Below are 72,089 nucleotides of genomic sequence, written 5' to 3'. Positions count from 1 at the left end.
ACTTTGGGAGGCCAAGGCGGGCGGATCACGAGGTCAGGAGATAGAGATCCTCCTGGCTAACACTGTGAAACCCTGTCTCTACTGAAAAAAAAAAAAAATTATCTGGGCAAGGTGGTGGGCACCTGTAGTCCCAGCTACTCGGGAGGCTGAGGCAGGAGAATGGTGTGAACCCAGGAGGCGGAGGTTGCAGTGAGCCAAGATCGCACCACTGCACTCCAGCCTGGTCAACAGAGCGAGATTCCATCTCAAGAAAAAAAAAAAATCTGACCTAATTTACCAATACTTAAAATCATAATTCTGATAAATCCATTTGTCTTAGGCATATAAATAAATTTTTAGTACTTCTTTTTATATTTATGAATTAATTAAAAACAGTGGTAAGGAAGCATGCTTGAGTCCAGGAGTTTGAGTTCAGCCTGGGCAATATAGCAAGATCCCATCTCTAAAATAAATAATTAATAACAACTTTAAAATTAAAGATAATAAGTGATCTTATGATTAATTTCTAGAAGAAAATTTAAACTTTCCCAAGATTTCAAGGCACATCACCACTTTACAATTTGAAGTGTAAAAAGGGAAATACCCTATAGACACTTTTTTAAATATAAGAATAGAAAAAATTTAATGGATGAAATTTAACCAGAAAATTGGCTTGAGAGATCTGCATTGTAAATAGGTTTCTGTTCACACCAAACAGAGTCAATTTGTAGTCTGGCTCAACTAACCAGCTCAGAAAAGCAACCTCTGAACAGGAATTCCACACATGCAGATAAGCACTAGTGAAAATCCTTGTGAAATAACTGCTAGTTCAGCATGAACCCAATGCAGTTTGGTAACCAGTCTTCTGGAGAGATGCCAAATTAGTTAGATAACTTCTCTAGGCAGCATGTAGCCCTAGAGGTGCAGTGCACAAATGCTTTGAGGCTTTTTAAAGATATTTTATAGGTCCTCAGCTATTGACCATTTAACAATGCTAGTCATTTTTCTGCAGTTTAATGATCACAAAATATTTTGTAAAGGAAGAGCTCTCTTTATCATAGAAACAAAGTTTAAAGATAACATGGCTGAGCTGCTTTCCAGCAATAGAAACTACAAGACAAAAATGAGGCATATAATGTACAGTTTAATTTATAGGAGGTAAGGCATAGCGTTCCCTAGTCTCCCAGAAACGTTTTAGAAATATACTAATAAAATTCATCCTTAATGTTATTTTAACCCTAATGCCTAATCAATATTTTCACCTTCATGCAAAGTACTGGCTATATATGTATTTTGCAATTTTTTTTTTCAAAAAAATCACTTCTTTGATTTCTAATCCATGTATTTTCCATTAGAGTTCTGAAGTTTCTCCCTACCAATGTATCAGAAGAGCTGTGTTGATGTTACTGCCTTTCCTGGTTCTTCTTTCTAGCAGCAGCTTCTACTGGCAAGACGGTTCATTAGCTTAATGATACAGTCTGAATTAGTGCCAAGAATTCATCATCTTTCCTCCCTCAAAACCTCTCCCACTTCAGTGTTACCTATCTCAATGAACAGCACCAGGTCAGGAAACAGAAAGCTGGCTAGACTTGGAGACTCGTCGCCCTCCCTCGACCCCATACCTAATCATCCATTATGTCCTGTCCAGTGCACCTCCAAATAGGCCCCAGTTTCATCTCCTCAGTTTCAGCCTTTGCCCATTGCCTTAGTTCAGTCCTTTATAATTGCTTACCTAGACTATCACAATATTTTTATTTTGTCCCCCTATGTTTCTTCTCTTTGCTGCTCCCCTCTGTTCTAACTCCATCCAGGTAGATCCCTCTATTCCACAAAATCATCAAGGGCTCCAGTGCCTACAGTCGAAAGTCTAAACCCTAAGCAGACTTTTCAAGACCTTTCTGTTCTCATCTCTGACTCATCTCCATAATTATTCCAGTCTGCATTGTCCTAAACTTCTCATTTCTTTTTATCTCTGAATCTGCTGCTTCCTCTATGTGCCTGTCTGTCTCATCCCACCCCTCTGAAATCTGCATGCTCCTTCCTCCTTTAGGGCCCCTCCCATTTCCACCTCTGGCAGTAGGGCTTTCTCTGGTCTTCCTTCCTGGGCACCATTCCACCCCTCTTTTAGGACACTTGTTCCATTGCAAGGGAATTTGCAGTTAACTGATAATTGTGAGTTCCCTGAGGGCTGGGATTTTATCTTATCATCTTTCTTTTTTTTTTTTTTTTTTTTTTTTATTATTATTCTTAGCACCTAATCCAAGTTCTGAGAATCTAAGAGGAGAAGAGAGTAAAACCAGAGACGAAGAAAGAGAGAAAGGGAAGGAAGGAAAAGGGAAAGGAATGAACAAAGGAAAGGAGGGAGTAAGGGATGGGGAGAAAGCCACTTTGATGCCCTTATTAAAATAAACGTTTTTGGCCAGCTAACCAGCTACTGAAAAATTGGTACAGGAAAACGTATAAAGAAAGGAACACGTCTTGGCCGGGCGCGGTGTTTCAAGCCTGTAACCCCAGCACTTTGGGAGGCCGAGGCGGGTGGATCACGAGGTCAGGAGATCAAGACCATCCTGGCTAACATGGTGAAACCCCATCTCTACTAAAAATACAAAAAACTAGCCGGGCGTGGTGGCGGGCGCCTGTAGTCCCAGCTACTCGGAGGCTGAGACGGGAGAATGGCGTGAATCCGGGAGGCGGAGCTTGCAGTGAGCCGTGATCGCGCCGCTGCACTCCAGCCTGGGCAACAGAGCGAGACTCCGTCTCAAAAAAAAAAAAAAAAAAAGAAAGGAACACGTCCTTAGCCTACATTTGGAAGTTTGCTTGTGAGGCCTGAAAAGGATCTAAAAAGACATAGTACAGTCCTTTCTAAAATAACTGAGTCATGTGCTGAGATTGGTTTTGAAACCATTAGTATCTAAAAGTAAAGAAAATAATGAATGCCAGAAAGGAGGGGTGGGGGAAGGTCTTCTCCAAAATACACCCTAGAGATTGAAAAGGGAGAAGGGAGAGGATAAAGGTTGACTAGATGTGAGTGAAGCCAAAAAACATCACCTTCCCCCTTCAAAAGGCAACAGAGAGAGGAAGGGGGGGATTGTACATGAATGGGAAAAAAATCAACTCCTCTGATTAAATGTTACAGATTTTTGACTCAGTCAAATTTCAGGAGGCCAGGGGGAGGGGAAGAAGTGTGTGTTTTTACTAATCATTAATCTTTTTCTCCTTCTGTTTCTCAACCTGGTGGCATTGTTGAAGTTGGGGGAGGGAAGCATGGAATTAAAGCAGCAAAAAGTAGGTTCTCTCTAATTCTATTAGACATTATTCTTAAGGAAAGTTTCCCTTAATTGTTTACTTTTATGTACCTACAGAGATCCCTACTGGGGAGCGGGGGGAGGGGTTTAATGACCTGGCATGTAAAAATTCTTTGTCTACTTACTGTGAAGAGTCATCACATAAAGTTACAGAACAACATTATTATCCTGAAAGCAATTTGTAATAGATAAGATATTTTCAGTTTTGTCTGGCTAAAAAAAACCAGTAATGCTTCTGAGATAGATGATTACTTGTTCAAATGTCTAAGAGAAAGATACGAATGTCATATTCTAAAGGAATCCACTCTTCCTATATGATGGCAAAAAAAAAAAAAAAAAAGGACTAAAGACACAGCAGGAATAAATAATTCTCAGTGATTTATTTACAGAGCCTGAAGTGTATGGTTCTGAACAAGATATTTCCCAGAGCTGCAGCAGTAAGCTTGACACAGCACCAGACCTGTTTCAAGCTCCCCAGCTCCTTTCCACAGACATTTACTTCTGTTTTCCCTGCTGTATTTCCTGCTCCAACATCAGTAACATTTCCTCTAACCCATGTCTATTCTATCAAGCTAAACTTCTGAGGTCTCAGTTTCAGTGACATGGGCAAGACTGACTCAGTGTCATTCAATCACCAACCAATCTGAACACTAATCTGTACTGTATTACTGCCACACTGCCTGTCCCAACATTTGCTCATTCATTCATTCAACATGTATGGAATGAGAAACTGCTATACGCTTGGCATGGTGCCAAGGCCCGGGGTGCAACAGTTGGCGAGACTCAGTACCTGCTGCTCTTCACTGTGACCCCATTATGACAATACTGTGTAGCAAGTGCTGTGAAAAAAGGAAAATAGAAAGTGAGGAAGCAGAAAAGAAGGAGTAACCAACACCAACTCCTTTATCCAAGGAGAACTTGTGTTTACCTTCAAAGGAGAGTAACTATACTTAAATCCAGAAATGACCAAAACATTTTTTATGTGCCACTGGGTAAACACTTATATGTCCTAAGACCTGAATCTGTAAAATCATCTTCTATAGTCAAAACTAAGAGGCAACTTAAAAGAAATTATCTAGATATCTAGATAGCTATTGAGGTGGCAGGAGGTGGGGGAAGAGAGGAGGTGATTGTCTAGAGAAAAGGGTACAAGTATATAAATTATTGAGAAACTTGCTGAGAGCATCTGTTGGCATGAATGCAATTTCACATTTCTGACTAAAAATTAACAATCCACCTTCACCAGAAGACCGTCGGCGCAAATTCATGGAGACTCCTTCTAACCTACGGTGATATAAGACTTAATGATGTTTAAGGCACTTTTTTTCTCATTATCTCCATGCACCTAAGGGTTGATCACAAAATAGTAAATTGAGGCACTGAGGGAAAATATTAAAATCCCAACTTGACTGGGAAAATTGAGGGTCAGAGAGCCATGCTGGTAAACAGCACACCCAGGACGAGTTCTCCAGTTTCCTGATTCCTGACAGAGCTCTTCTACCAACACATTGCCTCTGACACTTCACTGTATGAAGAAACAAAGCAGAGACATTAAAATCTAAATACAAGAAAAAGGGCTTCCAGTTAGATAAATCAGATAAATGTGATGGAATCACGTAAATATGATGCAAATAAGTTCGATTTCTAATGCTTCCAATACCCCACTAAATATCTAGAATAGGTTCTTTGCTATGCAAGATCTCAGGTTGAGAAAGAATAAACTTTAAAAAATGACAGTGGAAGCAGAGCATCTTCTTTGAAGATTTTGAGATTTTAGAGGTCAATACTTTCTACAGAAGTCTAAAGGAGGCTCAAGGGGTTGTGGACAGGAAAAATCGGTCTTGTGAAACTTACTCAATACTTAAAATATTTATCTTGTATATCTACTCATTCCCTCTGTTTTAATCTATTTGGGCTACGAAAGCAAAATACTTTGACTTAGTAATTTATAAACAACAGAAATGTATTTCTTGCAGTTCAAGAGACTGGGAAGTCCAAGATCAAGGTGCCAGCAGATCCCGGGTCTGGTGAGGGCACATCTCTCATAGATGGTGCCTTTTGTGTCTTCAGATGGCAGAAAAAACAAGGCAACTTTCTTCAACCTCTTTTATAAGGACACGAATCCCATCCATGATTGTGGATTCCTCATGACCTAATCACCCCGTGAAGGCACCACCTCCTAATACCACCACAATGGACTCTGGCTTTTAATATGACTTTTGTCAGTCAATAACAGCCTCTAAATACCCGGGAAAGTTTTTACCTGGTTAGCAGTAGAAAAATACGAGTGGAGGCTAGGATTCAGTTTGGACCTACAACTGAACAAGAAGGGATGCCTCCCCAGCTGGAAGTGTCAGGTGGTGATGATGATAAAGTGAGTCCCATTATCCCAGAAGTTAATCACATGTGGTGCTGGACCAAAAGGCTTGGAGACTGACCCAATGGAAGGACTCTGCCCCCTGTATTTGTGGTATATTAGTTTGGCTTTTGTAATAGACAAACCCGAAATAGCGGTGTCTTGAACAAAACAGAAGTAGATTTCTCTCTTAACTGCAGTCCCAGCAGTCATGTAAGTATAGAGTTCTGTGGTGCCAGGATCCTGGACTCCTTCTAGCTTGTTGCTCAATCAGGGTGGTCTCAGCTCCAGTTCTCCTAACACATTCCAGTCAGCAAGAGAAGAAGAGAAAGGAAAGGCACCCTCTCCCTCTGAGAACACAATCTAGAAGTTGCACACAGAAACCTTGTTAACATCTCATTGGCTAGAATTCCATCATACATACACACCTAGCTGCACAAGAGGCCCAGCTAAAAATTCTGCTTCCTTAGAAACGGAGAGAGGAGATACCAGGGGACAACTGGCTGTTTCTGCCACAGGCCCAACTCTAAAAAGTCATTTGTGACAAGCCTTCTTCTTGTCCCCTCAACTCAACTCCAACTATTAATACTTGCTAGCACTTTGCTATAATTTCAGGGCTCCTGTTCTACCTGACTAGGTCACTGGCCACTCCAAAGAGGGCCAGCCACAAGCTCAGAAACTGCTTAAAAGACTGTTCCAAAGTGATTCCCCTCATGAATATATGACTGATATTTTGTAGCAAGCACTTGCCCTAATATTAAGTGTAAGAACTCATTTGTTACTAAAAGAAACATTACCATTCAATAGGGAAATATAGGTTCATGAGAAACATATGATCTCTGCCCTCTATTAGAATAACTGTGTACTTTTTGGCATAGTAATAATATTGTATCAGTTTAATCCTGTAGATATGAAAAATGATGAAAGAGTTATTGTCTGTTTTAATGATAGTTTGAAAGTGATTATTATGGGTACATTTCTCAGTTCTCTCTCCTAGTTAGGATAGTTACCTATCCTAAGCAGTCACTACATTAATAAAAGAAAGGGACACTAAACCCAAGGTTAAAATAAATCGTACCCAGTGCTAATCAAAGTTAGGTTGAATGTTTGCATGCAGTTCATTTGGATGAATACTACTCTCAGCAAAGATAGCAGAAAGAGCATTTCATGCAACAGGAAATATGAAGTTCTCACCACTGCCCAGAGCATGTACACATACCATCCACTAGTTATGTTACATCGAAAGGGTGCTGCCAAACATCTTGCGTAAGGCAACATTAAATATGGGTCTGGAAACTGGTTAGAAAATCCCTCAACTGAATTTATTTGAGGGTTTAACAATATAAACTGCAGAAGAAGAGAGAATCTCCTCGAGAAACTCCTCTGTGATGTGACATTACAAACAGTCATCCAGAAACATATTTCATCAATTGGGTAAGAACCCTTGTCAGGCCATGTCCCAAGGGTAAGCTGCAACATCTGTAACATCTCCAGCTCTGGGGGAAAGATGACATTCTCTGAATCCTAGAGGAACTGTATTTTCCCCTTAGGGCAGAAAGTACCATCCTAGAGCACAAGCCTTGTCAGCTTTATCACCAGTGCCAAACCCCACCATCTCCCTTCCTCCAAATACATACATTATCTTACGCGCACACACACACACACACACACACACACATGCATGGCATCACCATGAAGAGCATAGTTTCTAATAAGAAGTATAATTCTACTTCTCATTTATAATTTTTGGAGTAAAATAATTAAGACTATTACTGGAAGTTATTAGAACCTCTATCTTTTGCCTTTTCACTGGAAAACCAAAAAACCATCTGCAGCAGACTGGAAACTGCTTTCCCTTGATGTTCTTCTTTGAAGCAGAACTCTGACTTTTGACTGGGCATGTTACCCCCCCAAACTAAAAGATTGCATTTCTCAGTCTTCTTTTGGCTAGATGTGACCAAATGACAAATTTCTACCCAATGAGAGGTTAAGTGGATGATTTCCAGCAAGCCTGTTTGAAGGACAAGACTCAGATGAGAGAGCTTAGATTCCTTCTTCCTCCTTCCTCCTTCCTCCTGACCTGCAGCATGGGTCTGATGACTGGTGCTGTCATACACAGGTGGCTCAAGCAGCCATCTTGGACCACAAAGCAACTTTGAGGATATAAATCATACATAGGATGCTGTTGGTGAAGATACGCTAAGGTGTTGCAGCAAAGCCAGTCTAGACTTGATGACTTGGAAAACAGATTACTTCTCTCTTGTGTTACAGGTCACAGTAAGGGTTCTGGGCAATGGGCAGTTTGGCTCCAGCCATTCAAGGACTGAGGCTCTTGGTAACTCTGCATCTTTGTTGTGTAGCTTCTAAGCTATCAGCTGTCTTCATCCAGTAAAAGCTAAAATGGAAAAATGTGGAAGGCCAGGACCAGAAATCTCCTCTTAGGAAGGTAAGGAGGAGGCTGCCCATATCATTTCTGTTCACGTTCCATTGGTAAAATTTCCATGGCACAGCAACATCCAGCTGCAAGGGAGGACATGGGAAATGAATTCCTAATTGGACAGCCACATCTCAGCTACAGTTCTATTTAGTACTCACAGAAAAAGAGAAGAAACAGGTTCTAACAAACAGCTCCCAGTCTCCAAGCAGATGTTAAGACTGATGACAGGAGTCAGGGCCCCCAATGGCACCTTGGAGCTACTCTCTCTACTGCCTATGTCTATCTTTCTTTTATTTGATTGAAAAATAAATTTGTATGTTGTTAAGCCACTTTAATTTTGGAGGATGATTTTCCTTCTTTGCATACTCCTCAATGGTACAAATTATCAAATTTTTCCTTTAAATACAGGAATATTTTGGGTTATGAGTGTAAAATACATATTGGTCAATTAAACAATTATGATACTTAAACTATGGAGGGTTACTCTAAAAAGACATTGGTGGTCATGGCTGCAATTTTGAGTTAGGCTTTAAAATACAACTTTTTCTTATCTTCCCCTACATTATTAGTTATTTTACTGTGTAATATACAGTATTTTTTTGTGGCCTCTTAATACTGTCATCTGTTGTTTAACTATGGGGAAACATTCTGAGAAATACATCATTAGTCAATTTTATCATTGTGAGAACATTGTAGAGTGTACTTACACAAACCTAGGTGGTATAGCTTACTACACACCTAGTCTATATGGTATAGCCTATTGTTCCTAGGCTACAAATCTGTACAGCATGTTACTGTCCTGAATACTGTAGGCAAAATTGTAACACAGTAGTAGTATCTGTGCAGCTAAATGTACCTAAACATAGAAAAGATACACTAAAAATACAGATAAAAACGGTACAGCTGTAGTGGGTACCTACCAAGAATGGATTCTGTGGGACTAGAAGTTGCTCTGGGTGGGTCAGTGAGTGAGTGGTGGGGGAATGGTAAGGCCTAGGACATTTCTGTAAGGTAGACTTTATAAACATTGTAGACCTTATAAACATTGTACACTTAGGTTGCACTAAATCTATTTTTTAAATTTCTTGCTTCCATAATATATTATCCTTATCTTACTGTAACTCTTTTATTTGATAAACGTTTTAATTTTTTTGACTTTTTGACTCTTGTAATAACATAGCTTAAAACACAAACATGTGTAGAGCTGTACAAGATAATTTTATAGCCTTATTCTATATACCTTTTACTATTGCTAAAATTTTGGATTTTTTACTTTTTAAGCATTTTTATTAAAAACTGAGACACAAACACACATATTAGTGTAGGCCTGCCCAGGGTCAAGATCATCAATATCACTGTCTTCCATCTCCACATCTTGTGCCACTGGAAGTTTTTCAGGTGCAATAACATGCATGGAGTTGTCATCTCCTAGGATAACAATGCCTTCTTCTGGAATACTTCCTGAAAGACCTGCCTAAGGCTGTTTTACAATTAACTTTTTTTTTGTAAGTAGAAGGAGTAAACTCAAAAGTAATGATAAAAAGTGTAGTATAGTAAATATACAAACCAGTAACATGGTCATTTATTATCATGATCAAGTATTATGAACCGTACATAATCGTGTGTGTCATACTTTTATATGACTGACTGTGCAGCAGGCTTGTTTATACCAGTATCACCACAAACGAAATGAGTAATGCCTTCTGCTATGGCATTACAACATCACTAGGCCATAGGAGTTTTTCAGTTCCATTATAATCTTATGGGTCCATCATCATACATGCGGTCTGTCATTGATCAAAACATTAAGAGGCATATGATTGCAATATTGATGTAAAAACTGAGACTTATTTCAAACAAGAAACAAATTCTAAACTTAGCTATTGTCTAGTAGATGATACCTCTTTAATCCAGATAACTAATACATCATCCTCTCAATTCTCCTTTTTTAAATTACGATTTTAAAATAGGAAGAATTATTTACCTAATTAATAAAACCTTCTATGAATTAAAAGTAATAGGAAGCAAGATGCAAGCTTCCCATGTAGAAACATTTTGTTAAGTAATTTCAAGCGATATATTTCATGTCTCTTATGTACCTTGAGTGAGGTATTTACTCCTGTTCTCACCGAATTTTTAAAGGAGCATGCATATGCATAGAAGTTTCATTCCAGGGATTATGAATCCTTCATCAATAAAAACTCCTTAAATCAGATTTTCCTCAATGCCTCAGTCAGCATATTAACCCTTTCAAGTGATTAGGGCTGCATTTACAGCACCACTCACCACAGCAATATACAATTAAAATGACTTAGGGAATCTACTTATTAACCCCATGGAAATTTTTAAGTGTGGGAATCAAGAGACATGGGTTCTGGTCCTACTGACTACAGCTCAGCTCTCTGAGCTTCAGCAAGTCCTTTAAATCCTTTTGACCTCATTACTCTCATTTATTAAAGGAAACTTTTAAATTTAACTATCTCAAAACTCTTGTTCTACTCTACCAAGTATGCCCCCCATTCTCAAATTCCCCTGACACTGTGACCACAAGGCCAAGATCGTAACAAGAATAGCAAACGGCATAACCTCACAGTAAAAAATCCTTAGGAACATGGGAGTAGTTCTTCTATTAGTCAGAAATGGCTACACGATTGTGCAAGTCATAAGGCTGTGTTTTGCACCCTCCATGACAACTTTTAGTAACACTGATAGTTACCTTTTACTGGGAGTCGATCATTTGCCAGGCACCGTGCCAAGTGAATTACATACGATATCTCAGTTAATCCTCATGACAACCCCAGAGGGCGGTGACATTATCCCCATTGCACAGATGAGGAACCAGAGGCTTAGAGCAATTAAATAATTTGCCCAGGCCACACAGAGTGTCGCCTAGAATGCCAGGCTGCCTGGCTCTATGCTGGACTTTCCAGAACTGCACGAGATGCCTGCAGGAGGTCAGGTCATCCTAGCAAACTGTTCTCTTGCCCCCACTCCTGGATATGCCCACTGAGTCACCCATATTTAATGACACCATGAAGTTCATAATAAACACTCTCTGTCCCTCCCGACTCCATTCCCTTGCTCCTCCTAATAATAGATGCAAACATTAATCGACCCACAGAGCTCAGCTCTTTAAATGCGTTGTCTCATTTCATCTTCACAGCAATCCTCTGAGGAAGATACTATTATCTCCTCCATTTCACATTGAGTAACAGAAAAGTTAAGTACATTGCTCAAGCTACCCAGCTAATAAGTGCAAAATAGTTTGAACTTAATTCTAATTCCAAAAGAAGTAAAAATTTGTGAACACTTGGAGCATTCTACATTAACATGTATTAAACCTTTAAAATGTGTTGAGCCCTGTGCAAAGTGCTTCACATAAACTGTCACAGGTAATCCTCAAAACAATCCTATTAGATAGGTATTAATGTTGTTGATGTCATTTTTTAGATAACAAAACCCTGGCAGTCTTGGGTAAGCATTGAGAGAAAGTCAAGCAGAGGCCATAGAGCGAAATGAATACAACATCAGGCTTTAACATCAAATAGGCTGCTTGTTACAACTGTTAGTGTTTTCTCTTGACAATTTACTTAACCTTACTCCACCTCAGTTTCCCAATCTGTGAAATGGGCGTGCTATGAGAATCTTATGTGTTAATATATAGAAGGTGTTCGAAACAGTCTCTGGCATAGAGTAAGAACCTTACAATTGTTAAGAAAAAAAAAAAAAAAAGCCTAGACTTTGCCTTTTACTAGCAAAGTGGCTTTATCTTTCTGTGTCTTCATTTTGTCATTTGTAAAATACAAAAAGAAATATAGTAGTATCGTTATTGTGAGAAGGAAATGAATAATTATACAGACAGGAAATGAGTAGGTATGTATTAGAACATAAGTGCACATGTGTCCAATAAACATTAACTTTCACTGTCATTATTATTATATCGTTATCATTTTGATCCTTTTCTTAGTTATACAAAAATCCTCCTCTACCTCAGGAGTGATCCAGCTGGCCCTGCCTGAATCCTTTTTCCTCAAAGAAACAGAAGGGATGCCTAAGGTGGTCAGCAATACTGATAATTTCAGCTGAGCCACACATGCAAGTCAGAAAATGCCATTTTTCTCAGAACTCACCCTTAGGAGGGCAGGAATGATTCTCAGAATCTGGGCATGATGGCACCCACTGCACTATGCAAATAAATGCATAATTATGCCCTGTCTTAAAATGTTTTCTAAGACTGTGACTGCCTTACATGACTGCAGGGCTCTCAGGGCAGGGCCTTGACATCTACAGCTTTGATGACTCCTGCAGCACCAAGTTGTAGTCTAAAGTATTGATTGATTGCCTGGTTGACTGACTGATGTAACAACTGGCCCTACAATCTGAAAAGGCAGATGTATAGTGGTTGCGCATTTACAGGTGCCAAAGCCTGACTGCCTGGGTTTGAAGACTGCTTTCTCTATTTTCTGATTATGTGACCCCAGGCAATTGACCTCACTTCTTTGTGGCTTAAAACTCTCTAAAATGGGAATCGCAATCATCTCTAGTCTGATAATTAATTAACTTAATCATATAAGTGCTTAGAAAAGTGTCTGGCTATAAGAAGTGCTCAGTAGATGTTAGCATTGCTGACTGGCTAGCTCAATTGACTGAAAGTGGTCTGGGTTGTCTGATCACTTTATAGTCATATGGTATGTCCCTGTCTGAATGTTGAGCAGAAAAGAGCTTCCCTTCCTTTTGTGGGTATAGGCTATCCATCCAACAGTTCCCATGGCAGCTGTGCCCTGCCCATCACTCCAGCAGCAAATGTGTGCCAAGCATACATACCTCCATGAATCATTTTGGCTGTTAAGAATCATTCACCAACATGACCTCTTTTCTTCTTGAGCCATGCAAATAAGGCCATATCACTTGCCACCCACTCATAAATACACAAGTGAAAAAAATTAATCTTGCAACAGTTATACAGACTTGTCCTTGAGCACTAAGAAGAATATCTGTTCTTTTATTCCCTTATTCTCACAGTAAGCATTTATTGAGTGTTCTATGTCTAGACCCAGGGCTAGACACTGCAGTTATAACAGTGGAAATCCAGTTTTAGACCAGAATTTATAATCTGGGGGAATGGAGACAGGGGAGGTATAGCGGAAAGAGAAGTAAATACGCAAACATAAAGCCAAGTGGTAAGTAGGCATAGGATTTTAGGGGAAGGTGGGAAAGTGGGAGGGGGAAGAGGAAAAGGGAGGGTGGGTTTTCAAAAAATCAGGCACCAAACAAACAAAAAATCATAGGTTCAAAAAAGGTTTCCCAAAAGAAAGTGGCCTCTAAACTGTGATCTCAAGCAAAGCTATGTTAATTCTCACAATTATTCTGTTGTGTAGGTGGAGAAACTGAGGCAGGAAGACACTGGTCTGAAGTTGTAAAAATGTATGAGAATGTATGAGTCTTGGGAAGAAAACATTGTCCTGAAGACTTGGAGTTCTTTGCTTCCACCATCACACCATGCTCCCTCCCTCCAAAAGATCTAAACATTTTAAGTTTATGAGTCTGACAACTTCAATGGCATTCCTTACCCAGGCTATAAAATTCTAGCCCTGCCACCACAGAGCTGTTTTTTCTGAATTTCACAAACTTAGAGATAACACTGACTCTAGTTTTCTGGCCAGCAACAGTAATGAAGCCCAGGATCTTGGTTTATATTTGAAGACTAACTTTACAACTGCAAAAAAGCTGTTGCCTGTGAAATCCAGGCCAGGGGGTGAGGATAAAAGAAAGGCGCTTTCTTTGAGATTACCTGATTTGGGAGATCTAGAACTCTCTAATAATTTCATAAATCTTGGATTTTCCTTCAAAGTTATGTTTTAGAGCATGTTTATATCAAAATACCATGTTATAGCAATATCTATATAACAATAAAAATGTACTATTTATTCAAAAATAAATACTCTGTGAAAAAGCTAAGTAGCTATGATTTAATTATTGACTATTCAGCAAAAACAAAGGGGTTAGATTGACATGTCACTTTTGCACAAAGGAATCAATACATAAACATAACTCATATAACTGAGTTTATCAGTAAGATGATAACTAAGATTTTCCCTATGTTTCACTTCAGTGTATGTGTCCATCCTCTTGGCTCTGATATAATACAAGCATTTGCTAACCAAGGAACTTCATGTGCCATGGTAAAATTGGTTCAACCGAAATATTCAGATCCTTTGCCAAGCATAGGAAAGCTATTGCTGTTCCAGCCAAATCTGGCAGACTTCCATTTTTGCAATCATGTAATTTGACAAATGACATATCCCTACCCCATCCTAATTTATTTAGTTGGACTGATTCTACTGTATCAGTATAAGTGTATAACCAAACAGAGAAATATATTCCTAGAAGAGAGAAAGATATTATTTTGTCATAATTTTAATCAGTGACCTGAGGCGTGCCAAAGTTAAGTCAATAAAGGTTATTTATAAAGCATGAGGCACCACAGTACTGTTAGGAATAAATAGAACCCAGAACTTCAATGCCTGACTTCAGCTAACAGTTCTTTCTCAACTGACGTAATTCCTTCTGAAGTTCTAAAAAAGCAATACTGAGAAGAATATCATCAGCAAGACTATATTTTTCATTCTTTATTCAAAGAATATTTTAGAAATGAAATGTGATAACGATCAGATGTTTACTCCTACAAAGAAGAATGGAGTCGTATCAACTTTTGCTTTCCTTGTCTGGTTGTAAACACTCTATGTCTGCGGAGCTGCAGAGAGTCCAAGGAAGGATATAGGCCAAAGTGCGTGGGAAGTGCAGAGAGAGCTTGAGGCTAGAAAGCACATTCGCTCAGGGTAATGGTCATCTTTATTTGGTGCTTTACAGTTTACAAATTTTGTTTTATTTTGACCAATATCCAAATGCCTTCTTCGTGTTGGTGTTGTCCCAGGAGCTCTGGTGTCAGTGGTGAACAAGATAATCAAAGTCTCATCCCTAACATCTTAGTTAATCCTTGAAACAAACTTACGGGAGGTAGATGTTGTCCCCATGTCATAGTTAAAGAAAAGTGAAGTTTGGCATGATTCAGTGATTTTCCCAAGATTGCAGAGCTATCTTATTACTGAGAAATAAAAGATTACGAGCTATTCTTATTACTGAGAAAGTAATAAGAACCTGAAAGCTGATTATTTGACTCCCAGGCCAGCACTCTGTAAAATAAATCTCTCCACCTCCGGGAGGTGCCCTCAAACCCTTGTGGCCATTCTCAGAGCTTTTTCTGTTTAACCCACCTATTTTTCTGGAGAACAGCTCCAGCAATCAGCCAACTGACCTTTGAACAAAAGGTTGGGCAAAAGGAAGAAGGTTCAGAAACTGAAGACAAGGATTGGGTAGAAGGGGATGCTGTAAAGAAAGGGAGGTAAGACTCCCCTGCATCAACCTTTCTCTCCTCCCCCATTCCTGAATAAGGGGACATTTAAGTTTGTCATTATTTAAAAGTAGTTGTTAATTCCGATATTAATGTGTTAACACTTATTTTTTAAATAGGTTTGGCATCCATCAAATTCTGAAGTTATTCCTAGATTCAAAATCATTTAACATTCAGTCAAATATCAACCAATAACAAATGCCATACTAGTTAATCTTTAGGCCATGTTTCTTAACCCCAGCTGAACATTAGAATCACCTGGAGAGTTTTTAAGCATTACCAGTTCCCTAGAACCCTCTACAGGCTAATTAAATCAGAAACTTTAGGGATGGAACCCCAGCTTGAAGAGTGCTTAAAAGCTCCCTGGGTGATTCTCCTGTGCATCAGAGGTTAATAACCCCTGCCTTACAGTGGTTCTCAAAGTGTAAACCTGGAGATCAGTAGCATCAGCATTATGGGAACTTGGTAGAGATGCAGATCTTCAGGCCCCATCTCAGATCTACTGAATCAAAATCTCTGGGGGTGGGGCCTAGCAAGCTTTATTTTATGAAGCTGCGGGGTGATTCCGGCGCTTGTTCAAGTTTGAGAACCACTGCCTTACAATATTTTGTCAAAGAGCTATCCTCTACCTAAACACTGAAAACAGCTTCTAAGTCATTTTATTCTCTGAAATTAAAAAAGCTACTTGAGAAATACAGCTTGCATTTGAAAAACTAAAAGCCACAGCAAATAAATCCAAACTGAAAGAAGGAGGGGGAAAATTCACTTAATTCATTTTTTCTTCGGTTTTCCTTCATTTTTCGTTGATTTTTTTCCCCTTCTTTTCTATGGATCAAATGCTGGAGTTTTCAGAGTGCTGGCCTGATGTAAGTAAGTCCCCTTTCTCTTTAATTGCGTGAGACACATGTGAGCACAGAAATATGAGTTACAGATTTACATGTATTAATCTTTGTGAGAGCAGCATTCTCCAAGTGTCATGCAAGCCTCATGTGACCTTCTTGGGTGCCACAGGCAGCATAAGTTATTTACATTAGCAAATATGTTTCAACTAAAACACATGTTGGCAGTTAGCACTCTCTCAGCTCCTCATATAAGCCATTCTGTAGAGAATGAGACTTTGTTAGAAGAGTTTGAATTTGAAAAGTGTCTTTTTTAAATTTATTTATTTATATTTATTTATTTATTATTTATTTTATCTTTTTTTTTTTTTTTTTGAGACAGAGTCTTTGTCGCCCAGGCTGCAGTGCAGTGGTGCATTCTCAGCTCACTGCAACATCTGCTTCCTGGGTTCAAGTCATTCTCCTACCTCAGTCTCCTGAGTAGCTGGGATTACAGGCACCCGCCACTGCACCCGTTTAATTTTTGTATTTTTAATAGAGATGGGGTTTCACCATGTTGGCCATTCTGGTCTCAAACTGTTGACCTCAAGTGATCTGCCCGCCTCAGCCTCCCAAAGTGCTGTGATTACAGGCATGAGCTGCCACGCCCAGCTAGACATAAAAGTGTCTTTCATATCTAACAAATGAAGAATTCAATACACTTGGATGTTAGATTTTCAAGTGTCCATGGAATGAATACAGGGAGTTAATATGACTGAGCCAAAGCTGTCAAGTAAGACATTTAGAGCTTTCTGAGCCACATTTTGAGTACACATCTTAGTATAAACACTTGTGGGAAAGATGTACGGGAAATTTACTATTTAGAAGCCAACAGAAAGAGCCCCTCTTGTGGAATTGGGGGCATCAACAGTCTGGATATGTGCAATTCTGAAGAGCTGAGGGATGTCATTAGAGTAACAAAGGCTGACGACAAGCAAGCCATTTTCATAAGGCAGAACTGCTACTCAGCTAGTGGGGCCAACCTTTTGCTACAAAATGTAAATACTTCTATATTGACCGGTAAATAGCTGTATCTCTGAGCTCCACAATGTGACCTCATTGAGCTAGCCACCTTGATGCCTCGCCAGGGTCTCCTGACATCCCCACTCCTATTGTGCAGCTGCAGAAGTGATGCCAGGCAGGTTCCTGGGCCCTGCTGAAACAGTGCAGCTGGCATCTGTTCTGATGTCCAGTGCCCAAGCCATATAGTTTTTTGAGTGTTTGAGTAGCACCCTTATGTCCATAAGCCTCAAAAATGACCCAAAAAGGAAGAAAATAAATTTCAAGTGATGTAAGAAATCATTAAGGTATTTAATGTCTCAGCTTCACACCAATCTATTTTTGTTCTACAATGAAATGCCCTTAAACATATACATTCTTAAAAGCAGAGGTAGATTCCCTCCAACAAGGCCCTGTTCCTAATAGTAGCATGGGAATTGGCAGTGTTCACAGTGGCTATCGTGGTCGCAGTCATGGTCACAGTTGTATTGACATTCCGCCCTCCTTACTTCTCTCACAGCACACATCTCTTAACCAGAGAGTACCATGGGTCACCAAACTGAAGGGGGTTTCTTCTCTCAGAGGAAGTACTGAAAAGAGCACAAAGGGGCTTGGAAAAAAAATTCATAAAAATTACAAGCTTTAGAGTTTGAATGTGAAAACTTGCATGATCTCTTTCTTTGCCTTTATTTTAAAGTGTTTGTTTCTGCTATACTGAAAGCACAGTTTTCCCAATGCAAGCGTCCTGATCAGCTGTCGATGAGCCACGTTGCAGATTCGTAAGCCAGGAGTCTTCTGATTAACCGTCTTCATCCTTCTCTTTCAAGTCTTTCTGGATAATCCAGAGAAAGGAGAAGCAGTGAGGAAGCACATGGTACTATGCAGTCAAGCAGTGTCAACTCCTGCTTGACAGGAGGGCCTGACTGTCTGAAGCAGGTTCAGCCATGGTCATACAGCCTCTGAAAAATTGCTTTCAAGCCCTCACCTCCCAAACCTGTTCAATCAGCTTTGCCTGTTGTCTAATCCACACCCACCAATTCTCTCCAGTTCTGTTTTCATTCTCTGCCAGCTCTCTAGGCTAGAGGCTTTACCAGTTCCTTTACTTCCTGTTCCACCCTTGACCCCTGTGTCCCATGGCTTCATACCCTGCAGCCTCAGGACAATGGCTCCCAAACATTCAGCGTCAGCTCCTGGAAGCCCACAAGAGCAGCATCCCCAACACACAGCCCCCACCCCCAAACCAGTGCTTACTTGAAGAGAGAAAAGGGAGGATGTCCAGGTTTTTTTCCACATCACTATGACATTTTCACAAGGGGAGTTGCTGACCTCAGGATCATTCATCCTCTCCACCTTGTACTGCCATTTAATCAGCTACTTTTAAGCACCAGCTCTTTACAAGTCGACTTCTAAGAGCTTCGGAATCCATGCCTTACCAGAACTTAAATTATTAGTGGAATTACTGATGAGTCAGAATAAACACAAAAGAAAAAGACATTTTAAAACCTCTGCCAAAAAAAAAAAAAAAAAAAAAAAAGATTCAAGTAAATGTAAATATCTATCATTTTCAGCATGGAAAACAAAAGTTCCCTTTATATGCCTCTTTCTTATGTAGCTGCTAATAAGGAATTTCTATTCAATATAAGCCCCTGAAGCATGTGTCCTAGGAAAAGTTCAGCTTCCTTTTCTAGGTTATTCATTTTTTTTAATTCTAGAAAATGACATTAATTTAGAGCCCAATACTTGGCTTTAGTCATGAGTCCTCTCATCCAAATTCTGATGAAGTTTACTGTGTAAAGAGGATTAACTTTAACGTTTAATTTAAACACTCGAAGGATTATATTATCCATAAATGTCAGTAAATAAGTATTATCTTTACCATTTGGTATACAAAATGTAACACTCTTGTGCCCCCCTTGCTTTTTCAATAACAGTTTGCAAGCTTGGTTCAGGGTGTAGTTTTTAAGAAACTGGTGTGTGACCAGCAATATAGGTCAAAGATCCATCTGGCAATTAAACTCCTTTATTTTTCCCCATTTAATGTAGGCTTATGTAAGTTCTGGTTTTTAGTGAATCCTCCCCATTGCGATACTGCTCAGACCTGTGTTGCTTATCAAGCACTTATATTTCAATCCCTGCCAGCGAGAAAGAAACAAGAAATTAGATTTACCACAGCAGCCCGAACCTTCGATCTAGGAATCTTTCTTATCAATTTGTTCGTTATCACAAATATTTTTTGATTCTTCCTAATTTTGTTATCACGTTCCCTGTTGTTATTATGGCTCCATTAACAGATCTGGCTATAAATTCATTAAAACTAGAGCTCTTGAGAAGCTCACTGTGAAATTCCTCACCTTAGACCATTATCCCAAATCTCACCTCTACTGGAATTACAAGGTTTAAAAAGAGGATTAGATTTCCAAGATCACCCAAAAGTCTTACTTTCCTTATCAATTATTTCATTTTGCAATTATAGTACCATATCAATATCAGAATTTTACTCCACCTATTAAATGCTTCCAGAACCTTCTTCAGTGACCTTACCTAGATATGTGTTTACAAAATAAGGTATTAACGATGTTACAAGGCAAAGCATTGGAATACCTAAAAATGAAAGAAGAGGGATGAAAATTAACCAGTGCTCACTTGATTTCTAATGTTCCAAATCAGAGTTTTCACTTTGGAAAACAGCAAAACAAACAAAGATATGCTTCTTAATTATCTGTGTTTAAAATTGAACTATATTTCAATAGGTTCCCCCTAAAGTGTATTAATAATAATAACAGCTACCAGTAATTAAAGCATGATCAGCCACCTCTTCTCTGTTGCCTTTGAGCCTCTAAGCATCAGCTGCCTCCGGGACTCTTGGCCCTTTATTTTTGCTCCAGCTGCTGCCTCTATGACCATCTCTGCAGGAGCTTCTCCCAGCCACCTAGGCTCACTGTACCTCAACACCACCCAGAGCTCCTAACCCCTCACACTCTGCACACCTCTCACCTCTCATCATGCAGAGTCCCTGCTGCCTGGAGTACAAAATGTTCAAGACTTCCTCCTCAACACACATGAGCAACTCCAAAGTGAAAAGGAGTTAATACCCATGCAACAAACATGGAGACTAGGAAACAGTAGATAAATTGTTTTCCTTGCCATCTCCATAAACTTCCCTGGGATGCAGCAATTCACGTGCCCTTTCAGGAGACAGTGCCATGAGACTGTCTGTACACCAAGTAGATGCAGGCTTGTTAACACCCACTTATACTGGCTTCTTCCTTCATCGCCCTTTTTTCCCTTACTCCTGTTTCCCTGGGATTGCATTCCTTTATTATGTCCTTTTATTTAAAACAGTGTTACAAAAGCGTTTACCTCAGTCTGTCTATTTTCTGGGAGACCTTGCTACATTAATTAATTATTCCTGCATGGCAAACTACAAAATCTCAGTGGCATATGACTAGAAGGATTTAATTCTCACTTCAAAATTTGCCAGTCAGTTGGGGCAGCCTTGCTTCAGTCTGCAGTTGTTAAAATGACTCTGCTCCTAGCTGTGGGTCTGATTGGGCTTAGCTCCTTGCTGCATATTGTGCTGTAGTCAGCTCCACATGTATGCATTGATGTATTAATTATGGGGCTCAAACTGAAGGAGCAATGCCTTCCAAGGGAAGTTCTCGCAGAGGTGGCATAGGTACAAGATGTCAGCACAATGGCAAAGCACCATTCAAGCCCCTGCTTGTGTCACACCAGCTAACATCCCATAGACAAAAGCAAGCCACATGCCTGAGTCCAGGTAAAGAGGAGGAGAGTGCATCTGTGAGAAAATGCAAAGTCATATAGCAAAAGGTGTGGGAATAGGGAGAGATGTAGAAATTAAACCAATAATTCAATCTACCATATCTGGTTAAGATAAATAAGCAACCTTGTAACATACTTAAACAGTTATCTCTAGTTTACAAATGAAAACAATAACTATCCCAAGAGATAAAGGAACTTTCCCAAAATCCCAGTTGTGACTGAGCCAGAATGCTAACACAAGTCAAGTCTATCAGACTCATAAGTCTTATTTATTCCCAAATTCCAACTGGTTGCCCACAGTGATCCAGGAAGCATGCAATATATTAAGGACACCAAGGCCTATTAAAAGTATCATTCTGTCCTCAAAGAGTATACAGGCTAGTGGCAAGAAAGACAGGCAGACAAATACAGTACAGTAATTGCCATACTGGTAGTATGGGCAAGCTTGCTTGAGCGTGTGGAAGATGGGCAGGCAAGACAGAACTCTAGGGACAGTTAGAAGAGCCCTCACTTTTCACATTTTCCACCACAGCAAGCTGCTTGTTTCCAGCACAGCCTGTTTCCTACCTAACCAGGGTATTTGTTCAAGCATTAGTATAAATAGAGCTAAGAAATTCCTGCATGCCTTACTGTGTAGGAATGCCTTGGGCTTTATTTATGGAAAAGATAGAAATGTGGACATTCCTTCTCCAATTAAGATCAGTTTCTTGTATAAGTAACAAAAGATAAAGTAGACCTTCCTGACACTTTTTCTTACTGGGAAAACTGACTAGACATATGCAGAAAACTGAAACTGGACCCCTTCCTTATACCTTATACAAAAATTAACTCAAGATGGATTAAAGACTTAAATGTAAAACCCAAAACCATAAAAACTCTAGAAGAAAACCTAGGCATTCCATTCAGGGCATAGGCATGGGCAAAGACTTATGACTAAAGCACCAAAAGCAATTGCAACAAAAGCCAAAATTGACAAATGGTATCTAATTAAACTAAACAGTTTCTGCATGCACAGCAAAAGAAACTAGCATCAGAGTGAACAGGCAACCTACAAAATGGGAGAAAATTTTGCAATCTACCCATCTGACAAAGGTCTAATATCCAGAAGCTACAAGGAACTTAAACAAATTTACAAGAAAAACACAAACAACCCCATCAAAAAGTGAGCAAAGGATATGAATAGACACTTCTCAAGAGAAGACATTTATGCAGCCAACAAACATATGAAAAAAAGCTCATCATCACTCATCATCAGAGACATGCAAATCAAAACTGTGTATCACATTCTAAGAACAAGGGGAAGCCATTTAGTATTTAGAAGTCTAGAGAGGAGGTGAGAAGGAGTGACAAGAACCAATTTATCCCAATCAACATGGGAATGAATGCTCCTCCTAAATCCCCCAAGAGACATGTTGAGAGTAAAATGCTCACCAACTAGTCAATCTCCCATTGGTGGAATAATTTAATAAAATTTGTATGAAAATGAAGGATATATTTGTAAATCACACATACAAAATGCACTGTCACCTGACTAAGGCCCATTCATACTAATGGTAAACAGTTAGATACACTTATAAAAGTAAGTCAATACTCAGTGTGTTATTTTAATGACTGATTTTAATATAGTGCCATTTTGCAAAATTGATAAACACTGTTTGTAATAGCTTATTTATTGCCAAAGCTAAGTGCTGTTTTTTGTTACTATATAAGCTGAGTTTCTTCTGAAAAGAATGAAATACTTCAAATACTTCATCTATTTGCCCAGGAAAGGTGATATTATTTTAAGCAGAAGCCATTAATTTGATTTTCATTGATAAACTTTAGCCAGTTGATAAATCTTCAAAGGGAAACTTATACCTATATATGAGCACAATTGGATTTCTGATATGTTAATAAGATTGCTCCCTTGAAGACTTTCAACAAGATATATAAACTCTGGGAGAAAAATGCCTTTTTTTTCTAGATGATGTATTAATGGTTTTAATGACTTCTTCCAAGCCTGGCATAAACATAGTGCCCAAGAAGAAATTATTGGGTCTATGTTTAAATTATCATTTTATGACTTAGATAAATCTCCTATTTATTTTTAAAAGTGTTATCCTTTGTGTTAATTTCCTTAGGATGTCATAACAAATACCACTAAGTTGGTGGCTTAAAACAACAGAAATTTATTATCTCAGTATTCAGAAGTCCAAAGTGATCATATCCATAGGCTCTAGAATAGCATGTGTGAATGTGCTAAGACGAAGAGTCTAGCTTCTTCAGAGAACTGAGAAAAGGCACCTGAGGCTTAGGCAATGTGTGTTGGTGAGGGAGGACATCATGAGACAAGACGTGGAGGATTCTTCATCGCCCCTTCCAGCTTCTGGTGGCTCCTAGCATCCCTTGGCTTGTGGCAGCATCATTCCAATCTCTGTGTCTGTCTTCACATAGCCTCCTCCCCTGTGTCTCTGTCTCAAGTCTCCTTCTCCTTTCTCTTATAAGTACTCATTATTTGGCCCATCCTGCTTAGACATAGACTTTTTCCTCAAACATTTTTTACCTCAAACTGTGGCAAAAAAAAAATCTATTGAACGACAACAACTTAAGTCCCATGTAGGCAGTGATCAATGCTCATCCAAACTAAGCTGAGAGAAAGGAAGGAATTCTTCCTAAGGGAAGATGAAAGCAAGGAATGCTTCTGGAGTCCCCGCAGTGGTAATAGTCAAAGTCCATCACAGACCACAATATTCACTACAAGGGGTAGCTTAATGTAATATAAAGGGGGTTGGGGAGAAAACTCAGCTCTAGGAAGTAGATCTTATACAGATAAGACCAGGAAACAAGCCCCAATAAGCCAGCTAGAGTAGTGGACTGTCCCCCAATTCCTCACTGGAGACAGAAGGCTAAGACAAAGAAATCCAGAAACAAAAAAGACTACATACAGGTAGATTGTCAGATGACTTTAACAAGAGTGGATTCAGAAAACCCTTGTCACAGACTGCTGACCACAACCACAGAATCAAGTACCCTTCAGAATTGTGCCCTAAAAAGTAAGGGAGCTGATGACAATTGCCAAACAGTAAGTGGGGAAAATACATCTTAATACCTTGATAGGTGAAGTTCCAGCACAACCCACTGGTGACATCCATCCACAAAGAACAAAAGCAAGTTTCAGTGAGGTAAGAACTGACCACTACTTTCTAGAATACATGTATATTTGTACTTAAAGTACCATGTTAATTTCTTTATTGATCCACATCTGAGGGCTCTAGTATAAATCCTAAAAACAAGATTGTTTTTATGGTAGAACCCACAGCTAACCCATTTTAGGCCTTCAATTGTTCCGTTCCTGGTTATACTTCTTCTACTCTTATCAGTGAAATTGTTCTTTATTAAACCCTTGAGTTTATTTAAAGAGATAATTCTCTTATTCTGAATCACTGTTAAAATGAACAAATCCAAATCTCTCATTAATAAACTTATGAAGGGAAATCCTCCGAGTTCAGGCAGGGGTGGAAGAATTTTTGCATTTCAAAAATAGTGGAGAATGATTTTTTTCAATGTTACAGTTAGAGTTCAGATTCATAGAACCCAAGACACTAAAAAAAAAAAAAAAAAAAAAAAAAAATAGCTGAAGTATTACTCCCACCACCACCAAAAGTGTAGAAACAATTGTGTGATAAGAGATAGAGAACTTTCAGCCAAGTGCAGTGGCACATCCCTGTACCCCCAGTTACTCAGGACACTGAGGTAAGAGGATAGTTTGAGGCCAGCCTGGGCAATATAGCAAGACTCTATATAAAAGAAAAAACTAGGTAGGTACTTTCATCTGTTATTGGATCACACACTAGTCATCTGACCAGCTATAGCTGTCAGAGATTTATATTATGTCTCAGAGCATCTTTTCTTTTCACATTGAAAATAAGGGGATCAAATTCCCCAACAAACACCATAGAATTAGTACAAAAACCATCAAAGGAGACAAATGTAAAGGCACGTTTCACAGTATAAAGTAATACGTCAATGCAAGACATTAGTATTCCTACAACCATGAGCACTTCTTTCCTCTAGGAGTATTTTTCTCATTCAGACTCACCACAGGACCAAAGTAATTGCCAGGGTGTTGGAAGGATTTTGTTTTATGTTCCTTGTTATATAGTTCATGTTCTCATTTCATCTTTCAGGTTTTTATCTTGATTCTTTGATTTGTTTGCTGAATTTTCATTTTGCTTGCTCAGGAATAAAAATCTTCTGTTTATGATCCCTTCGCTGCACAATTTTACTCATTCCACAGCATGGAATTGTTGATGTATCCTTAAAGGCTTCTTTCAGGAGAGCACGTGGGCTTGAAGAAAGAATGACTGCAGATGTTCTTTTGGTGCTGATTGACTTAAGAAATGTGACAGGAAAGCAAGCTATTTCTCACTAACTTGGTGCCTTGGAGGTAGAGGGGAACACAGATCTTCCGCCTTGCACTCCGCCTTCAAACACAGGGAATCATTTGATGCACCTGCTTAGACGCAGACTTTTCCCTCAAACAAGATTCTTTCCACCCTGACTGAAGTTCTCCCTGACAATAATAATTACGTTGGTGTTTCTGAAGGACCCCAATGTGAGCACTAAGCCAATAAGAAGTAACACAAAAGAGTCAGCGAATAAACAAAAATATCACATTACTAATCCAGACTATATGGAAGAACTTTGCTTACTGTAAGAAACATGTGCTTGCTCACTCTCAAGCCTCGGTCTACTAGACTCAGAACAGCCCACCTGAGAGAAACTTTGAGACCACCAAGCAGACACACTTACTCAGATCACTGTCTCCTGTTGCTCTGAGTGGAGAGTGAAAAAGAAAATAAGACACCAAATCTCCCCACCCCCAGTAATTTTAATAGAATAGACCTCTACAAGCAAAGAAATTGGAATAACGGCTGTCACTAGCCAAGCAGGTCACCAGGAGGAACACTAAGGAATGAGTCACAAGACTGAGTGTACATAGGGATCATCCCTTCTCACAGAAAGAGGGAATCAGGTGTTTCTCCTTGATAAAGAATAATAGCTAACATTTATTCAGTTCTCACTATGTGCCAGGCACTGCTATAAGGCATTATCTGGATTAACTCATTTAATACAACCAGCATATGAGGTGAGTACTATTTCATTTTTACAATTTTTAATTTTTATTTTAAGTTCCAGGCTACTTGTAAATGATGTGCAGGTTTGTTACATAGAAAAACATGTGCCATAGTGGTTTACTGCACCTATCAACCCAACCCATCACCTAGGTATTAGGACCAGCATACATTAGCTATTTTTCCTAATGTTCTCCTTCCCCCTACACCAAACCTCAACAGGCCTTAGTGTGTGTTGTTCCCCTCCCTATGTTCATGTGTTCTCGTTAGTACTATTTCATTTTACAGATGAGGAAACTTGAGGCACATAAAGGCTAAGTCATTGAGAGAAAGGAAAACCATAACTAAGTATAAAGTTCACTGAGGAGCAAGCAATATCATAGCACTTGTAGAACTTTATGAGAAACTCCAGCCTAAATGGAAGAGTTTCTTTTCTTCTACATTCAGGTTTCTGCTCCCAATACATCTAGGGCTATACGAAAATACCTACACCCAGTGCTCTTCATAAACTGGGATGACCTTTATGGGGTATGGCAGGAAGGACAGGAGGAATATTCCTCTCTCTCCAAAATGTCTCTCCCTTAGGCTGGTATGGAACCTGCACAAGATCCCCACTGATTTCTCTCCTCCTTCAGTTAATTCATTCAAGGTGAGCTATAGAAGATAAATGAAAGTAGCACAGGGTAACAACGAGTTACAATCAGCCTTTATCTCCTTGCAACATGTTAATTTGGAGGTGAGGGTTTGCACTAGGAATAGAGCCTTGGTGAAATGAGACAGAAGCTATCGAAGGTTAGAAGAGAAAGAGGAGAGTTCTCAGGGAGTGTGGATTGGCAAGAAAAGCTCACAGACATCCAGGAAGCAGTAGTGAGAGGGCACCAAGGACTGAAGGAGTGTGAGCACCAAACAGGGAATAGTCTGTCCTTCCCTCCTTCACTTTATTTGATGAGATGTCCCCAAGTCTTTCTTTGGGGGACTTTTCCTGTTATTTGCAGAAAGGTCACTATTCTCAGTCTCCATCACAATAAAAACGTTCATCTGTCCCTGAAGCTCTTCAAGTGTCCACCCTCACCCCAGCAGACACTCACTCCTCCTTAGAGTCTGTGAAGTCAGAAGTGGTTAAAACAACATCAGTCCTAGCTCTCTCTGTTCTCCCACGCATTAGTTTCCTGTGTCTGTTGTAACAAATTACTACAGACTGGGTGGCTTAAAACAATAGAATTTGATTCTCTTACAGTTTTAGAGGACAGATGTCAGAAATGAAAGTGTTGGCAGGGCTGCACTCTCTCTGGATGCTAAAGGGCAGGGGTCCCTGAACCCCAGGCCATGGACCTGTACCAGTCTGTGGCTTGTTAGCAACCAGGCCACACAGCAGGAGGTGAGCAGCAGGCCAGTGAGCATTACCACCTGACCTCTGCCTCCTGTCAGATCAGTGGCGGTGGCATTAGGTTATCATCGGAGCAGGAACCCTACTGTGAACTGTGCATGCGAGGGGTCTAGGTTGCACACTCCTTATGAGAATCTAATGCCTGATGATCTGAAGTAGAACAGTTTCATCCGGAAACCATCCCCCTCCCCAACCTGTCCGTGGAAAAAATTGTCTTCTCATTTCAAAATATGAATTTAATTACATCTACAAAGATCCTTTTTCCAAATAAGTTAATATTCACAGGTCCCAGAGATGAGGATATGGACATATTTTTGGGGGGTACCAACATTCAACCCACTATACCCCACCAAAAAACAAGTGAGCAAAATGGAAAACCACATTGCACTAGCAGAATATATTACAATCCCACCTCCCTCCCTCATCAAGCAAAACTCTAACATGAGAGATTGCAGAGATACCCTGAGGAGAAGGCCAGAAAAAACCACTGGGTCCCCATCCCAACCATGTTGCCAACCAAGCATGTGACCTTGGATGATTCATTTATCCTTTCAGGGCTTCAGTTCTCTTATCTGTAAATGAGGGATTGCTCGGATGCTCTTTGAGTAGTCTTCCAACTTCAGCATCTTATGATTCTACAGAAAATTCCAAGCATATTTTAAAGCCCAGCATGCACACAGAAAACAGACAAAAGTAATGTTATCCCAGCTAGTCTTCCATTTGACAAACACTGGTGAATGCCTTCTTTTTCCCAGTAAAAGAAGTCCTCAGTACCTCAATAAATAAGCCATTGCAGTAATTAAAACAATAATCTCCAGAATCTTTCAGTGATGCTAAAATCCCCCCGCAAAACTTAAACTGATTTTTGCAAAGTCTATTCTAGAAAAAAAGAAAAAGAAGGAGGAGGGAAAGAAGAAAAAAACCTGGCATAACTAATCTAAAGCAGAGCTGCCTAGTGGTGGCTCATAAATGCTTGACATACACCTAATTTTGTACTGTGCTAGGGGGATGCTGTGGTGAAAAGTATGGGTTCTGGATTTAATTCCACCTGTAATCAGTCCTAACTCTATGAGATCTTGAACAAGTCCCTTAACTTTCCAGAACCTGTGTGCTCACCTGAAAAAGGGAAAACTGTAACAATGTAAATTCCAAGGAGAAATGGTGAGGACCCAACTTGAAAAGGTATGGAAAGCATTTAGTAGCAGCTGCCTGGCATAGGTTGTTTCCTTCTCTTTGCCCTGCCCAGGTGAAAGTAAACACATCTGGCCTTACACAAAGTTGTAAAGTGTTTGAAGTTCACTTTTCACCTGCTTTCCTGTACTTTTCTTTTCCCTCTTGATGACAACCCTTCCAGGCAAAGAACTTATCATTTACAGTTGTTCACTGATTAAGCTGCCTTCCAATTATTTTGTCTCTAATTGTAGAATGTAGGAATATGACCAAAGAGATGAAGGGCGATTAGGAGGTGAGAGTGGAGATGCTGATTCTGAAGTCTCTTGAAATGAAACTAGGCCCCATCAGCTGACTCAGACAGGGAATCTGGTTCAGACATTTTAGAAATACATCCAAGGACTGAATCCAAGGGGAGATAGACTCTGGTTTCTTACCTAAGCCAAACCAAAATCTACGATCTCACTCAAATTTGCTGCTAGAGGTGATTTAAAGTAATGATGGGAAGATGCATATTTTTTAAAATGAAGAAGCCAATCCATTGTCACATTCACCCAAGTTTACATATTGTGACTATTTCTATCGCTCCAAGATATCAAGATGCATAATAAATGTTTTCTGAAATAAAACTGTTTTATTAGTATTTGGTGATTTTTTTTTTCTTACCTAGCCCTTTCCCATAGCTGTTACACAAGAAAGCACTCTCTATGCTTCCTAACTACCATTATGAAATTTCCAACAAGAGCATGTGCTAGAATTATACTCTTCATTAACAGAGGTAGTTAAAAGTGAGTGTGAAGGTTTGGGCTTTAAAGTCTGACAGACCTAGATCTGTATTCCAGATGGTGATGATTTTTTCACTCTCTGCTTTTGTGATATCTTGGGAAAGTTACTGTCCCTCTTTAAGTCATAGTTTTCTCATTTACAAAATGGGAACAATAATAGTAAGTTGCTATGCAATTTGCATACTCATATATGCATATGAGTATATTATACTCATTATGAATGCACTATGATTATCATCCAAAACATATACATGAAAATAAAACTTTATTGCTTCAGTCTTGGGAATGGGAGAAGCATTAGTCTGAATAAATAAAATACTTAACTGCAAAATAATTTTAAAGAAAAGAACATAAAAGAGTGCCACATTCTCTGTTGCCTGGTGAAGAGCCTGCTTGTGTGACAAACCAATAGATAAGACATATTTTGAGCCCATGTAAGGGACTCATGGTAGGCAATTTGACTTCACGGAAGCATTTTAAAAAAAGAAAGAAAGAAATGAACCAAGCTGCCCACAGGTCAGTCCAATTGTCACAACTGCCAGATAGGCCAATTTTAGGTTCTGATTATTTTCATCACAAGGACAATTTGTCAATTTGATCCATTTATTTTTCCATTCAACAAATAGCAGCCAGGCGTGGTGGCTCATGCCTGTAATCCCAGCACTTTGGGAAGCTGAAGTGGGCCGATGACCTGAGGTCAAGAGTTCCAGACCAGCCTGGCCAATGTGGTGAAACTCCATCTCTACTAAAAATACAAAAATTTGCCGGGCGTAGTGGTGGACACTTGGAATCCCAGCTACTCGGGAGACTGGGGCAGGAGAATAGCTTGAATACGGGAGGCAGAAGTTGCAGTGAGCCTAGATTGTGCCATTGCACTCCAACCTTGGCGACAAGAGCGAAACTCCTTCTTAAAAACAAAACAAAACAAAAACCTAAAAAATAGCAATTATTAATATCAAGGGACTGTAATAGGAACACGAAGATAGTTAATACTTAGCCCACGGTCTATAAAACTACATATATGTTCTGTGCACACGCAAGCATACCTAAAGCTTGCATATATGTAAGTAGTCAGATAATCATGTAGAAATTTAGCTCATTCAGTGTTCTCCATATTTATAAGAAAAATATTCATTCATTCCTTATTTCTCAAGATTATTGACTGGAGGAGGTACCACGAGAGCTGCTAGACCCAGCATGGTAGACAGAAGATGCTGGTGCTGCTGAGGCCCAGCGGGACAAATCGACACTCGCCTGGTCCCTGGAGAAGGAGTTTAGGTTATCACTCCCACCACTACCAGTTTACATCCAGCCCTGGTGTCCAGTGTGACTCTTTGGTGAAGGCACGGTGGGTGAACATGATCTTTAACCAGATCCAGCCATAATTTTCCCAAGTGGAGTTGTTGAGCCGGGCCTTGTGAACGGTGGACCCACTCGGCTTTGGGAACCCAGAAATCACCATCTTGTGATGGTGGTATCTACAGAATAGAGGGAGAGCATGCACCTCAGCTTGGCATTGTGGCACAGAGACCATCGTGCCTGGGGTCAGAAGATGAAAGTGATTTGATGAGTTCTTGAGGTCCCATGCATCATGTCCCATGCTTTTCCACATCCTATTGCTTATGACAGCCTAGGTTACTCTCAGGAGCACTGCAGGACCAGTCCTGCTCCTGCGGCTAAAATTGAAGAGGGGCCAGTATCCTTCCATCTCTGTATTCTTTGTTCCTGTGTCTTGATAGCGGTTTATTTTGATGTAAGCATAAGTTTGTATACTATTTTAATAGAGAAATGAATTTCCTTGTTTTATGTCCAATGGCATAAATATCTTGGCTCACATAAAATAAAGCAAATGTAAAGAAAAAAGGATGATTGGTAATATTAAAGAATTTGAATAAAGCATTTAAAAGTTTCACTAACAGCATATGAAAGCATATGGATAATTTAGATGACTTTTATTTTGGTTGCACTGATACTGACACTATTTCGAAAAAGTTGAAAGCATAGGCAATTGATTAGAAATTTCAACTAATTCAAGTGAGCTCCCGGAGTTGTCAATCAGATGTATTTATTTCTCTCTAGCTGCTTATCTACATATTTGTTACTTTCCTATTGCAAGAAAATTAACTGGAGCAGCACAAGTATTTAAAGTAGACAACACTTAGGAGCCTGACCCAAGTTGCTATGTATACATAGTACTTGGGAGAACATACAATTGTCTCTTAAAATATTATTTAATTTTGACCTTCACTAATGCTCCATTTTATTCCTCTGCATAGTGTTTTGCTTTTGGTTTTGGTTTTTACAAGATAAACGACTTAACAAGTTGTAGGCCTATCACTCAAGAGTGCTCTGTTCATTATGAGAGTACAACCATTCATAGTTTTAGTTTATTTTAATATAAATAAACTATGAAAGCAAGTAGGAAAGAACACTGACTATAACTAGAACAGTTAAGGTTCGTAGGGAACTTTATATTCATAAGGAGAAATAACATTTTTCATAAATTTTAAATTTGGTTTTTGGTTTGCTGTTGTTCTTGTTGTTTTGTTTTTTGAGACAGGGTCTCACTCTGTTGCCCAGGCTGGGGTGCAATGGCAATTCTTGTGCGTCAGCCTCCTTGAATAGCTGGGACTACAGGCATGTGCCACCATGCCCAGTTAGTATTTTTGTGTTTTTAGTAGAGACAGAGTTTTGCCATATTGGCTAAGCTGATCTCGAACTCCCGGCCTAAAGCTGGTCTGCCTGCCTCTGCCTCCCAAAGTGCTGGGATTACAGATATGAGCCACTGCACTCGGCATAAATTTGCTGTATTTTTAATACAGAATAATTAGCCAGTCCTTTTGACATAGAATATAAGAATGAATGAAAAGGGTGGGGGTATTTTTAACTTCCTCAGGCCAAAACCATCCAGTGGTTGGAACTGACACATTATATGTCATCTAAAAATATTCCAACCTATCATTTTATACTACAAAGACCGTGTCACTTATTTTTTTTAATTGGCCTGAGACAAGGAGGTTTTCATTAACTCTCAACATCATTCCAAAGAAGAGTCAGCATCAGATAAAGCCATATACTTTTTAATTATGTGTAACTACGCCAAGGTGTTCTTGGGGAGGAAAAATAAAAAGCTCCCTCATAACCCTTACTAAGAATCTTACCATAGGGACTTTACTCTTATTTAAATTAAGAGTCAATCCTTTATTAAATATATTCTAACTAGCTATCACTATTATAGGAAAATCACCTCTATGAATGAAGAGATTAGGGATAGGAGAGGCAGGGGATGTCTGAACTGGATTGCTTGGATTTTTATAATTCATCAACACTTTCAGAGAATGCTTTCTAAAACTATAAAACATTGTTTTCACATTTAAGCATTATCCTATACTGAGTGAAGTGTGCAGTTAAATTTTGGGCTAAATCTTAAATAAAGGCTACATGAACTCACTAGGAAATGGGACAATATCTTTGATAAATAATTTGGGAACATTTAAAGAATGCATATGAGTTGTCTAAATGAGTCAGAGGGTTTTCCCATCTTGATTATTATTTATCCTATTCTTCATTTGTTTTTGTTGTCAAAATTATAAGCAGATAGGACTTAGAGGAAATGTTGATATATAATGTATGTATATATGTGCATAAATATTTATGGACACATTTATACAGCGTCGTTTATTTAAAATTGCAATGCTTCACATGAACCTCCTATTTTGAATTTTTTAAGCAATTTTTCATTTCTGTACATAGAGAATACAGGGTATAGGCACAGAGAATGTATTCTCAATTATGTAGCTATTTTAAATTGTCTTTTTAAATGAAAACTTTAATGAAACAAAATGCCACATATAGTTTAATCATTTTACTATTAAGTAGGATAGAGAGATCAGATTTAGCTTTCTTAAATGTTTCACGACAACTTATTTGTATTTTTTTTGTAGCTGTGAACTCAAATAGAAAGGAAAAATCCTGGTAAGAATAACAACCTCAGAAAAATCCATTGTTCAAAATAATAGCAAAAACCACAGTCAGTGACTTCAAAGACAGTGAGGTATTTTTCAGCTCAATAGTAATGTTTATTAACTAAAACCTAACACTAGTAAAGAAAATGTGACTATTATAACACAGTCCCCTTGGCCATCAGTTGCTTTGAAGGTCTGGGTTTATATCAATTTCACAATTTTCAGGTATCTGCTTATAACCTAAAGTAGGAAATCAGAAATGATAAATCAATTAAAATCAGTGAATATTATCCAGATAAGTATTTTATTCTGTTTTAGAATTAATTTTTCATTTCACATAAAAACATTTATTTTTATTTACTCCCAACTCCTCAACTCTACTCTATCTTTCACTATCCATAGGCCATAGACAGACAGGCATAGGCCAATGAGCTAGTAATAAATAGAACACAAATGTTGGTTCCCATGGGGCAGCAAGTAGTCTGGTACATGATAACAGAGGGAAACCTGGAGGGTTATCATGCTTCTACCCCAGCCTCCCAACTCAAGCTCCTCTGTCCTGGCAGAGTTCTCATTCCACATGGACTGTGTGATCACCAGACTTGTCACTTCTGGTGGCATATCCTCTTTTGAGTAACTCTCATAAACATGCCTGCCTGCGGGACATCCAGATTTGCTGGTGTGATAGTAAAGCAATGTAAGAATAGTCTTGAGCCTGATCTTCATCTTTTCCCTCTTTCAAATTTCAGGAGCCCTCTGAGTTCTGGACTAACTCACTGATTGGGTTACACCTTTCCAGGGAAATAGCATTTGGAAAGGCTAAACAAAATATACTTCCTTAGTTTTCTCAAACCTCTCAGAACATATATTTTTTAAAAAATAAACTAAGCTAGCAGCATTTAAACTAAATCCCTGCATTGCTTACAATACAAAAGATTGTGAAAAAAAAAATTGTTGGGAAGGTGAGAAATTAACTTCATGTATAGTTAGAAGTAAAGTTTTCATTTAAAAATGTAATACCACTTAAATTCAATTTGGGAAACAAAAAGGACTCAAAAAACAGTCTGCTGAAGTCAATTTGCAAATCATTCCACTCTCTTTTTCTTTAAGTTTTATCTTAGGTTCAGAGCATATGTTCAGGTTTGTTATATAGGTAAACCTGTCACAGGGATTTGTTGTACAGATTATTTTGTCATCCAGGTACTAAGCCTCATACCCAATAGTTATTTTTTCTGATCCTCTTCCCTCTTCCATCTGCCACCTTCCAATATGCCCCACTGTCTGTTGTTCCTCTCCTTGTATCTATGAGTTCTCCTCATTTAGCTCCCACTTATAAGTGAGAATACGTGTTATTTGGTTTTCTGTTCCTGATTTAGTTTGCTAAGGATAATGGCCTCCAGCTCCATTCATATTTCTGCAACAGGCATGATCTCATTCTTTTTTAACTATTCCACTCTCTATTACTCTTTCTTCTTCCCCCAATCCTGAACTCTACCATGTCAGTTTAGCCACCTCTTTTCTTTCCTTTCTCTTTGCTCATTTGCATATAGTTAACAGATGCCATGAATTTTTCTTTTTAATTCAGCATCATCTAAAAATATTACTGACATCATCCAGAACTCAGCTTAAAAAATTACCACAAAATGAAGCTACCAGATAGTAACTGAATCATCTTCTTCAGCCACAGTCCCAGGCCTCAACTCTGCTTTTTCCTCGTTTTAGGTAAGTCATTCCTTTTCCTTTCTTAAATTGTTTTCTCTGTATTCAATAATACATTCTTCTGGATTTAGAAAGGAATATGATATATGAGGAAAAGGAATATGATATATGTACCCTAGAGGAAAACAATAAATAAATATTTTCAGGATGGAAGACATTATTTTTATTTTTATTGAGCTTTCTAGATTCTATTTGATTTGCGTAAATCAGAAACCAGTAGAATGACATTAATGAATTAATGAAAAGCAGAATGAGCTATCAATCGTAACAAAGAGAATAAAGAATTTCAAGAACACAGCTTTAACCATGCATGGCTGCGGGGAGAGAAAAATAACAAAATGCTCTCAGTGAATACATCTCTGAGAAAAGAGAGGAAATCCTTAAGGAGAGGATACAAAGAGCAAATATCAAAAAAAGGAGTAAGAACCCTATTGCTTTTCTTAATTGACAAATAAAAATTGTATATATTTATTGTGGACAACATGATATTTTGAAGATTACGATCACGTTTGATTCATAAATTACATTCAGGAAAAAGAAATTCTCAAAAAGTTGGAGAGCATATGAATTTGAAAGAACATTAATACTCAGATAAGGACAGTACATGACAAAGTATTCTTGTTCCAACATTTTCTTTCAAGAAATTTAAACATCTTTCAGTGAAGCACCAGTTTCTTGAAATTAAGCATGAGAAAAAAACTAGATTCACCTGTGGAAAAAAAGACGCAGCTAAACAAAAAAGCAGTTGTTATAACCTCAAGAGTGGCATGAACAAAATGATCAACATTCTCCCAAGTGACAGTACAAATATCAAAAGTCCTAATAAGTGGAAGTGGCCCTGTCATGAGAAAAGGTGTGGTATTTATACAATTTCCAGATAAGAACAAAGTCCTGATGCCAAAACAGTAGCAGCACTGTTTGTTACACATGATATTTGAAAAATATGACAACCGTCTCAATCTGCTCAAGTAGCACTCATGGTAAGGGTGAAATTTTATCAACATTGGTTAACTTACAGTGTTTTGAAAAATAGCAAGGAGATAAATTGATGGATTAAAAGATAAACTACTCACAGGCAGACAAACAGAAGGACAGATAGAGTTACAATCAAACATGTACTTTACTCAGGCAGAAAGATAATAACCAGCCTCCAAGAAGTGACGTGTCTGCTAGGAAAGCCCTGAACACAGAATTTCCTGACTTTGTTTTTAATTTAGTTCTTTCAGGCATCACACTGCATAACCAGGTGTTACTCTCTAAAAGTCTCTGTGACACAATTTTACATCTGTTAAATGAGGCTAATAATATTTTCATCTTTTTTTGGGTAAAGACATGAAATATTTGGAGAACTCTGGAAAACATGCCCCCTACTAATTAGAGCTTTTTGATGTGACATCATTTTTTTCAGTACTTGGAGTTCAGTCAGCAGATATACAGTGTAGTTGTGAAATTATGAAGCATAAGAATGCACTACCAAGGGACTGTAGGAGGCTCTTTGCTGAAAAGGGTAGCTGCCTATATTTCTGGAAGTAATTTAAACATAGGCTGAGGGAGAGGAGTACCCTCTAGATCCTTTCCAGACCTTACTTTCTATGAATTCTAATTTCTCTTTCCCATTTAGAAAAATACAATGAGATCCATGGTGTAGAGATAGAAAATAAGGCTCTGTGTGCCCTCAAGCCTTACTTTCAAAAATAGCACAGCATTCTGGAGGAGATAGTCTTGAATTCCTGCAACAACGGCACAGGTATGAGAGTTTCTACCAAAAAACAGGAGACTAGATTGATTCTTTCGTTCTCTTCCTATGCTTCCTAAAACTGAAAAGCCATACGTACAAATTATATTTATCTATCCCTCCTGGAAAAGGCCAAAATAAGCCAATTTTGGATCATTTTCAATAATGGGACAAACCTGAATTGGGAATAACCTTTGGGATCAGTCACTGTCTTTCGACCTTGTAGAAAGCTACCTGGTGTTCTCCCCTAGCTAACATTCTACCACCAACAACTGATACGTAGTCCAGCATTGCTCCCCACAGGCTATGTCCTTGAAATCACTATATTTGCACTGCATTTGTCTCCTGACACCCTTCCACCCAAGATGTCTTCTTCAGCATAAGAAGTCATTCCTCTTAAAATTTCAAATGACTTGACTACAATAATAGAGTTGCTAACTATATCCAGGTAAGTAATGATAATAAAAATCTGATTTCTACTTAGAGTGTGGCATGGTTTAACACAATAACCAGATTCCTAACAGGTTTTTCTAGATTTCGGTTCTACTCAACTTGCATGTTCTTGCGATATAGATGTTCTTATTACTCGGACCTTACTTCCATCTCTTTTTGGTTCTGGAATAAAATTACTTAAACCTAATTCAGAGATTTTATTCTCCCTTGGAATTATTGGGAAACAGTTCTAGTAAACCACATTCCTGAGATCCTATATTAGGCTAAGGCCAAACTAAAGCATTCATTTTCCTATGGCTCAGGAATATCCCTGAGCTAACCTTTCTCTTCCTAAACTGCCCAGGACAAATACCGGAGTTTGACTTTTCTGCTTTCTCATCCAATCATTTCTCATTTCCTCATTTTTAGCATTTAAAACATTTCTGACTTTCTCCATCCCTCAAGAAATATATTTGCTTTTCCTGTCTCTACATTTTTCTTTTGTTTATGAAATATTCCATATGTAAGTTCTGTATTTCTTTCCCCCAGAGGCCCCTGATCTTCTGGTTCTGGTTGCCGTTGGTTCAGTGTACTAGTTAACATTTTGGACTTTGAAGTTAGACAAACCTAGATTCAAATTCCCACTGTGCCACTTACTGACTATGTGACCTGAAGCAATATCCTATCCACTGTGGCCTCCAGTGGTTATAAGCTTGTTGGTTGACCTTGGGTCAGTGACACAATCATGCCAAACCTCACTGTCCTCATTTGTAAAATGACAGTACCTACCTTGTAGTAGGAATAAGTGTGACTGTCAATACAAAACTGTTTAGTACAATAGCTAGATTAACTAAGCACTCTGTAAATATTAGTTATTACCATTATTACTAATTCAAATTACTAGATGCATTTTGTATATATCAGGTTTCCTGGCTTCACTTTGTTCTCAACAAATACTATTATTCCTACCATGTGGCCTATATCACACTTCATTAGCCAAAGGACACATGAAGCTTAGAGTAGAAAGCTAGGGCAGCAGGAAGCATTGCCACACTTTACACAGTCAAAGCCATTTAAACATGTCTGAATTTGAGTTCCGCTGAGTCCTTACTTGCCCCCATCTCTCCTGTGTACTCCAGCTTACTAATAAAGCAGCTTTCATATAAATACATTAAAGCCTAAACATTGAGATCATGATAATGAATATGAGGGCTATGACTATAAAACATCATTGAACCAGAGACCTGCTATGAAACCACATGGTAAAGACCAGGAGGGAGGAATCTGCATACACACCAAGTGCCTTGGGATCCCATAGTGGGAAAAGTCAGTGCCCCAATTAAAGAGAAACTCGGGGTGGGGAATCAACCACAGCATCAATCACCTCACTGAACCCAGGCTTGTTTCAGCTGACGTAGCTGCCAACTTCCAATGTCCCCTCCCGCCCTAATTACTCTCAATCTATTCCTCCAGAAACTGAAAGCCCATCAAAGAGGATATCTTCCCAGAGAGAAGTTGTTCCAGTTACTACAAACTCTTGCTAGAAATTCCAAGAAAGTTTACAAGGTACCTTTCTAAGATGACATTGAGTAAGTCAGAAGCATTCCAAGTACCAATTATCATGCAAGAAAGGGCTTCACTTTTAGATTTTGTTGTTTGTGGTGGTGGTGATGCTGGTGTTCTCTCTGAAAGCCAGCCCAATCTCCAAAAAAATAAAAGAAGTACAAATAGTAATACAAATTATTATTACTTACACCAATTAAAATAGAAGTTTTGAAGGAGCAAGGAGCTAAAGGAGGCAAAAACTGGGAGCTTTGTGTATTAAAAGGTTTTTGTAATTTGAAAACCAAGATTGTGCTGGCCAAATAGGCTGTTTTAAAATCAGCATAGAAATCAAATTTACTTTTAATTAATGTAGACCCAAACAGTGATGTCAGACCTGATAAGGACTCGCAAACCCTGAATGAGTACAAAAAGACCATAGAAGAACTATATTATATTCCTGCACTTACAGGAATGGTCAGCTCAAGAGATGTATCCAGTTCCAAGTGGCTGTAAGCTTTATTTTCTGAACTTGCTACCAGAAGTTAAAAGAAATTCTATATAACTGCTTTTGATGGAAACACAAATTGATCGATGTAAATGAAATGCATAAAGCAGTTGGTGTCTTATTCATTCCCACAATTATAAATTAAATTAAAAGATCAAAAGTTATAGACTTCGGGGATCTTCTTTTCACTGATGAGCCCATGGACTTTGTCTTCTCTAGTACTAACAACTGTGTTGACCTATTTTTTCCTGTCTAATTCTGTATATGCTAAAACTAGGTGGTTACAAACAAAACCCAGAAATACAATTTACATTCTAATGAAATGACTTTAAAATTATTCCACTTTTTACTGTGGCTTTACCTGTTGTCCCACAATGCAGGTTTCTACGGGCCTCTGCTTGGAATGACTCTCTCAATGTAGATGACAGCCAGAATTGAATGGGGAATCCAGAAACCGGGGATTCTGGTCTTGATGCAATCTATATGCCAATCTACTTCGTTAGTTCTTCTTTATTTACAGATTGGTAAAGAATATGGGTGGAGATGCTCTGGGCACACTTGTACACATGTCCAAACTGCTTTGAAAAAGGAAGGGCAAGAGAGAGTGGTATCCAAGTTGGAATCAGGCAGGCATTTCAGATTTCAAGAGACAAACTGGAAAGGGAACATCTGTTAGATCCCCTGGGTTTGAAGGCAGTCTGTGTAAGTTTTCATATCTCTGAATGTGTGCACACAGTGGAGAGGGTGGAGCCTTCCATCCTCAAATCTGAAAAGATTGAGAGATTTCGGAGGACACAGATGTGCCAAAGGTCAGAGGGATCAATATACAGGCCCTACCACGGAAAGGGGGAAAAGGTTCAAATAGAAAACTGCTGAAGAAGGGAAGCCACTGAGCGGTAAGGAGTTTCTGAATAATTAAAAAGTTAAGAATAAGCAAACTCAGTTGCCATGGGGGAAGGAAGTCGGGTGGGGGATAAAAAAAAAAGCAGTTGATGTGGTAATTAAGAATTTGGTGGGAGCCTGGGCAGGTCACCTCCTTTCTCAGATCAGAGCCCCATCAGAAATTCTTTCAAGTGTCCTTCTGCGTCGCCAAAGATGACAACAGCAAATCAATAAGTGCTTGAAATGAAAGGAGATGTTGACTAGCCCCCAGGCTACAGATTTCCCGCCGCCAGCCTTTTCTGAACTCCTATAGCGTGCCTTTGCACTGCCTCTCTTAAGAAGAGCTACCTTTTATTCCTATTCTCAGGACGAAGGTAAGTGCTCAGTTAGCATATCTATTAAATGTGGGCTCTGGTTCCAGCTCTTCGATTGCGCGGAAAGCTCACTGCAATAGCTCGCCCAGCCTGCCGGAGGGGCAGACAAAAAGAGGAAGCTTGGCCTGGCGGCTTGCGGGGCCACGCACCTCCAAGGGCTGCCCCGGAGTCTTCCAGAGTTTAACGCTCCTGAGTTAGAACTGTAAGGTCCCAGTCCGAGCAAAGGGCCTGAGCCACCGTAGCCTTGGGAGCGCTCCTTCCACTTGAATGCACTCACAAACAAGCACAAAATCTTTTTAACAACAGAAGAGAAAGACCCCTGCTCCATAATTAAAGCTAGGAATCACCGGAAACTCCGTTTTGAGTTCCAGATATTGGTCTGTTACCTTTCTAATCTTCATCCCTCCTGTAATATGTCTTGATTTAACAATCTTTGCAGCGCCCAGCATTTCCAGGACGTTTTAATTGGGTAATTCATTAGTGAGTCAATACAGACATTTATATATTCTTTTAGCTCAAGTGGTTAAGTACTAATTTCGAAATGATTATAAAACACTGGAATCCGCAACGCATAGTAATTTTAATTTATATGCAAATCAATTGGTTCATCTTAAATGCCTTAAAAAAAAAAAAAACAATTATTGTATTGTAGCATCGGAGGCATGGATCAAACCTCTAGAATAGACAATTCGGAAACAAGACCTGGACTAGGAAGACAATTTAGAACAGCCAACAAATCAATAATGTTTGAGGCAGTTAAACATCGCTAGCCATTGGTATTTACATACTCGCTTGTTGTCAGATAAGGAGCTGGGGAAATTGCTTGCCAGGGTTGAGATCATAATCCAGAGTGAAGAAAGTAAATGGTAGCGCACAGCCCGTCACAGCGGGCTCTGAAATAATACTGTACCTTTCCCAAATCCTGACTCTTGGATGAGAGAGAGTTGGCGGAGGTCACCCCATATTTGTCCACGGTTTTGCCCCACTTTAATCACGCAATTGTTGTCCTCCCTGAGCTTTCCAATTTGATTCCCGTTCTAACAGTTCTATCACTTGCCTCAACATACTGTGGGGAGGAATGTAAATGAGATTCTCACTAAAAATTATCTGAACCCACTTAGCCAGCACTGTTGCACCTAAGCTTAGTTTTGTGGGCTGTTTTTAATTCCCTGTGCCACCCACACATTAAAATCAGATCATCGAAATGTCTGTAGGAAAGGGTGAAGGAAATGGTCCAATGCTCTAGTTTACTGGAAGACTATTATCTTTAAACATAGTTCAAGATTTTGAGGAAATAAAAAGGATATACTCTTTGACGAGGAAAAAAAGTTTTAATATTCTAGAATGGTGGGATTACTCCCAGGGATTACCAGAGGATCCGCACTGGAGTTGTTTACGTAAAAGTGTAACATCCTTGAAATTCACAGATACGTAAGGTTAGTGTTTTCCCTCCCCAGGCTCCCAGTCCAGGCGATCTTGCCCTAAAGGAGCTTGTACCTTTGATGCTACAATCTTGTTTACATCTGCAGGGCAGAGAATTGCTTGCTTTGCTTGGACGCTCCCTCCACCCCCTTCTAATTTGAAGTAATCGAAATCTAAATACAGTCGCCACGGCCCACTCTTCCTTTACTGCTTTGACAAGGGAAAAACCTGAAATCCACGTCTTAAATCAGCTCGGTGGTTTGTAGCCCCTCAGTACCCTGCTTCTACGATTGCATGCCTAATGTATTCCCTGGTGATTCTGGGCATTAATTAGTTGTTTAATAGGAGTATGACTAAAAATGTAAAAGAAGGATTAGGAGCGTGAAACGTATGTCCAGCTCCTTCCACACACTCGAGGAGGGAATGAGAATCATTCTGTATCTTCTATTTCTCCAGGAGCCATTTGCATTTCCCACCAGCTGCTCACTTCAGCTGCACTGGCGCTGGGCGAGGCGAGGACCCAAAAGCTCAGTGCAGTGTCTGCGGCGGCCGGGACTGGGGTTAACCAGCCCCTGGCGGGCGAGAGTCCAGACAGAAGGGGGGCCGAGGGGAACGTGAGCTTCCCAAGCCCCTTCCTCTCAGCCCTGGTTTGCAAACCTCTGAAACCTGAAAGAGGGGAGGGAGTTGCACGCGCATATCTGTGCGTCTTTCCACCGAAACTCCCTTCCCTCTCCCTGTGTCTCTCCGTGGGTCTCTGAATCTTTCTGTCTTTGGTTTTCTCATTCTCTTCCAACTTTTCCGTAAGACTGCCTTTCCTTGCCACCAGCTGAAGGCGAGGCCGTTCTGCTACGAGCGCCTCTTAATCTCTACAAAATGAAAAGAAAAAAAAGAGAGGGTTATATTAGCCCATTACTCAGAGGAGTGGGGAGGCTGCAAAAATCGTCGATGGGCAGAGGTGAAAATGTCTTTCTCGGACTGCATTTTCCGGTGTCCTGTAATTAGAGTTCAGCTGTGGGACTTGTTGAATCAATTTGATTTTCTTGCCTCGGTGAGATTTCAAAAACCAAAAATAGAAATTCTCAGAGTCAGAGAGGAAATACAATTAAACAGCACGTGGGCATTTTCCCCCTCATTTCTCTCCCCTTAAATAACACTGCTTTGAGTTTCCACTGGGTAAAGAGAGAAAGTTTGAGTTTTCACGGATGTTATGTGGAGGTTAGAAATGGCTTAAAATGTAGATCTCTAATCGGTTTTCTTCGTGGCTGAAGAGGCTAACCCTTTCCATAAAATGAGTCCATCTGTCGACTGTTAGCTATTTCAAAGTGAAGGGATTTAGCACTCAAAACAAATTGAGCAAGTTTGTTTGCCTGTTTTTACTGCTAACTCAAATGAATTCAAAACACGGAGTAATTCAAGAAAACACATAACATGTTCCAGACAGCCCCCGAAAGTAGGGAAAGCCAGCACCTATATAGTGACTAGGGTTAGTTTTAAGCACCAGGCTTTTTAAAATGTATCTATTTTATGCACATTCTCCTGAGTCATTATATATTCCTAAAATTGTGAATATTGATATATTGATGTAGGAAGAGCGATACAACTTTTAGAGAGAGCTTTATTCTCAATTAGGGACCAAAGAGAGGTCTTTTTAATAGAGGGCCTGAGTTTTGCTCCCAAGCAGGAATTAATATTAGTGGGAAAACCTGAATCCAGGAGCAATGGCTGTGTTCTAACACTTTTCAAAAACATACATTAACAGGATGCCCTTGAGATTGAAAAAACATTGTCCCATATGCCTGGCAGAAGCCTTCACACCTGGTCCTCCAGGCGAATTATATTTATAGTCCTTCCACTCAAAGGCAGGATAGAGCCAAAATATCCTGCTTACTACCGAAATACACGTCTTTGCTCAAGTCAAGAAATCAGAAAATCAGGGTTCAGAAGTAAGGCACACTTTTCGGATGAGAATATCCCCTGTAATTTCACATACTCTTTGCTTTACAGGAGCAAATGTGGAGTTGAGGGAACTCTCTCCCCCACCCCCACTTCCATCCCGTGCAATTTAATACCATCCTCGCCAGGAACCTTAACCTCGTCATTTTAAAAAATGAGATATCCGTGACCCAGGGTGAACTTGTTGAATGTAGGTACAGCAGAGGAAATTCTAGACTCTATAAGCATCTGAGCCTTGTCCAGCGCAAACCCTTCGTGAACACCGGTCAGTGCGTGGCCGTGCCCACCTGCGCGCCGACACTCTCAGCGTGCCTAGTCCACCCGCCTTGACCTCGGGCGCGGTGTCCCGCTAAACTGGGCCCAGAGTCCCGGCCTTACCCAGCTGACAAGCCTAGCTCGCTCGCTTACGGTTGTGGCCCTCCCACCCTCTCCCACTAGTTCACTCCATTCTTCAGATTTCTCCTCACTCATCCTCTCCCATCCCCACCGCGCCCACCTCCACTCCCGCCCTCTATCGGTCCCTCACTTTCCTCCCGCTGCAGTCCTTCTGTGCTGTGACCTCTTTCCTCAACTCTGCAGGCCTGAAAGAAGGTCACACACGCACGCTCACACCCACACTCCACGCGCCTCTTCCCAAACAAACTCATGCACAGTGTCCTTTGTTCCGTCTCTTTGGCCACTTTCCCTGTCGCTTCCTCCCAGCCCGTCCTGATTTTGCTCCCCAGAAGTGCTTTTCTGTCTCCCCGCTGCCCTGGCGCTCCCCCTCTGATTTATTAGGGCTGCCAGCTTGGCGCAGATTCCTTGTTCTTCTCCATCCCATCCTCCCTTCTGGTCCTCCTTTCCACAGTGGAAGTCCGTGCTCCTGCTCCTCCGTTGGCTCCTAAGTGCCCCGCCCGGTCCCCTCTCCTTTCGCTTTCCCGGCTCCGGCTCCCGACTCTTCGGCCCGCCGGCCTCTACTTCCCTCCCCTGCCTCATTTCTCGTCGCCCCTGCTCGCTCCCCCCGGCGCTCGCCCGGGCGCTGTGCTCGCTCCTGTATCGCCAGCCGCTCAGCCGGGCTCGGCCGGCCGCCCGCGCGCCACTGTGCAGTGGAGTTTGGTGGAATCTCTGCTGACGTCACGTCACTCCCCACACGGAGCAGGAGCAGAGGGAAGAGAGAGGGATGAGAGGGAGGGAGGGGAGAGAGAGTGCGAGACCGAGCGAGAAAGCTGGAGAGGAGCAGAGAGAAACTGCCAGTGGCGGCTAGATTTCGGAGGCCCCTGCGCACCCGTGGACTCCTTAGGAACTTGGCAACCTCAGGAGCCCTGCAGTCCTCTGAGGCCCGGCTTTCGGGCGCTTGCCGTGCAGCCGGAGCCTCGGCTCGCTGGAAATTGTCCCGGGAAGCAGTGGGACGCGGAGACAGCAGCTCTCTCCCGGTAGCCGGTAAGTGGAGGCCATCTATTCCGCAGGGATGTGAGATAATGCGAGTCTGGAAATTTGTTCCACTTCGGAGAATCTTCACCGTAGGTGATTTGTGGCTTTTGGGGCTGCGTTTCGCCCAAGGTAACGCAGTTGGCAAACAGACCTTGCAAAGCCCTGTTCCTTTCGTCCCCCGCCACAGACACTAACAATCTACCGGGTGCTGAAGTCGAGTGGGAAGCTCGACCATGGCTGGCATTTAAAATGAGGTATCTTCCCTTAAATCTCGGTGCCAACACTGCAGGAACAAATCCTGGGGCCAAGGATTAGCATTCTCAAGATAAAGGGCTGGGTACAAAGTTTCAGCTACTGGAAGATTAGCCCCTTTCCCATTGTTATCCATTGGAAAAAAAAAAGAAAAGAAAAAGATTCCATCTTAAATGGCAGTTAGTGACCTCTCAGGCCCAAGCGAATTACCTGGGAGCCAGGCCTGGATGCCAAGCTTGCACCATTTCTTTGGATTATAACTCCTTTAAATTGATCACCAGTCAACTCCAATCTCGCACTTCAGAAGATACATTTTAAATGGATGCAGATAATTATTTTCCAACTGGAGATTAAGAAAAAAAATTTCGATTCTAAACCTCAGAAATATGTTCTTCTTTTCCAGTTTAATCACTTTACTTTCTTAAGCAATTTAGAAATCAAACTATCATAGGGTGCTGTGATTTTTTTACTCTTTTGTGTGAGTATTGTCTTACTAAACTAAACGGAGAAAACTTTTACTACTATAAATTTAAATATCAGAATTCATACATTCTAAAATATTTTTGTGAAAAATTAATCTGATTTAGAGAAATTTCCTTGCATTCTTTTTAGTCCATCAATCAAAAATAAAGATGCTTTTATCACACAAAATATCATTTTGGCAGAAATCCATCTAAAATTCAAATGTCAATAATATCAAGAAAACAAAGCACATAAGCAAAATAAATTGAAGATTTTTGTTGAAGTAACATGATCATACAAGATTTCAACAATCAAACTTTCCCTAAAAAATTAAATAGCTATTTCATTTATGGATGTTTTACTTTAACTCAGCAAAATTACACTTCAATTATTTAGATGCTTTGTTCCTTAAGTGTGTTTGTCTTCACATGTTCCTAAAGCACTTATATTAATTGGTTATAAAGAACGCGTACACATGGTAAAATACGTAACTGAATCGAGCAGTATTTTAATTTCCTTAAATAATTACTTACTACAAATTAATTTACTGGCTAATTTCAAAATTTAGTTCATTTAAAACACATGCTCCTGTGCTGTTTATTTTTAAACTTTCCATTAAAGATTTTGTTATGGGGTAACAAAGTGAACGAAAAGGGAGGAGATGTGAAAGGATTTGGGATTATTCGAACTGTATTTTTCCTGCACTTTCATTCTTGCAGCAGTCATCAGAAATTATTTTTAAGCAAATTATTTTATTTCTTAGGGCTTGCCTGCCTGCTTTGCCATGGTTCCGCGTCCTCCATTAGCCGTGTAGTGCTTTTTGCGTGCTCACAATATAAAACCCAAGTTGGCCCAAACAAGATTCCTTGGCATATACATTCCAACCAGAACATGAACTTTGGGAGTGAGAACTACCTCCCATCAGGAAAAGTCTCCCATCTCAATTTGTGAGATTAGCCATTGAAGCCAGTCCCAAAGTCTGGCAGCCAAATTTCTCAGAGAAGACTTGCCTTGATAGGGCAAGTTTAAGGATCAGCAGGCGGGAGTTGGGGGTCTCTTTTTAAAAAATTATTTTCCCCAGTTATTTAGACTCCATTCTTCTAGTAGGCCTGGTCATTAAATGAAGCATAAAAATGCAGGTCTCAAGGCTCATTTTGACTGCAAAATAAATCTCCAAGTCACAAGGACATGTAGGAGTGAGTTAAGGAACACGCCTTGACCTTCTTTTCAGTCCTTAGAGTGGAGCTCTATGAGTTCTTGAAGATTTGTTTTGTATTGCTTTGTTTGGTCTTCAGCACTGAAGCAGGGGGGAGTGGGGGGAAGAATGTGTAATAATTGACTGACTTTATACTGAGCAACCCAATCTTTTTCTTTTGTATATTTCATTCTTTAAAAAAATAATAAATAAAAACTATTTGCAGTTACCATCTGTAGTGCTCCGGCTACCAGCTAATAATGCAGCCAGTTCAGACATATAAAAAAAAAAAAGATTATCGAAATGATGATGACATGCAAATTTCCTCTGAAATTATCATAAGTAAACATTTGAAGTCTGGACTAATAAAATCCCATCTGTGTTACTTCATATCGAGTTAGTAGAAAGCTGTGATAATGAATTTTGTAATATCTCACGAACAGACATCTCAATCAGGGACTAATCCTGTGATTTTACTGCAGAATCACTAAATCTGGAGCCGCCAAACTGCTACTTCTGGGCCCACGGGCCCACAAGGATCGAATCGGCAGAGTCCCTGCCCGCGTTCTCGCTAGCGGGTGGGGGAACCTCCTGGGGGTCCCCACCCTGGATCCCCACGCCACTGCGCCAGGCGGCCCCGCCTGTAGGCAGCAACCTTGGCCAGAGGCTCCCAGGGACCCGCTCCCTTCAGGAGAGGCCGAGACGCAGGGAAACGCGACTCAGGCCACAGGCAGGCCCACAGCTCCCTGCCCCGCCTCTGTGCCTCCGCCAACCCAACAATGCCTCCTCCCACCCCAATCCCCGCACCCGCGCGAAGTGGGCCCTGCGGTCGCCGGCGTACCCTGGTTAGCGTGGAGAGAGGCAGGCGCTGAGATCGAAGGGGCCTAGGGAGCCCTGGACCTTCTTTTCTTCTGTCTTTAAAGCAACCGCGGCTCTTGTACCCACCGGGTGGAGCCCCTCGAGACCCACCTCTCCCGACTTGCCTGTGGCAAATAAGGGGGAGCGCGTTAAATGCTTGGCTCGCTGCGTTGTGGTTGAAAACGTGAAAAAGATTTGGCTTGCCCTGGAGAGAAAGGGGGAGAACTGGGTAGCAGTTATACCAGAGCTCTTTCTCCGTCCTCGTCGGGCAGTAAACCCTCCAAGAACGTTTGCCCTGCTCTCCTCAGTCTCGCTTAGTCCACCCGGTGTCTCTCTGGAATCTTAAATCATACTTTAGGGTAAATAAATGGCCGGGTTAGTATCTCTAGGAGAAAGTGTGGCTAAATATGGAAAAGCGGCTCCTGATGGATGAGAGGCCCGAAGTCTGCTCGCTCCTGGAACAACCTAGGCCAAGAGCCCGTGCGTTTCAGAATTACAGAAAACCGAGGGAAACTGCTGTCTAGGATAGGGTCACGTTGGCTCTGACTTTGTACAAATGTTTGCTGAGCTCCGACTAATGGACAAGCACTGAAGGGTGGTCTTTGCATACAGCTTCCCAAAGAGAAAAGTCCTCTCCACCCACCCACTCCCCCTGCCATCGCGTTCAGATGGGTTCTTAACCCCGGCACCGAGATTCTTGAAAGTAGGTCCACAGCCTCTCCAGCACACTGTGGTTTTAGAGTCCTCTAACCTCTGGGCCCTTTTGCGGCAACTCTAGAGGGAGATCCCCTCTTGATAAAATCTAGATGTCATGGGCCCGAGGCTAGGCTGGAGACGCTGATGCACAGACAGAGGCTGTCAGGTCGGAAAAACACGCCTGAAGTCTAGCACACACTAGGCGCCTAACAGCTAGCATAACGGGTAGTCCCATCTGAGCCCTGCGCACTCGATGGTCGCCGCTTCTTACAGCCTTCCTTCTCTTCTGTTTTGCAGATAACGGGGAATGGAGACCAACTGCCGCAAACTGGTGTCGGCGTGTGTGCAATTAGGTAAGAGCCCCCTTCTCCTGCCCGGGTCATCGGACGGGAGGCCGCGCCACGTGAGGGCGGCAAGAGGGCACCGGCCCTGCGGTGAGGCCCCAGCGAGGGGCGCTTCCCCGAGGGGCCAGCCTGGGCAGGAAGGAAATCAGAACCAAATCGCCAGTGACCTCTCTCTGTGGCGGGGCGGTGGACAAGGAAGCAGCGGCGCGCTGTATACCGAAGCCCCCCATCCTACTCCTCCCGGCTGGAACCGCGGGCAGCCGGGGAGGCGCAGAGAGAGTACGCCATCCTGCCCCGGGTTGCCAGAGGGTCCGGGGGACGGGGATGCCGTCCGCTCTTTCCTCTAACTGGGTCTTTGCTCTTTGTCCCTCTTTCTCCTCCGGCCTGCTTCGCCCCTCCCTCTCCTCCCGTCCCCGGCTCCTTTCGGCCACGGTCCGGGGCTCCTCTCTCCGCACGTGGGGCGGGCGCGCGCGTGGCCCAGGCGTGCAGCCGGCGGCCGTTGAATGTCTCTTCTCCAAAGACTCCGAAATCAAAAAGGTCGAGTTCACGGACTCTCCTGAGAGCCGAAAAGAGGCAGCCAGCAGCAAGCTCTTCCCGCGGCAGCATCCTGGCGCCAATGGTAAGGCCGGGAGGGAAGCGCAGGCTGCGCGCTGGGCACCCGCCTCTGGGACTCTGAGCCTCGGGCGAAGCGCAAGGAGGCGAGGCCGCCAGACCTGGCGCGCCTGCTGCTTGAATTTAGACACTCGGCCTCTGGGTGGGACGGGAAGCAGCCGTCTCAGGGACGTTAATTCCTTTCCCCAAATTATACTGCACTCCTGAGACCCAACACCTCCCTCTCGCTCTCTCCCTGTGGTCTGAGCCCCTCGCACTCTCCAGCAAACCTCGGCGCCTTGGCGGGCGTGGAAAAGTGGTCCAACAGCGACCTCTGTCGCTCGTCATATCCCACTGCGCCCAACACCACCAGGGCCTACTCAACCCCTCAGGCTCTCAGCCACGCCCCACCGAGACTTGTGGGTGCGCGGTTTATCGCGGGAGGCAAACACGGGAAACTTGAGTTGGCGAAGGTTTGCTTTGGCTGGTTGAGGGAGGGGAGGCGGGCTGACAATATTCCTGCAGAGCTGGAGGGCAGCCACTGTGCTTAGCAGCCCAGGGTAGAATGGAGGTTTGCCCCTGTCGACGCGAACCTGCCTGAAGTACTGGTTGCCAGGCCTTGGGTTTTGGCGATATCGTTGCTTGATTGGCTGGTTTCACTCTTGAGGGGTCGAGGGACATTGCCAGAGGAGGTCTGCAGGCTTAAGTAAAAAGTTAAAAAAGTCTCCAACCTATGCCACAGGCCTTTCCTGAATTGAAACTTGTTCTGTAGGGGTGTGTGTGTGTGTGTGTGTGTGTGTGTGTGTGTGTGTGTATGAGGGATGGAGGAGAGAAGATGTCTTTCTTTTCAAATACATGGGGGGGGGAACCTCAAATTTACTGTTCCTCTATTTTCCTGACTCCGTAGTGAATAAGTGCCTAGCCTTAGGAGGCTGTTGACCTTTGATAATGTGAGCAGATAAAGCCTCCCCACAGCCCTCAGCCCCTAACCCCCTCTTTCCGGATTAAAGTGTAAGAATACAAATGTAATATGGGATGGAGGGGGACGATTTGGGACCCCGGCCAAAAAAACAAATCGTATTACTAAGAAGAAAACAAAGATCTTGCATTGGAGTTTCCCCGTGAATCTGAGAGAAAATGATCATTTGTTGAAATGGAGCGTCTAAAGTGATCTGGTGCTTCACGCCTGGACACTGCTCTACACCACCAGTCGCCCTGCTGGGCCAGTTAAACGCTCACTTGTCCGAGATTAACCCCATGGGGTTAAATGGGGGCAATGCAGAGATAACGTCGTGTGATTTCTGTCATTTAGATTGTGTTAAATTCTTCTACTGTTTGATAATCGGTAGTAAAAATAAATTATTAGACCGTAGTATGTTTGGGATATGGTTAAAAATCAAGAGCAGCGATGACTTCTGGGGAGAATGCTTTGTGCGGGCTCAGCCCTGGCTCCGGTCAGACTAGAGGATCTCCTCAATCTCGCTTCGCGCAGGGCGGGCTCGCAGTCGCCAAGCCGAGGCTGACATTTCTTATTGTGCGGGGAGCCAGAGAGACACACAATGTCTCCTGTTTCCCCCAGTCCCCACCCCGGGTTTCCTAGACATGGAGAATGCATTCTGAGGACAGGTGGAGAAGCCTACGGTGGGATGGGATCCTCGTATGTCAGCAGGAAACGGCTAAGAGCCGAGGAGTCTTGCTTGCGCCAGTCACTAGCCGGGCAGGCACCCCTGGTAGTTCTCTTTCGGTAACTAGCTAATAAAGAACTAGAAATAGTGAATGATTGCTTTCTTAACCATTACTTTGAGGCCCGCACTATTTTAGTGCACGTGAAAGGCTCTTCCCCTACACTCAGTGTGTCTGTTTTCTACTTTTAGACCGAAAAGAAAAATTGCTGCCCAAACACGTTTAATGCCATTAATTACGAAAAGGCATGTAATGAGAAGAAATGCTGAAAATCTTAATTTAATTGGCTTTTAAGGAACTAGTAGACAAAACCAAAAAAAAATCACATGTGAATGGGCAAAGTTATAGCACTGCTGAAGGAAAAGTTGACAGAGTACCTATCCTTCCCTGATTATAAGTTAACTTCTGGAATATCCAAAGTCCTGACCACAGACTGCTTGTAAAACCAAAGGATTTATTTCTTGTATTTTTTCAAGTTTTTCTTTGCTTTTAAAGAGAAAAAAGTTCACAATGACATATGATTTCTTTAAAGGACCATGATAGTCTATAACGCTACCCTCTCCGCCTCTGCTCCCCAACCCCCCAAAATAGCATGTCCTCGTTAAAGACTAAACGTTCTGTATAGGCAAAGTCCACCTCTAAGCGTCCAGGCTCTGCCTTCCTTCCCAAGTGAGTCCCAGTGTCCTTGATACCCATTGGGAGGATGCCCAGCCTGGATAGAACCCCGAAACGGGACTAGCACGAGAGCAACTGGAGACCCCTAAAAGCCAGAGGTTTGAGAGGATGGACGCAGCTAGCAGAAGATGGTGCAGAAGCCAGTTGAGAATGACCCCCTAGAGTAAAGAGGCCTTTCTTTGGCTTTTCTTGCTTTGAGGGTCCTGAAAGGTGCCTTCATCTTGTGGAACTCATAAAATGATCATCACCTTCAGGAGGAGGACGGATTGACCCTCCCCTGTCACTGGCTCAAAAAGTTTCAGGGCGGCGGCTCTGGGTTCCGTGCTGAAATCGGACTGCGCTGCAGCCCCTTTGGACCTGACGCCTGTTCCCCCGGCCTCCCTCAGGAACACATTGTTAAATAGCTTTGGCCCAGTGGATGGGCTGAAAGTGTTCGACCGAAGTCTCTGGTGTGCACAGACTTCCTCCCTCTGGGAGGTGGGCTCCACGGCCCGTTGTGGCACCTCCAGCCGCGACACACACCTTCACACGCGGCAGCAGCTCGGTCCCAGCCTCCTTCGAAGGACCTGGGTTAACCCTGGCAGCCTCGGCGGCCACAGAGTCCTCTCCGCCGCCCCGCCCCCGCGCCTCTCATTCAATCAGGGAATGTTTGCCGAGCATATACTACGTGGACTCCTAATATACCCCCTGAAAGCAAATAACCCCGTTTTCCTCTCCGTTATGAAGCGATTGTAATCCTAACACGGACACCAGCGAGATCAACCCAGACCGTCTGTAGCAAAACGCAAAATGGTGGTGCGTGGGTTAGTGACCAAGGTCCTGAGCCTTGTCAGAAAGAAGGGGATGTGTAGAGAAAAGGTGGAGAACTCTAACTGTGGCTAGCGCCGAAGGGACAGGTGCTTGCTGAAGGGGGCATGAGGCTTGAGGAAAAAGCAACGAAATAGGGGTAAGGAGAATTTTTACATTTTCTTTCCTACCCCCGACCTCCGCCATCCCATTCTCCCCTCTCCCTGTCCCCCCGCACGCCCCCAGTCAAATCTGCAGCTCACTGGAAAGGGGCCCCACGGCTTTGTGGTTTTTCACCACCTGGGGAAATTGTACCAATTGTCCCAATGTAGTCAGTCCCTGCGGATCCTTACCCGCAAAGGTGGTCTTTACAGGTCGCGTTCCTCGCTGCTGACTCCGTACACAAAGTTTCTTAAGGCTGGTTCGGCTGTTATACAGCACCGCCCGCTGCTAATATATGCAGCAGTTGTTAGAGCGGCTCGGGGGAAAAGGAAATGTATAACGAAAGCTTATTCGTGAGCAGGAATATACTAATGGAACAATCTGATGTCTTCTTAATCCTATGTAAAAAGCTTTGTCGTCTTCCTAATATTGACTGAATGGGTAATTAATGGCTCTTCATCTAGACGAATACCCTGTAATCCAAGATAGGCAAAAGACAACAAGCCCAAGGTAGAAGACAAAAGGCCCAAGTGCAGCGGCGTTTGCCCGCCTTCTACCCCCCAGGGTCTCTGATTGGGAAAGTTTTCTCTCCGAGGAGAAAAAGGCAGGAGTGGGAGAATATATACCTACCATTTCGGGGCTAGACTTCACCACAGCACCTGACCACCCTGCTCAGTTTTCTGTTACTCTGTCTTTCCACCTCCAGTCCTTCTCCCTGCATTTTTTTTTTCTTCTTAACTCCTCTAGGATGACCTCCTACCACCACCGCCATTATGGTCCTAATACCCTTTCCCCACAAACCCCACATCTTTCACTTCAGCAACCAATGAGGCCCTTTTCTGATCCAGGAGGAGATTCCTTTCTTTTAGAACCCAATACATACAGTCTTTGAGAGCTAAAGTAGTTGGTAGGGGAGGAAGAAATTAATAGAAAGGGAGAGAGCATACAGAATTGTGTGTGTATGTTAAAGAGTGACCAGGAATGACAGAGTCAACTTCTTTGTGAGGATCTGACAGGAGGAGTGTCCAAGACTCTACCAGCATGTTTTTAACAGGCTGACATTTTAATTTAAACCTTTAGAAGTAATATATTACTTGGGTTACTACAATGAGGTGGGTTCCTTTTTTTTGTCAGCTGACAGCTTTTAAAATATTATTTCGCTAGGGAAATAAAAGCTTCATCTCAGATTATAGGTGGGTATTTTTGGATTTATGTGATTTATGGTCACCATGACAACTAATGCCGAATGTTAGCTACCAGCATGTCTGGGAGAGAGAAAACAGAAAGAAGGGAGAGCAAAAGAAATCGAAAAGGGAGATGGACATGTGCTGGAGAGGGAAGAAAAGAGAAAAAGAGGAAGATAGATGAGCGTTTAATCCAACTGTTGTTTAAAAAAGTGAGAGGGGACTTCATTTAGCCCCTTACCACTTCCTTCTTTCCTGACCTGGATAACTATGCTCGATTTCATATTCCACCCTCCTTTCCCCTTCTTCCAACACATGCGCTATACCGTTGTCCTTATCTTACTTAGTTTGGCGAGTAGTTGCTTTCTGGAGATTCAGGGACACCTAGGAAAACTGTGACGGTAACATGCAAATGTGAGGAAGCATTAACGGCATGTTCATAGAGTGATTCTAGCAAATGCCCCCTCCTCTAATCTCCCTTCTCTTCCCCAGGCCGGTGTGAGGTGGTAACTCCCACTGCCATCTGAACACTGTTCCCCCAGCTAGTTACCCCAAATCTCAAACGGTTGAGCAACTAGAGCTGTGGGATGGAAGGATGGGTACCATTTGCAGGGACCCAGAGAGGATGGCTGTTGCTCAGTATATCTACAGAGTTCTGATTCAGAAAATAATCTTCCCCTTTTGACAAGCCAGAGCTTTTTAAATTCCATTTAGGAAATGGGGAAAAGGACAGCTACAGTGAAGCTTTTAATTTCTGTGTTATTTGGTTCCACGGCTATGAGGGGTGGTGGGTAGTGGACGGTTTTCAGCTTGTTTTGCATGCACAGAAAAGCCAGATAGTGGAGGGGGTAGGGCACTTCTCGGGCAGGGTGCAAGGTCTCCATCTGACCTCTGTGCCTTACCAGGAGCTCACACACTCACGCCCATCACGTGGCTCCAAGCTGAGTCCAGGCAGGCCTTGCCCTTGAGCTGGCTTGGGCCAGGCAGGACTCCCACCGCTCTAAGGCCTGACAGCTCAGGGAGATATCTGATTAAGCCATCTTCTGGGTGAGCTCTGAAGACAGACTCTTTCCAAAAGTCAGAGATCACTTCGTTGAGTCCCAGGCCAGACCTGGGTCATTGATACAGAGAGTTTGGCGGCGCAGCTCAACCGCTAACCACCATGGCCAGAGGGACTTTGCACAACTAACACTGAAGAGTGTGAAATTAAATAAGACTTTAAGACTGATAATCAGTGGTAAATACCAGCACAAAACATGGCTGACCCGGTGTCACACATTTTCCTCATCTAGGATCTTTCTTTGAAATAATAAGCAAGAAACCCCAATCGAGACAACCCCTGATGTCTCTGAGACTCAAAACCTCACGCCTGCACTGGGCTTTCCTTCTTTGCCCCAGTAAGCCATGCAGCACCTCCAGTTTTCCTACAAGGATCCCACTGATGTTCTCCATATTGGAAACTTCTATGTTAGAGGCTGAACTCATAGTAATTTCTAAAACCAATTAAGAAGAACTTAGCCAGAGGTCACAGTAGTGCTATAAGCACAAAATGCACAAGATTTCTTGACTTCTGGCCCCTTTCTCATCTATACTGCCTATGCCTGTGCACCCACAAGTCTTATGTACATTAAATCTCCAAAATCAACCACCACCATGCCACAGAGTTTTCACTGGACAGTGTTTCTTAGTTCCCACCACACACCTCCTTTTCCCCATGCAGACTTATCATGTTGGTGTCCTGCCACACAGGGGGCCTGAGAAGAATGTCACCCAATAGCCGCTGCTGTGAGTGTGTAAAGTGATTAGGAGATTAGGAGAATGATGAAACTCCTGCTGGAAAAATGCAAAGAAAATCCTCACTTTGAGTCAGTTGTTTACAGAGCCTGTGTGTGTGTGTGTGTGTGTGTGTGTGTGTGTGTGTCTGTAATATAAAATGGATGTAAATATATATACAAATAAATATGGTTTTGCTTTTACTGTAATCTGAATTCTCTAGATAATGGTCTTTATTCACCACTTGACTTCAATGGGTCTACACAAGTTAGGACTCCTTATCTTTTTAGGCATCTAGGCTGCCTGCTGATCCCCAGTGCTTCCAACGTCTCCCACATGTTGGTACTATGAGGAGCGGTCACGTGCCCTTGGGTTTCTCAACCACTTTGGAGGCTGATTGAGGTCCTTCGTACATGTATATTTGCCGTGATGAAAGTTCCATCAGTAGAGTGGAGCCACCAGAGCTTAAATCAAAATTCTGTGGGTTTATGAGAGACGGGGTTAGAAAGCTATATGGCTCTGTGGAGCTTCTCGGCTTTCTAAAATAAGACATTAACACCCAAGCTTCCAAAAATATTTGCAGGTCTGGGGTTTGACTCTTGAAAAACAAGGAGTCAGGGGCTGTGTATACTAACTACAGTGGAGATTTTTTTCATTCTTTAATGTGATGGAGTCCCTTCATGAAATGAAGCTTTAAAGGGGCATGGTATTGTGGGGACCAGAGCTATTCTGAGGTTTGAAAGAAGAAACTGGAATATGATTAGTAAACACATTGGGCAGAAAAGAGCTGGATTCTTATTGACTTAGTTATAGGTCATTGGCTGGCAGTGCGATGGGAGGAAATATTTACTTTACACATATACTTTATGATCTTGGGGGAATTAGAGGAAATTCAATAAGAAAATGGCTAGAAACATTTAAAACCCTTATTTAAAAGACTTAAGCAAATTAGAGTCTTATCAGATTAAAAACCACTACAAATGTAAGAGCATTGTCTTCAGTGAAACGCTGTGGGGTCTGAGAAGGAGATTCTCCGCCAAATCTCAGGGATAAAATGCGTCATTTAAGCACCAGATAATGAGCAGAATGTAAATTAATTTAACCTTCTTTACCAACAGGCTGCTGGTGTAATGTGTATAATTTAGTGATAAGATTGCAGGACCTAATATAGCTGGATGTATGAGCCTCAGCTAATGCAGACCTGTCACATGAGGATGTGTTCCACTCTGAGCAGGTGTCTGTATGTGTGGAATGGGGTAAAGTGGAATAAAAGGTTAAAAGCAGAAATGCTGATTTAAATCTTACTATGAAGAAATTCCTCTCTTGCAGCTAAATTACTCTTAAAGTGGGATGATACTGGTGAAGAAAGATTGAAAAAAAGTTCTCATTTGGGTCTTTGGACTACAATTTTAAAATGGGGAGGAGTTGCAGACAGGGTTTGGGGGTGGACAGGGCAAAGGAGAGACACATAAATTGCAAATATATTTGTAGTCTGCTTCATCTATTTTGTTCCACACTGAACAAGTTTCCCAATCTTGTGAACAAGGACAAGGAGGGAGTGTTTTAAAGATACTTCATGCTGGCACTGCAAATCATTGACTGTAACGTCAAACAAATACACATTCAGAGATGATAACACTAACTCCACAATAAAACAATCGCCAATGCAGAAACCCAGGGAGAGATTAGTTTGTCCTCTCCAGCTGACCTATGCTGGGGGACAAAAGGACTTTCAAAAATTATTTTGAATACGTTTGGATTTCTTTCTTTAATTTATTTGGAAATTAAATTTACTTGGAAACAGTCCTATAAAGAGTTGATGTCTCCAAAGGTGATTTTTTTTGTTTGTTTTATATAAATAAATAAGGCTTTGCTTTTCCTAGTTGAGAGCTGTTCTAGGCTTTTCGCCCTTAGCCCACACACACCCCTGCTGCCTGCTTGGACTTTAAGGGCTCTAGACGGCCTTGAGCTCACTGGGAAAAGAAAAGGACTGTTAAAAATTATCCTTGAAATTGGTTATTTGGCAACATTCTTAATTGTATGGAAATTCATTAAGGCATATTTCATATATAATTAGCTCAAGGTTGTTGATTCTACAGGCTTTATGGATTTGAATCTGATTGATAATAAAGTAAACAAGAGAGTCGAATTTAAAGCGTGCCTCTCTCGGGTTAGGACGAGCTTAATACAGTGTACAAGGAATTTGAAAGATCTAGGATATGTGTCTTAATCAACGTTAAGTAGAATGGATAAGCTTTCAGCGTTTTGAAAATGCTGGGCTAGTGTTTCTATTCTATTGTGTGTTTTCTGTCCGGGGACTAATAAGCATCACAGAGAACGTGATCTGAGGCGACTTTTTATTCTTGTATAAATCCAGAGTGAACCACCAAACAGTTGTTCCTTTAAAGTCAAGGTAATTTTCTTTTGACGGGTCCATTTGCTTCTCGATTTCTAATTTATTAGCCTGCCTTTTCAGGGCTGTCTTCTTTGCAATTAAAGTCGAGCTTCTTCAGATTAGCGCAGCATTCACTTGACAGGCTGTTTGGAAAATTTAAGATCAGAGAAGTGATTTGTTACTGTTTTTCAAATTTTCTAATTTTAAGTAGCATGTCTCCTTTTTATATGGGGTGGGGGATTGGAAATGGATGTAGTGAGACACAAAGAGGGGGTTTGTTGATCCTTGTACCTTTCAGCCCTTGAACTTTCCACTCTCTTCTCCCAAGCCTTCGACTCCTAGCCTCATCTCTTCACCTTTGGGTTCGTACTAAAAGCCGGATCGCCTTGGGCTGGGCAGGAGCAGAATTCCCGGGAGCGTGCCTGTGTAGACCTAGTGGGCACAGCGAGGCATTAGCCCGGCCCCGCACTGCTGATAGGTGCAGGCAGGACAGTCCCTCCACCGCGTCTCGGGGCGTTCTGATTGGTGCGGAGCCACGTCACTCCCACCCGGAGAAGGGTCTGGGAGGAGGCGGAGGCGGAGAGGGCTGGGGAGGGCCGCGGCGGAGTGACGTCTCGGCCCCAGGAAGCCCGCCTCTGGTTTTAAGATGTTAGGCCAACAGGGAAGCGCGGAGCCGCAGATCTGGTCCGTCGCTCGCCTAGGTGCCTGGAGCTGAGCTGCGGCGAGGCCCGGCTTCAGTTCGACCGCCCGGGGGGTGTGCGTGTGCGCGTTGCGAAGGGTGCGCTCCGAGGGCAGCGTCGTTGCTACAGCGGCTGCCGCTGCCGCAGGGGATCTAATATCAGCTACCTGTCCCTGTCACTCTTGACACTTCGCTGTCAGGGCTGCCGCGTGGGGGGTGGGCAGAGCGCGGTCTGCGTTAGCTTTCCTTATTGGAGGGGTTTTTGGGGGGAGGGAGGGAGAGAAGAAGGGGGTCTTTGCCCACTCTTATTTCGCTTTGGAGCTTGGAAGCCTGCTCCCTAAAGACTCTCCGAGTGGTGCCCTTCTGCCTGCATCCCATGTCTTCGTTTGCCCGCTGACTTTCGGTCTCCGGACTGTTTCGCTTGAGCCTTTCGGAGGAGACGGGGGCAGCTTGGCTTGAGAACTCGGCGGGGGTTGCGTCCCCTGGCTCTGCCCGCAGCGGGGAAACTCCGCGCCTAGAGCGCGACCCGGAGTGGACAGCGGCGGCTACGGGGGCTCGGCGGGGCAGCAGCCCAGGACTGGTAGAGCGGCGCGCTCCCTCGTCCATGAACTGCATGAAAGGCCCGCTTCACTTGGAGCACCGAGCAGCAGGGACCAAGCTGTCGGCCGTCTCCTCATCCTCCTCCTGTCACCATCCCCAGCCGTTACCCATGGCTTCGGTTCTGGCTCCCGGTCAGCCCCGCTCCCTGGACTCCTCCAAGCACAGGCTGGAGGTGCACACTATCTCCGACACCTCCAGCCCGGAGGCCGCAGGTAAGGCGCCGCGCCGCCCTGCAGACATTCCAGCTCAGCTGCCCCGCGCCACGCGCTCCCTCTCACCCCAAGGAAGTCAGCCCCTCCAGGGGGAGGCGTGGTGGGAGTGGTGGTTCGCCTGGCTCTCCGCAGAACTTCCGGGAGCCGGAATTTTGACTACCCCGCATCCCTTTAGTTCTCCCTCGACCAGCCCACCTCCTCGAGCGCTAACGGCGCGAGCCTTTCTGCCGCCCTCTCTGCCTACCCTGGCCTCCCTTCTGTTTCCTGGATCACAAAAATCCCAGCATCTCGATTCGAGGACCTTCAGAGGCCGCCCCACCTCTGTCCCTGTTTTCCTTTCGGCTTTCAGCTCCCGAGGAGCTCCACTCGTTAGGAAATTATCTAAAACCACTCAGAAATGCCCTTCGCGAAGAGGCATTATTTTTTTTCTTCGAAAGGGCCGGCGAACTTGGGTGCCCAACCGAATCCCCACATCTTTTCCTAGCCTTCCCAAACCGCATCGAAATCTGAGCTTTCTGCGAGGGGGGAGGGAGTTTGTAAGCCGCGCGCGTGTGCGAGTCCCAGGAGATTTGGTGTGTCTGCGCAAAGGTGTATAAATATACTTGAAAGCACAGTCTATAAAAGTGAATTGCCGCTGCGGTGAGATAAACATGTAAATAAAACGTGCGGCGCTGGGGGAGGAGAGGAGATGGGGCACGGACACCCACACTCGCGCCCTCACACCCCACAGGCGCAGAGCTCCTCGCGGCCCGCAGCCGCCGCGCGCACCCTTCTCCGGCGTCAGGCAGCCCAGCTCTTCCACAGCTGCTGCCGGTCCAGTTGGCGTTCGCGTTGCAGGTGGGCATGCTGACGGGAAACTGTGTGTGTTTCGTTTTCAGAGAAAGATAAGAGCCAGCAGGGGAAGAATGAGGACGTGGGCGCCGAGGACCCGTCCAAGAAGAAGCGGCAAAGGCGGCAGCGGACTCACTTTACCAGCCAGCAGCTCCAGGAGCTGGAAGCCACTTTCCAGAGGAATCGCTACCCGGACATGTCCACACGCGAAGAAATCGCTGTGTGGACCAACCTTACGGAAGCCCGAGTCCGGGTAGGAGCCAGCACGGAGTCTGGGAGGGATAAAGGGGAGGATGTTGTGGACGTACAGACCAAGTAGACCAGGAGGGAATGTGGGAGGGCGCCGGTGGGGCGCGGCTTTGCAAAGGCAGAAGGCCTGGCGGCGGCCTGGTTGCGAGATTACAGTTCCCTCTCCGAGGCCTACAGGACTGCCGCCCGGGCGCAGGCTCCTGGAACGGCCCCGGCTCACTGCCCCGCCATCCTGCGACCTCACGAGGCGGCCTGCGTGGGCAATCCCCTGCACAGGGCGTTGTGTTCCTGGCTTGCAATTGCCAGACCAGAGCTAATAAAATCCCTACCAGGCCAAGAGCCGAGAACAGGCTCCAACCTGTGCGCCTTTAACAAGGAAAACCCGCCAGAGACACACACGAGTTGGCCCTCCCTGGGAAACCTTTGTGCCGGCCCTGTCCCAGCTTTTTCCCTCCTGGGTTCGCGCTTCTTACACTTTCTTTACGTTTTTTTCGGTCATTCAGGTCTCTTCCATACACCCTACTTCCTAGTTTTGTGATCTCCGGGGGCCAAGTTTTAATACACAACTGCTAGTCCTCTTAGGAGAAAGAAAAAATGAAAAAAGACTTTTCAGCTTGGTTTATTTATCTTATTTCAGGAGTTGAACTCTGGAGATTGAAACTCACACCCCCTCCTCTAAATTATAATCGTAGTTTTGTAAAAAGGGCTTACCTTAACTTTGTAGCAAATGTGTACTTTATGGATTGGCAAAAATGAGCTTAAATAAATTACCCAATAGCAACGTCCTGGGTTATGCTGGTCGGTGGAAGATTCCAAATTTGTTAGGATTCTGGAGCAGAAAACAGAATCAAGCAAATCAAGCGGCATCCAGAGGCTTTGCTGTTAAAAGAAAAAAAAAAGTTAAGTGCTCTGGGTAGGAAAAGTAAAGCCCCCAGTTAGAGCAGAGAAAGCAAAAAGAAGAAAACAACAATGATAAAAAGAATAAAGACCAAAATGCTTTCCCAAATCAGAGGGAACGAAGACACTCTCTGGGTGGCATTTGTGCAAGGCATGAGGCTATGCTGGTGAATAAAAGGCCGGGAAGAAGTTGAAAATGGTTTTAGTTTAACTGCCCAGAGCCACAGCTGGGTCCTGGGCGGCGTGGTTTTGAGCAAGGTCAGTCTTTCATTAGCTCTCTTGCGCATCAGGGGAACGGGCCTCTCACTTACTCTTCTCGCCTGGGCAAAGTTTAGATGGTCTGGGGTAGAAATGGCAAGTAATTAAAATAAAGACAGAGTCTATGGGTTTTCTGGGATCCTTCGAAAACGCCCTCCCACCCCGCCCGCTATTCCGCAGCTCCGCCCTAGTGCTCTGTAGCGGTGGCGCTGGGCTCTCCTTGCAGCTGCCTCTCCTTCCAGGGCGGCTGCTTGTCGAGCCAAGTGGGAGTGAGGCGTGCTTTTTATAGCAGTGGGGTGCAAAGAGGAAGGGGGATAAAAAGGAAATCAAGAATGAAAGGAAAAAGAGAAAAGGATTACGCGGCTGGACCCGGCGGAGATGTGTAATGTGAAACATCACCGGTGTCAGCTCGGAGATCTCAGGCCAGGCCTCGCTCCAATACACAAAAGCGGCCGTCTGGGGCGACAGGGAGGCCTGATGTGGATTGGGAGCGGGGTTGCGGCTGGGCCACCGGACACGGGTGGGGGCCGGCCGGCCGGCCTGGGCGGCCGCCTGCAAAGCCAAACGACCGGCCTGGGCCTGGCGCGCGGGCCAGGCCTGTGGTGGGCTTAGGGTAAAGAGGGGACAGAGCGAAAGGAGGGGGAATCTGCAGAACTACTCTTTCCGGGTTCCCAGAGTTTAATATGCCAAGCTCCTGGAGTTAACGAGCTGACGAAGAGTTGGTCTTTTGCTCTTTATTTGGTTGTTTTGCTAGGCGAGAAAGGGTGTCAGCGGCCTAGTCCCTATTAAGGGAGCACGTACCAGGAGGTGGGGGACGACAGTGGAGGTCAGGGAGGGGAGGGAGGAGTTGCAAGGGAGGAAGAGGGTCCTCTAGTGCCTTTCCAGCCCCTTCTCCTCATCCGTGGGTCTGTGGCTTCGGAATGGAAGCAACTTTGCAAGGTGCCCTGAGAAGGGTTGGAAAAGCCTGCTGCCCCGCGTTTATTTTACATTAAGTGTTTTTGGACCTGGAGAAAAGCCTGACTGAGTGATCAAGCTGTCCGCAGGTCTCCATGCATTCGGCTGGGGTTTATGGCATAGCTCCGAGTCCCAGTTCGCAGGCCAGAGCAGACCAGATCGCCCGCGGTTGGTGGAGACCCGAGCCAATAACCGAAAGCTGGCCCTAGTAGCTTGGTGTGCAGGGCGGTGCAGTGAAGCAAGGCTAGGGTGTGTGAGTGTGCTAGCGTGTGTGTCGGGGGAGGGCGGGGGTTGGCCTCTGATGGAAGTTTTATTAATCTGCACTGTGGCATCTGTTTGCTCCCTTGCCCCAACGGCTCCCAGGTTTGGTTCAAGAATCGTCGGGCCAAATGGAGAAAGCGGGAGCGCAATCAGCAGGCCGAGCTGTGCAAGAATGGCTTCGGGCCGCAGTTCAATGGGCTCATGCAGCCCTACGATGACATGTACCCAGGCTACTCCTACAACAACTGGGCCGCCAAGGGTCTAACATCTGCCTCCCTATCCACCAAGAGCTTCCCCTTCTTCAACTCTATGAACGTCAACCCCCTGTCATCGCAGAGCATGTTCTCCCCACCCAACTCTATCTCGTCCATGAGCATGTCGTCCAGCATGGTACCCTCAGCAGTGACGGGCGTCCCGGGCTCCAGTCTCAACAGCCTGAATAACTTGAACAACCTGAGCAGCCCATCGCTGAATTCCGCGGTGCCGACGCCTGCCTGTCCTTACGCGCCGCCGACTCCTCCGTATGTTTATAGGGACACGTGTAACTCGAGCCTGGCCAGCCTGAGACTGAAAGCAAAGCAGCACTCCAGCTTCGGCTACGCCAGCGTGCAGAACCCGGCCTCCAACCTGAGTGCTTGCCAGTACGCAGTGGACCGGCCCGTGTGAGCCGCACCCACAGCGCCGGGATCCTAGGACCGTGCCGAATGGGGCAACTCCGCCCTTGAAAGACTGGGAATTATGCTAGAAGGTCGTGGGCACTAAAGAAAGGGAGAGAAAGAGAAGCTATATAGAGAAAAGGAAACCACTGAATCAAAGAGAGAGCTCCTTTGATTTCAAAGGGATGTCCTCAGTGTCTGACATCTTTCACTACAAGTATTTCCAACAGTTGCAAGGACACATACACAAACAAATGTTTGACTGGATATGACATTTTAACATTACTATAAGCTTGTTATTTTTTAAGTTTAGCATTGTTAACATTTAAATGACTGAAAGGATGTATATATATCGAAATGTCAAATTAATTTTATAAAAGCAGTTGTTAGTAATATCACAACAGTGTTTTTAAAGGTTAGGCTTTAAAATAAAGCATGTTATACAGAAGCGATTAGGATTTTTCGCTTGCAAGCAAGGGAGTGTATATACTAAATGCCACACTGTATGTTTCTAACATATTATTATTATTATAAAAAATGTGTGAATATCAGTTTTAGAATAGTTTCTCTGGTGGATGCAATGATGTTTCTGAAACTGCTATGTACAACCTACCCTGTGTATAACATTTCGTACAATATTATTGTTTTACTTTTCAGCAAATATGAGAAAAATGTGTTTTATTTCATGGGAGTAAAATATACTGCATACAAATTGGTCTGGATTCTTTCTGCCCTCCTCTGTCACTAACTTGGCCAGGGCATCTCAGTCACTGCTTCCTAAACAAACCAATTTCCTCTGCCTGCCTAGTTAAACATACAAGGCAGCAATCCTTATTTAAATTTGGTAGAAATAAATTATAGCCATTCGTCAGAAACCAAAAAGAAAAAAAAAAGGCATTCCTGGGGGGGGGGGGGGGGAGGCTGCAAAATCTAATTTTGTCTCTCCAATTTTTCTTTGGCTTAAACCCAGGGGATTCCATTTTGGCTAGCAAATAATATGAGAAAGAAAAAAGGAGAAAGAAATTTAGCAAGTCCATCAGCTTAGAATGACTCTCAAGTTTACTCCTTTATGAGGAAATCCACACCTCTAGCAAATTGTTCTGGAGAAATATTTGTGCATTTATACATGTACGGTTTATATGCATTTCTCTCAGGAGGAATACATCTATAATAAATTTACAAGGAAACATCTCCGGTTCAAAATATTTAGGCCTCCACGTTTATCTTTCAGGCTTAAGTAGAGAGATCCTTCATGTTATATTGCATTACTATTTCCAAATCCTTTGGAGACATTAAAAGAAACAAAGACGATTTCTAATAACTACAGCCCTTCAGTTTCTCAAAGAGCCCAGGGGTTGAGAGGTTAGAGTGGAGTTTCCTGAGTCTTGTCGAGCAATATGTAGTTGAGGCAAAGGTCATGCTCCCGGTGTTTTGTTTTAAATAATATTGACCCATTAATTCTAAACCTGCTTGTTCCTGAAATTATACAGGATTATAGTTTGCAAACTGCAGGACAATGAAGCAAATCAAGATGAATTACAGCCCTGGCCCTCCCTCCCATCCTCCGACATCTAAACAGGGAATGAGTCCGGTGTGAGTGTTTAAATGAACTTTAAGCACCCGATCCTCCTTTATCAGCGATTTTCAGCTTTAAAAAATGTGAAATTTGATTTCATAACAAATAGAAGCACATACCACTTAGTCCCAGAGAATTCATCCTCATGGCGCTACGAGGGTCGTTGTGGAGGTGGGGGGAGGGATGTGCTGAGATCTTTTGTTACGCTTGTCAACCCCGCGCACAACCAGAGTGGGCGAGAAGAAACACCACACTGGGGAACTTAGAGCAAAAAGTAACCTCCGATTTTCTGGAAGCGAGAATATCATTGTTTTCGCGCTTTAGTTGCTTTCATCTGAATGAAACTTAACCTAGAAGCTTTTGGAGCTCAGACACTGAGTCTTTGTTCTGCAAGAAACTGCTGCTGCCACTTAAAGAGATCGCAGATAATGTCCCCGATTTAAGATCAGTGCTCAACGCACATTAACTTTCTTTCATTTTAAAGCTCTGCCCCCGACTTGCGGAGGGATCACGCAGCAGTCGGTGGCAGATAAAAGCCCTTTGGACGAGGGTCACCTCCGTCCATGTTGTTCGCTTGAGAGCAGTGGAGAGCAAAACGGTCCCCACGGGCGGACTTTGGCTTCTGGAGCCGCAGGGCTCTGCGGTCCTGGCACCTTAGCCTCTCAGCCTGGTAGGGGGCGGGGAGGGGCAGAGCGGGGAGGGGAAGGAAGGAGCTAGAAGAGGGGATTTGCGGATGGGGGCTGGAAGCGCTAACGAGACCTGCCGGGAGGATTTGGTTCCCCTGCAGGTTGGTGAGTGATTTGGGAGCTCTGGGTAGAGGAGGTGTACCTCGGCCTAGTTTGGTTTCGGAACTAGAACAACGCGAGGAAATCAATCAATCTGCAGGAAACAAAAAATGGAAGTCGAGGTTTAGGAAGAGTTGTCACTTCCCCGACTTGAGTGGTGCAGGCTGGGGGCGGAGACTTGAGACCTAAGAGAGGCCATTTCTCTCACCTCAGCCCCTTTCCCTTGGACTTCTAAAAGGAATAATTTTACTCTCTCCTCTGTTCTTCCCCCAACTCTCAATCCCGCTAGCCAGCAGGCCGCCTGCCCCTTTCCGCACCTCCTTTTCCCATCCTGCGAGAGAAACCTAGCTCCCAGAGCCGGTGCAGTCAGTCCCCTCGCCCCTCCCGCCCCTGCGCGGGTCCCCCTCCAGCCGTCGCTGCATCCACCACCTCGGTTCCACTCAATCGATTTTTGCTGCATGTCAACACTTATTACCGGTGAGTGTGAGGGTATTTTTTCTCCTTCTCTAGGTCTCTTAATGATTTCTGAGCTAGTTGTGTATTAAAGTGCTTAAAGAAACCTTTAACATAATCTATAGCGTGAGCATCAACCTCCCCCGCTTGAGTTCAAAAATGGCGAGCTCGAGGTTGGGCCCGGAGGCTTCCAGGCCTCACTGGCCTCAGCCCACAGCCGCCCCGCTCTTTGAGCGCTCAAAATTTCGCCAGGCCTAGGGCAGGAACCCCGCGCAGGCGATCCGCCGTCTGGGGGCTTTCTTCCCTCCACCCCCTTCCATCCCTCACCTGTTACTCTCAGGCACCTTTTTTTCTCTCGGTGTCTTTGGCCTATCCTCGGGTTTTGTTTTATTAAAAAAAAAAAAAAAGTAAGCCTCTTAAAAAATTTCCAAGGCCCCAAATTCTTCATTCCGCTAATACCGATTTCAGATTGGTGGAGACCTGGGAAAAGGTGTATACAGCTCATGATTGTCTCAACTTCCTCCCAATTCCTAAATCTGAGTTTTAGTGTTTACGACTTGGTTAGAAATTTAATTTTTAAAAATATGTCGGAGAGCCTGGGCCGAATAAGCAGTTTGATTAGAAGGCAAAATCCTCTTCGCCTCCTTGCCTGCTTTTTCTCTCATCCCCACCCCCCTTCTATTAGGCGCTGAAGCCTGGGGGGGCGTGTAGGGGTGGGGGTTAGGAGTGTAACAAAAAAATTAATGGGAAAATATGAACAATGTCTTCAAAGTCCTAATATTCCTCGAAAGCCTTATAAATTAACCCTGTGAAGAGTGAGCCCTTTTAAGGCGAGTCTATAAAAATCCAGCGTGATTCCGAAGGAGGACGACCCTTCCCCCAATCCCTGTCGCAAATGTGACCAAACAAAGGTCTGTCCTGCAATCCACATCCTAATCCACGGGCGCCCCCGCCGTCGTCGCCGGGACTCCCCAGCCTGCGGCCGCCCATAATCGACGGAGCTACCCTGGGAGTCCTTGGCTCTGTGATTTAACTTTTTTAGAGAGGAGGAAAAAAGGAGGGGGTGTAATTAGATCAGAGGCCTTTATGAATATAGACTCCCTATTGATTGATTTATAAACCCCCTGATGAACTGCAGTTAATCTAAGCGCACCGGGAAGCAAGAAACGTGGCTGATTGAAGAAGTCTGGAAGTAAAGGAGAGGAATTTCTGGTAGCAGATTTTCAGAAGGAATTTTTTTTAAAATAGCTTTTCTTCCCCAGTTTCCCAAACAATTGCATTAACTGAACTTGAGGGAATGGTAATTCGAGTTTTTTTAAAGAGGGTTAAGTAGAAACACCATTGTAAACATGTAACTGATTTATCTTTTCAGGTTCTAGCAGATGAGCCCAGGGAAATTTTACTCTAATCTTAAAAATTTATCACCCTTGGCCCCTCCCACCCTTCCCTGCCTCCTCCCCAAAGGGAGGGCTTCCCTTTGTTGACGTCTATCCGAAAAGATAGAAAACAGAATTTGCTGTGTTTGGGATGCATAACTTCATTCACTTCTGTGCTGAGTATTTTATGCATTTCTAAAAAGTAAATGTTGATTTTAGATTTTGTTTGAAGATTAGAGAAATCCTGCAAGAAATGAAATACCCCATTGAAGATATATTTAACTCTACTTAATTACCTTTAAAACTCATTTCTACTCCTTTAGTAACAATACATTGCTAACAGTTCAGTAGTAGCTGTGGAAAACAGGAGCTATTTGAAGCTTAAGTTACTCTGCAGAAGAATGGCTATAAGAGCCATCCAAATTCCTTACAATTAAAAACATTTAAAAACACGTAATGACTACATGGTCAAAGTGTTTACTTTTGGGTGGTAGTGGGGGTGCTTTTTAAATTTCCTTCCTTCAGAAGGACTAAGAGAAGTGCAGACACGCTGGCCTCTCCCTGGGCAGGGTGGGTGTGGGCACCCTGGGACTTTGACGAATCTTTCCAGACCTAGTTCTTCTAGTCTTCAGGCAAAAAATGTTTAAGGTGTTTGCCCTCCCTCGTGCTCTCTCTTTTTCTCCTCCATTCTCTCCCTCTCCTATTTTCTTTGTTCACAGCCAAGGTTTTGTCTTGTTTTGTTTTGTTTTTCCTCCATTCATGCAACTGAGGAAATGGCCCGCTGATGCTGGGACCTGATGTACCCACACTAAGGCCTGGGGATGGATTCCTCACAGCCAGACTCCCTCTGCCAATGCTTTCTCTCTCCAGAAACAGCAAATCTTCTCTGCCTCCGCTGACAGTTTGCAGCAGTGCGGGACAACCTCGCACACAGTCCTGGGCAGGAACTTTTATCCTCGTCGATCTGGAAAGATGAGACCTAGAACCATCCCTGCTGTCCCCCAGAAAGCGGTGGGCGGCTTATTGAATGTGACCTGGGACTCAGACCAGTGGCAGCCCAATTCTTGGGCAAGTTTCCCCGCTCTGCGTGTGTCAACAGCCCTCAAAACTGCTTCTGCTTCTCTGGGCACGTATCACAGGGAGTGTGTGTGGGGAGCGGCTTGCTGCACCCAATAGAACTTCATGGCATCTTTCTATGTCCTCCTGGATCGACTGCAGGGCCTTCTCGGCGTTGCTTCAGAGGGTGCCCACATTTTGTTGCCCACTAGTCTCCCGGACAGCTTCACCCCGCTGTGTGCGGGCTCAGGGGATGGATGGGGGTGGGGGATTGAAGGGAGAGAGAGGACAGAGGTGGAGACCCTGCAAGCCATTCCCAGCGCTAAGAAATGGGCTTTGCCTCTCAGAACCTGAGGTTGCAGACTATGGATCACTTTGTTAGAAAATAAAATAATATCAAGCAAAGTAGAGTAAAATAGAACCCTTCTTCTGTGGGTGCTGGGCCTCGGGCGATGTTCATTCACAAGACACTCCTGACTTCAGCTTCTCCAGCTACCTCTTGAAATCCGTGACATCGAGGGAGACGTTCTTATCTGATGAGGCGGTGTCTTGTTTATCTGTTTCTCTGAACACGAGAGAAAAAAAAGAAGAAGAAGAATCTCTTGCGAATGCTAGGTTTCAGCTCTGAGCTACAGCTTACCGGTGCGAAGCTCCCCATCCCGGATCCTCCTTCCTCTGGGTGGCCGGGCCATCTTGTCATCCGCCATGCGCCAGGGTATGGATATTTGGACAGGTGACCAGGACCTTTTGGACTCATGAATTCCATGGGGACCACGCAATCCATCCCTTAGAACCACGCGAGGTACAGCCGCCCCACCTGAACGTGCCCCCAGGGGCGGCTTTTCCTAGCACCTCACTGGCCGTCTAAACAGGGTTTCAGTTACAACCTGGTCCTACCGCTTTCCATTTACTAAAACAGCTGCTTTATCTTAACGTTCATTTTTTGGCCAATGACATGGGGAAAGGGCAGTGGTGGTAAGAGTAACTGCCTGTCTCCCTTTACCCTGACGGTATTTTCAGAGACACTAGGAGAAGCGGGAACCCGAGGGCCACCTACACACCTCCGGGGTCGCCCTCTTGGCCCGGCACTCGAAGTTTGTGCGTCCCTCCGGCCAACAAAACCGGAATCTAATCTGCAGCTGCCTCCGCACCCCTACTTCCCGCCGCATCCCTAGCCCGAAGCCTCAGGCAGGGCATAGCAGCCCACACGCTCGAACTGCACCGACCGCCCGCGGGGTCCAGCTGGGGCTAAGCGGGGGCCCTGGCGCCTGCGCTCGGGACGACCCCGCACGCGCCGAAGCTCCCAGCCTGGCTGGCCGCCTCGTGGGCGGTCTGGACTCAACCCTGGCCCTGCCTTGCCGCTGCTCCTCCAAAGATCGCGCGCCAGGCTGGCCCACAGATGTGACAGCTTCTTTGCTCTCTTCTAGTCCACCCAGGGAGTCCAGGGTGGGAGAAGCCCCCTGCCACATCCCTTCTCACCCTTTCTCGGGCCTTGAGCAGCCATATACCTTGAACGGGTCATGCCTGCCTGCCTCCTTGGAGCTGCCTCTCGAAGCCCGGGGGTTGAACATTAACCAGCTGCGGCTATAGACTGGGGTAAAACGTTACGTATAAAAATGAATCATCTATCCGGTCCTGGGAGAGAGGACCTATAGAGAGCTCTGCACCTCGAGCAGCCCCAGCCGTGTCCCTGGCCCAAAGTACCTACTCTTCTGGAGGCCACTTATCAAGGACCAATCCGCCGCAGGAAGCGGAGGACAAATGAGGGGCTGGAGGAGGAGGGTGGCTGAGTCAACCGTTCTCCTTGAGGAGTTTGAGGTTCAGGGCTTCTAACACAAGAGCATTTCCTTTTCTTTCACACTTGACAAAGTGTGAACAGCTTTTCATCTCTTATAAAGGTTCGTGGGGGAAAGCTGGAGTCTAGGAGGAGCGTCTGTCCACAGGGCCGAGAACTGTCGTGCTGCTGCCATCCCTGGCGCCCGGGGTGGGATCCCGGGAGGCAGGGCTCAGTGGGTGGGGAGTGGCAGCAAGAGCCCTAGGACCTGAGACCTCGCAGAAGTCCTGGCTTGAGGTCGCGCTGAAATCCTAGGCTCCCATCGGATCCCACCCACAACTGATCTGGATCCTGCCTCCTTCCGACTCTGACCTATTTGTTTTTTCTTTAAACGTAAGTAATGGAAAGTAAAATGATACGTCTGCACTGACTTATGTGCTAGGCTCACGTGCCCAGTCAATATATACAGAATTTACCAAAAGATAACAGAGCTGAAGGAAGAATTCAAGACAGTGCACATCCTAAGTTCCTGTGCCCTCACCTGGAAACATTACTGACTCAGGCACTCAGCAAATTCCTGAATAGGAAGATGATTCTGTTTCTGTATCTCTGTCTCTCTCCCTCTGCCTAACCTCTGTTCCCTCCACAACCCCCCCGCCCCCACCAACATTGAAGAAAAATCTGAGATAAGGTGGGTGCAAGCAAAAGGGAGATGTGATGTTATTAGGTCTTTCAGGAATTGCCAATCAACCTACAGAGCAATTCCTGTACCTCTTAAGAAGATTTTTTTTTCTTATACAAATAGTTTTATTTAAATGCATGCCTGACTCATTATAACCTCTTAGTAAATATATATATAATATATATATA

General features: G+C 43.2%; 1 protein-coding gene across 6 annotated transcripts; it reads left to right on the top strand.

The window, feature by feature from the left end:
- Positions 1-40,198: 40,198 nt before the first annotated feature.
- PITX2 (paired like homeodomain 2) lies at positions 40,199-64,911 on the top strand. 6 transcript variants are annotated; one of them, XM_023219894.1, is made up of 6 exons: positions 40,199-40,401; positions 44,188-45,555; positions 49,307-49,362; positions 49,835-49,972; positions 60,972-61,177; positions 63,646-64,911. In XM_023219894.1, exons 3-6 carry the CDS (start codon positions 49,317-49,319, stop codon positions 64,207-64,209), a joined length of 954 nt encoding a protein of 317 aa, XP_023075662.1. In that variant the 5' UTR covers positions 40,199-40,401; positions 44,188-45,555; positions 49,307-49,316; the 3' UTR covers positions 64,210-64,911. The 6 variants fall into 6 exon arrangements, with proteins under 6 accessions (XP_023075662.1, XP_023075663.1, XP_023075665.1 ...); XM_023219895.1 differs by lacking the exon at positions 44,188-45,555; XM_023219897.1 differs by lacking the exon at positions 49,835-49,972.
- The last annotated feature ends 7,178 nt before the right edge of the window (positions 64,912-72,089 follow it).

The sequence above is a fragment of the Piliocolobus tephrosceles genome, chromosome 3 (assembly GCF_002776525.5).
Source record: "Piliocolobus tephrosceles isolate RC106 chromosome 3, ASM277652v3, whole genome shotgun sequence".
In the NCBI taxonomy this organism is placed as follows: Eukaryota; Metazoa; Chordata; class Mammalia; order Primates; family Cercopithecidae; genus Piliocolobus; species Piliocolobus tephrosceles.
Note: the sequence above shows the minus strand (reverse complement) of the source record. Positions and strands in the feature narration are given on the sequence as shown.

Excerpts from the sequence above, each read along its gene's own strand:
- PITX2 (XM_023219893.1), top strand. The coding sequence starts at position 59,886 with ATGAACTGCATGAAAGGCCCGCTTCACTTGGAGCACCGAGCAGCAGGG. Across the intron at positions 60,094-60,971 it reads CTCCAGCCCGGAGGCCGCAG|AGAAAGATAAGAGCCAGCAG; the intron begins GTAAGGCGCCGC and ends TTTCGTTTTCAG. Across the intron at positions 61,178-63,645 it reads TTACGGAAGCCCGAGTCCGG|GTTTGGTTCAAGAATCGTCG; the intron begins GTAGGAGCCAGC and ends AACGGCTCCCAG.